The sequence below is a fragment of the Lates calcarifer genome, linkage group LG21 (assembly GCF_001640805.2).
Source record: "Lates calcarifer isolate ASB-BC8 linkage group LG21, TLL_Latcal_v3, whole genome shotgun sequence".
In the NCBI taxonomy this organism is placed as follows: Eukaryota; Metazoa; Chordata; class Actinopteri; family Centropomidae; genus Lates; species Lates calcarifer.
In genome coordinates, this window is record NC_066853.1 from 2034924 (window position 1) to 2107012 (window position 72089).

Genomic DNA, 72089 nt, shown 5'->3' on the forward strand with positions numbered 1-72089 from the left:
AGCTCACATTATTACAGATTTGGTTATTTATGTGTTTTTCTCAGTGGTTAACAGTTTATTGTCATTTAGTTCACATGGTGAAATGTTCAGTGTTACAGCTTCTGTTTGTAAAAGCTGCATCTCTGACTTTAAATGCAGGAGAACCAGCTTTGCTAAAAAAAAAAAAAAAAAATGTGGGTACATCACTAATGGGTTATATTTCCATTAGAAGGGGCTATTAGTACGACATGGTTAAAATGAAAAAGATCAAACTGCAGAGCTCAGACGCTCCGCTGCTGATTTTATCCACAGAGATGATGAAAAAGTTGTGGATTAAATGAAATAAACAAAAACCCTTCGCTGTCAGTCATTTCTGAACTTCTCTTTCATCAGCACAGTCTCATGGCTCCTCCTCTCTCCTCCTCTCTCTGTTTAATTTCCTCTTCTCTTTCTTTCTCTTCTTCTCGTATTACACCTCTCTCTGACCTCCATTCCTCCTTCACCTCTTTTCATTCCTCTCCTCTCTCAGCCACTCATTTCCTTTCCTCTCGTCCTCCCGTCCTCTTACATCACGCTCTCTCTCCCCTCTCGTTTTTTTTTTAACATTTCAATCCCCAAAAGTCCCTCTTCAACTCCTCTCCCTTCATTTCCTCATCTCTCCTCCTTTTTCATCACCCTCCTCTCCTTGCCTTTTTTATTTACAGCACTCTCTCATCTCATCCTCCCAGTCACGTTTCTTTATTCCTCCCTTCCTCTCTCTCTTCTTTGACATTACCATCCTCCCTCACCCCCTCTTTCTTCTCTTCCTCAGTCTCAGGCCTCCCCTCTTTATATATCTCTCCTTCCTTTTTGTGCTTTCTTCAGTATCACTATATTTGCTCCCTCGCTCTGTGTCTGTCTGCTCTCTCTCTCTCTCAGCCCTTCTTTCCTTTTCCATCTCATCTTTCTCTCTGCTCTCAGTGTGTTTGGCAAAATGAAGTAAAAAGGCAGCGTATTATGTTTACATGAATGTTTTTTACGTATTCACTCTGGCAGGGATGAAAACGTCAAGGTGTTTTTTGGCCTGAGGAAATCCCCAAAAGGCTGCAGGCGGTCCCTGCACAGGCTTCTATTGAAAAACAGACAGAGCTGTGGTGAGTGGTTGTACATGGGCTCTGGAGTAGTTAATGAACAGACACAGCACAGCACAGATCACAAACTGTGGCAGTATCACAGTTTATAAATGTCGCTGTACTCGCTCACATTGCAAGTGTAGCTTTTGTTTTCATTAGTGACAAAAAGTTTTCCTTCTCCCTTTTAATATCACAGCCCTCTTCCAGCTGTCTATCTCTCTCTCTCCCCCCAGGGCCTTCCCACGGTCCTCACTCTCTCTTTCTTCTCTCCTCTTCTTTTCTTTTTCTTTGCAGCTCTCTCTCTCTCTCTCTCTCCCTGGGGTCTACTGTTGCAGTGATAACCGGTGTCTATCGGCGCTGTGTTACAGTGTCTGGGTGCTGTAGATAGCTTATCTGAGGAAGGCTTACACCCCCAGGAGCACAGACACCAACTGCACTGTACATGCACACACACTCACACTCTAAACAAACACACAGGTTTGAGCACATGTGCGTACACGTGGCCCATGCACAGTGCCAAGACCTTACACACAATGACGCACACATACATGCACTGCAGAGAGAAAAGCATTCCCTCACTGCTGCGTAATCATCTTCATTCACACTGCTGTACATCTGAAAAAATTCTCTGGATCCGACCGCAGGGCCAAACAGTGCGAGCCAGGGTTTAATCGCCGCGGCCTCGACCCTCAGGTCCTCGCACTTCATACAGAAAAATGTGCAGGATGTGTGTGAATTTAAGTGCTGCTCTTGAAATGGCAAGACCACTGAACAGAGGTGAAGAGATGCTTGAGTAATTACCCATCTTACAATGAAATGAAAATGCTGAAGCTACAATTGTAGGAGTCAAACTCTCCTGTATGTCGCTCTGAAAGAGATGTGCACAATGTCCAGTTCCTTTAAATGCTCTGACAGTCCAGTCAGGACCTACATTTACGATTGATGATTGACGGCTGTTGGTAAGATTTTTCCTCAAATGCAGGAGATGTTTATTGTGATTGCAGATGTTTAGAATTTATGCCACAGAGTCTTATTTCCTCTTTCTTTATCCAATAAAAGCACAATCAAACCCTGTCAGTCACTTTCTCATGACCAGCCGATGGTTTATTGACCCAGAGGACAAGACTATAAAAAAGTAATAAAAACCTGACTGACAGCACGCTGACCACGTCCTCCAGTATTGGCTCAGAGAAGCACAACATGTAGCCAGTTTCAGTAAACAAAGAGCAGACCTCCAGTCTTCATATAATCTCAGGTTAGACTGCTTTAGAGCAACTGTTGCAGTAACATTAGTTGCAGGAGTTGACGAGAACATTCTAATAAATCAGGAGGAATTACTGACTTTAATGTGCCACAAACACCAATATGAGATTTCATGGAGTAAAATAAACCTGTGTAGTTAATAGGAAAATTATAAAAGGAAAAGAATCTGTTTTTCAGCTCCACTTCTGGTTGGTATAGTCCACCGTTGGTAAGGTGTGTGCATGTGTGCACTCACTTTGTTCCACATGTTGAGTGTGTTTTTTCTTTTTTTTCCAGGTTGTTTGATCCATTATAGATCAGAGACAGAACAGTGACCAGACTGAAGAATTTAATCAAATAAAATAAAACAGAATAGCACTGCAGAGAGATGGGAGGATCAAGGCAGAGATGGGGAGGACAGGTGAAAGACGGAACAGGCTACTATTTCATTTTTTCACACTTTTCAAACACTTTGAGCAGCATGTGGAATGGCTCATGGCCTGACGAAAGCCTGAACTAAAAGACGCCGTCGTCTTGAAAATTACAGCGACTGGAACAAAGGCTGACGCAGGTTTGATTGGGAGAGAAATAATAAGAAAGGCTGTTTCCACTGGCTATTTCAAGCATCAGTTCCAGATAAAACACACAGGAATTTAATCGGTTTTCTTCACGCAGAGCCACATACCTGCAGCTCTGCTGCTCAAGTCTGATTGTGATCTGTTCACCTTGTACCTGCTGGTGTGCAGAGAGAATTTCACCAGAAAATCAGTGACATTACCAGAGGGGAAAAGACCCTGTAAATAGCTCCCACTTGGGAGGAGTAAAGATCCTGCATCTTGGATCGATGGAAGCATTTACACCTTTTTAACATCTAGTTAGAATGCATCTCAGACCAGCTCCTGATTATTAATGATCAGGTTTCAATCTGTCTCGAGTGCCTCTTGGATCCATTTACAAATCTACCTGATAGCTAAGTGATCCACCCAAGAGGTATCAAGAGGCTAAGTGTAAATGGGGTATTATAGTAGTAACTAACTTCAAAGACTCTCATTACTGCAATAATTAAAGGAGATTTATAGTACTGCTTTTGGAAACACGAGACTTACCGAGCAGCTTTCAGCTCTGCAGCTGTGTTTTAATCAGAAGGATTTTCTGCTTCAGTTTCCTTTGAAAATCTTTTCTCTCATTTGTTTGAAAAGATGGTCAACTCCTCCAGAGAGCGTCCCCGAAATGGAGAGAGTTAATTTAGTCACTTTCATCACATCATCTTACTCCCAGTTGAGCACCACTCAGGACAGTTTGACAGCAGCTGCTACAAGAGCACTTGTCAATCACCTGTTGAACCGTCTACTTTAAACGAAGTATACAGTCATTGACGTGGTGACGCTCACAGTCACACCTCCTCTACTGTGACAGGACCGATCACAGGAAACACGACGACGACAGATTGATGTTTATGTTGTTTCACACTGGAGGAAAAATGACGTTCAGTCTTCAGAAAGTCATCCACTCTGTATATGACAGTCGCATGTATAAATACAGACAGTCCTTCTGTGAAGGTGTTGTGTCACGTCAACCCCCAGGTTACAAAACGTCTCCTGGTTTCTAGAAACCACTGGTGATCTGATTTTATCCGCTTCCTGTCGAAGAAAACCACAGGATGATAGATGAAGAAAATCAGTGTGTTTAACATTTATGGTCAGTCTTTGATTTTATGACAGTGATTTAAACTGAGAGAAACCTCACACACTCTGGTTCGCCCCTGTCAAAGTTAATGATTCATTATTATTTCAGCCCACAAACCACATGCTATCACAACCACGTGATACACACTGCAGTGTTACAAGTGTTTGCTTCACTAGTCTTTTCTACGTTCAGTGTGGAGTTTACATGTTGCCTGTGAGGGTCCACAGACGAAGACGTGCAGGTCGAAGATATGTTGTTTTCCCAGTGAATCTGGCATGGACAGTCCAATGAGGCAACATCAGACGACAAGATTCAAAATGTAATAAACTAGAATCTAGGATTATCTTTTCTTTTCACTGAGTTCACTCTGTCCAGAAAGATGGAATATATTTCATCAAATTTCAGTCATATCAGCCTCCTGGCTTTGCTGTGGAGAGATGTTATTTTTGAGGTGAATTTCACTTCAGCGACTACAGATGTAAATATTTTAACTTATTCACCTCTTCCTTAGAAACTGGTGTTTAGAACAGATTTGTCATATTCCATAAATCATCCTACGACCTGTTTTAGTCTGTGCTAACTCCATTCACGCTGACATGGAACCATCCAGACGGCCATGTGCTTATCAGCCCTGTCTGACAAACAGCTGACTGTCGCTCTTTTCTCTGTTTTTGTGTAGCTCCAGACTTAGAATAACTGTATAATCGCCACTCATTCATCAAACTCTCGGCCCCGCTTAAGAACAGAAGGGCGACAGAACGTTTCTGCCTTGTAAGGACATTGATTGTCACTCAGTGTTACAGAGCTGCAGCTGATATTCACAATGTGCTGGAGAAATGAGTTGAATGACGGCGACGCCTGCGGTGTAATAGGAGACATTAGAGGCTTTTCAGACATAATTGGGTTTCTGGGGTTCGGCTGAATGGGCTCGCTGAAAAAAAAAATCTGTCACTGCTGAATTCTCCCTCATAAATCACTGCAATCACAATCTATATTTCTTGTCTTTCTCTTCCTCTCCTTCTTTTTATTGCTCCTCAGGCTTTACTCTCTTTTCTTCTCCACCTGTCTCTCACCTTGTCTCTGTCTTTTTATCCCACCTTCATCTCCGCTTCTTTCCTCTTTGAATATTTCCCTTTTCCCTCCCTTGTCCTCTAACACCTCCTCTCACTCTCTCTCTATTTATACACTCAGTTGCCTCAGTTTATTAGGCACACCTGCTAATCCAGCAGCTGTTTCTATTATTTTGTCCCCTCCATCAGAAGGTAGACTAAATACTTCAGAAACACCCGTCGCTCACTCACACAAACATTTTTTTCTCTGCTGAGGTCATGGATGGTCGTCTGAGTCTCGATAACATCACCATCAATCTATCGTTACATGTTGTGTGTGTGTGTGTGTGTGTGTGTGTGTTGTCACTCAGCAGCTTTGACCTCTGATGTCCTGATAATTTTGTTCATTCAGGCTCTAAAAACTCATCAGGTGATGAGAGACGTCAGAGTGAGATTAGTTCTAATGTGTGAGATAAAAGCTTGTATTCAAGTCTTGGACAGGACAAACTAATAAAAGGCAGGGATGGAAAACCTTCGCTCTGACGGCTCACACAGTTTCCATCCATTAGTTAATCAGAATCTTCACCTCTGCTCTTCTACTTCATGTCTTTACTGCATGTGAAGTTGCCTTAAATGACACTTTTCTGTGTGTGTTTCAAAGTCAGTCACTCAAAAACACATCAGCTGAAGAGCATGAAGTGCCTCTGATCGATGCCAGCATTATTATTTATCTGTTTATTTAATCATTCATTTCAAACTCAAGGTTAGTTTTGGTTTCTATAAATTAACCTCAAACCTTCCTGCTTCAAATTAAAAGCATACCAGTTACAAAAGAAATCATGCCCTTTAAGCTGCTGCAAGGTTTTTAATGTGAAACACCAGAGCATGAAAATTCATTCACAGTAGCTTAACACAGAGGGAAAAACCCTGGAAGAGACTGGAGATAATTAGTGAGTAAACACAGTGTTTGTGTTGGAGGAGATGAGGTGAGAGTGATGTGGTGTATGACACAGAGCTGTTATTTTCCTGATGGAATAATCAGACACCAGGTCAGTTTTGCATCAACAGCAAACAGTATTGACAGGAAATGAAAACATGACCAGATTAGAAAAACACATGAAGATAAATCTTGTAAAAATATATTAGAAAACGTCAATAAACCAGAGGAGAACTAAGCTAATATGAGCTTTCTCTGCACTTAACATTCGTACAAATGTCAGGTGACGGTTCTGTTCTGCTGCTAGAAGTGATGTCCCACAACAGACTGTGTGTTATACCTATATTTGTATTGACATCTTTATCTACATCAATGTGTTTCTCAGGTTTTCTTTTCTTTCACACTGCTCTGAACAGTGAAGACATACCGTCCCAGTGGTTACATGTTTATCCTCAGATTTCCATTTTGATTTTTCAGTGCAGTCTGTCTGAGCTTTTTTTAAACTTAAATCAAGTCCTTGTGTAACTGGGTCCTCTTAGTTCACAAGAATCTCTGAGGGATGCCTGAATAGGAAGGAAAAAAACTTTTTAAACTAAAAAGCCTTGATAAGGTTTTTATTATGAACCTTGAAGGAAGGAAAAGGGGGAGTGGGGAGGGAGTGAGAGAAAACATGCAAGACAGAAAAAAAAAGTTTCACAAAAAGGGGGTAAGCAGAGCTAACAAGAGAGCGAGATCCAGTAATGAGAAAGTAAGAAAGTGAAGGAGACAGATAAAGAACAAAGAAGAGAGAAGATAAAAAGTTTGAAAGCAGCACAAACTCTGAGAATTAAAAGATGAAGTACAGCAGCATGGAAACAGCGATACAGAGCGTCCTCCTCTCTCCTAGCTCTGCACCTGAAAGGACAGCACCTCCTCTTTTCTTTGGTTAATTTTAGGCAGTTAGCTGATGCTGATGTGGATCATTTTGGAAAGAAATCCCTGAAAGGGTTTATATAACACATCCAGTTTCAAACACGACAGAAGTTCTGTGTTTTCTGTATCAACTTCCAAATGTGTCAAAATTGTTATTTTTCTCTACAACAAATGATGAAAGTTAAAAGTTTAGCTTCCAGTTGAGTTCTCGGGTTGTTCAGTAGAACACATAGATTTACATGAAGATGAATCTTTGTGTTGTGTTACGCTTCTTTTTGTACTTGTATGTGACTCTTCTGTAAGACGTCTGTACATGTGAGATATTTGTTTAGGTTAAAGAGCCTGTGAAGGAACATTCACTGTGCCCAGGGGGAGGCGGCTGACTGCTAATTGACCCACACCTGTGACAGGTGAGTGGGTGGTGAGGCGTCTCTTGTTCTCTGAGCAGCTGGAAAATGAAACTGCTTTAAATGAAGTGCTGAGTCAGTGTTTGAAAGGACGACAACTGCAAACCTGATGCAGCTGTTTCTGGTGCATAGAACTTGTTGGTGTGTTTTACTAATCTGAATTTACTCACAGCAGCATCACATAAATCAGAAATCTGTCGTTAGTGAGGTGCACTGAAGCATCAAGCATCTTACTTTCTGGTGTGGTGCTCAGTTTGAATGTTGGTGTAAAAATTGAAAAGAGTAAGATAGATGTACAGAGTGGTAAAGAAGAGCACGGTGGAGGAGGAACACTGCAGTCCCATCCCCTGCACACCTGCAGAGTGAAACCTGAAACCTGTTCCTTGCAGAACAACTTTTCTCTGTGTGCTACAGCTTTCTGTATCTCTGGCCAACATCAGCTGCATCTTTGCCTCACTGAATCTGACAGGCTGAACCGAATGGAGGTGGGAGAATAAAGAAACGCACATCCTTGGCAAGGCCACATTCTTTCAATATTATCTACTTAATACGACGATACTGAATCGGAAGAAATTAGCATTCACTCTGCATTGATCGCTGCAGCCTCTTCCAGACACTTGAGACATGAGCTGATCTCAAACAGCTTTGAGCATTAGACCAGTAAGTGTTTCTTCTCTCCTGCACTATTTTCTAGGAAGGTTGAATGTCTCCTGATTTAATTCACACTCCTGCCAAGCCCCACATTAACATCTCTGCTGTTTATCTCAGAGTGACGTCTCCTCAGAGCCTCACTGGATTAAACTCTATATTCACACTTTGATATTTCAGTACTTTCTGTCTTTTATCTGCCTGACGTCAGGTTTATCTATGAGAACCCAGTCATCACTGTGAGCAGCTCAGAACTGGACTACATTTGGTCACAGTGTGTTGCAGGCATCTCACTTACATATAACTGCTCTATATCTCAAACCACTCTTTTGTTTTTCCACGTCCATTTAGCAGGAAATGTTCTTGTTGTGTGGATCTGGTGGGAATGTTAAATGTTAATGAGGTAAACATGTTTCTCTGCACTTTGTCTTCTTCAGCTCTCTGTTCATGTTTTTAACGTTTAACCCAGACCAAAATGTTTCCCGAACATTAACCTACCAGAGCCTAAATATAACCATAAAAAATGACCCACTTTCACTTGCAATGTAAGCTAATGTAGGATTATTAAATTACGTTGTCACTGACATTTGCTTCATGACAGATACACTAATTAAACATGTTTCCTCGTTATAATGATGATAAGAATTATAATTCTGACAGCGTCACATTAGTAATGAAAATGTCCTTCCTGTGGTAAATGAGTATAGAAACATTTTAGGCGTTAACTGTAACACACGTCAGGACCCGACACGTTTTAACCTCAACATTAAAATGACATTACAGTGAGCTGTAGAGATGTTCATCTGAGCCAACAACAAAAACCTCTCTGAACTGCACTGGTTCAAATCAACAGTGAGTTATTATTTCTGTAATTTCTTACATGAACATAAGATGGAGTCATCTGAGAAATCAAAACGTGTTTCCTCTTCTTTGCTGGTAACTGGCTCCTTCATTCAGACTTTTTCTTTTCTTGATCTCGTTCTTGTCTTTCTTCTCATCTTCCTCCCTCTCTCTCTTATTGTCGTCTTTTCTCATATCTTTTCATTGTTCTCTTTCCTCTTCCGCTTCCCTTTGTTCTATTATGCTGTGGTCTTGTAAATTCTGCATAGTCACGACACAGGAGTGTGTGTGTGTGTGTGTGTGTGATTGCATCAGTCAACATCTCCCTGCCTGCTGGCATCCTTTCCGCAGCTCTAGTCATAAAACTGAGATAATCCATTCCTCTGAATTATTTACATCCTATCAGATGGCTCCATCCCCTCCATCGCCGGGCGGAGTTGGTGGGATGACACCGCTATCAGCTCGGTTTTATTCCCAGGTACCATAATTTGCTTTTAGGGCATTTTCTTTTATTGGCCAGGGAACATAAAGCCTTTAAATCTATGTTTAGGGTATTTTAGGGACAGCTTCTCCATAAACGACCAATGCATCTGGTACAGTGTGTGTGTCAGTACGTGCAGAGTTGAATATCTGTGGGTTTACATTTGTGTAAATCTGTGTGAAGAAAGAACAGCTTTGACATGTCAGAGACGTGTATGTGTTGAGTTGCAGAGGTATCTAATAAAGTTAGCATGCTAACCAGCTAGCCCAGGCCCATCACATCACATTGGCGATCCACTGATGTGGCGCTCCACCAGGATCTGTCCCGGTATGCCTGATGGCCAGTCCCAACAATGGCACCGAGGAAGAGGGAAGGAAGAAGAGAGCGTTTTGTGTTCCCACTGATAATTTTCATTTACAACTTTGTCTTTTTCTTGTGTTAAGATCCACTGGAACAGGCATGTGGAGCAGTGTGAGCAGTGGTGAAAAAACTGATGAAGTATGTGCAGAAATCCCACTAAAAATGGCACATTTTGGTGTTTTATATGGCTACAGTGTGACAGATATCTACTCCAGTGAGAAGACGGTGGCTGCTACATTAAAGCAGCAGGTAGGACAGAGCGAGTGGCGGCTGTGCAGACAGTCCTGAGGGAGGCATGTCTCTGCAACAGAACCCATTAAGTCACTGAACTAGGACTACTGAATGTGTCCAAACACCTGACGGCTCTGCCTCTACTGTTTCTGCCCAGTGGATTATTTTAACAGTCAAACAGGGAAATCTGGCATTTGGTAACAGCTGGCTCCGACAAAATGGCCTGAGTAGGCTGTGCCAGTGCCTTTAGGGCCCCTGACTGGCCACAGTAATGACTGTCTCTGCTCCTCTGTCTCCCTGCAGGAGGAAGCAGGGGCAAAAAGTGAGATAATGATTCAGATGAAGGTCAGAAAATCTTATTGGAGGTGAAATGTAACTTTGTTAACAAAAGAAAAACAAATATGTCGCTTTAAATGGATGGAATTGGCTCCTGTTGCTTTTGTTACTGAAGCCAAGATGTCTGAATTTGATCGGGGTGGAGCTTGAGAGGAAGGGAGGAGGGGTGTGTCACTAAGCAAATGGAGCTAAGCTTCCTAGTTTATCCACCTCTCTAAATCAGTGTGTAAGATAGGAAACCTGCAGAGGACAGGCTACAATATTTTTGCTTTGTTCAACATCACCTGTTTAAACAGTCTTAACTACGACTTACACAGAAGATAAGAGCCTGTGTGAGAGGAAAAATGCATCTCTGTGTATTTTTCTATATATTTTAGACAATATTCTGGTCACAGACCGAGACAGTTGGTCTCCATTTAGAGGCCAGTAAGGAAAACAACTACTCTGCAAATCCTGCAGGAGGAGGGGTCCTCACCTCTACAGAGGACGACTCCCCTGCATCCAGCTGATATTGAGGACCTGCGAGATCACAGAGGCTGAAAATAAGAGTGAACGCCACAGGCTGAAGGTTTCCGAGTGTCAGGACTAGCAGAAGCCAGGGAAATCAGCTGCACCTGGATGACAACCTCTGCGAGGAAATGTTCACCAGAAAATCACGTAGAACAGAGGCATCCATTCCTGAGACACATGAAGTCAATATTGCTTTCTAGCTCTGTGAGGGGAAAGAAATACATGAGACACAATGTTAGGCTTCCTGTAAAGCTTTCACTGAAAACTACATCCATGTTTGTGTGAGTGAAAAATGTCAGGCTGGTATTTGCTCTGGTTTCTCCACACTGCTACTTTGGCTTTTTGTGCGTGGTTGCACTTTGACTTTGTGAATTTGCGTGCGTGTGTTCATCTTATTGTTTTGTGTTGGTGCACTTGAGGCTGTGTATTTATATGTAAACATTATTAGTGCTTTACAGCCTTGTCATTACTTTGACTTTTGTCTCGCTGTGCTTTTAAGGATTGTGTGTGTTTTTGTCAGTAACCTGTGATTTTCCTCTGCAGAGGATCCTTCTGCCAGGGTTCAGTATTGACCATATTATTATCACCTGGCACACACAGACACACACAGGGAGCTGCTGCCAAACACTAGGACCTATGGCAATAGCTAAAGTGACTGAGCTGTACGTCTAATGTTGCATTTAGAACAGCGCTCTATCTATACAGCTCTGACAACATTACTCTCACTGAAAGGATGAAGAGGAAGCTCTCGAGTCATGTAATGTAATTCAGCCTCTAGCTGATGCTCACTGAAAAACAAACCAAAAAACATTTTTTAACACAAAACCTCATTAACGTACATGGAGCATGAGAATACTGAAGCTCTGCTCAGGATGTGGACTGTGTCTGGGAGGATGAGATCTGGAGCTCACGGTCACAGTAAGATTGTTTTTTATAAGCGTATTTTTATTTTCTAATCATCAGGTTTTATGTTGAAGTGTTTGTTGCTGCGCCGTATTAAAAGCTCTTAGGATAACCGTGCTGTCTAGATCTCATCTTTCCAGATTTTCCAGTTTTTCCGTCAGTTTGAGTTAAAGTTGGCAGATGCTCCGATTATCTGCTTCATTTTGATGTTAAAAAAAAAAACCAAATCTAAAATGTTGGAAATGATTCCTGTGCTGTAAGTCCTCCTGTTGATGATGGATGTTTACAACCAACAGTTCCACTTAGAATTTTACCATTTGCCTTTATTTCCTCTAAAATATAAATTTGGATTGTCTCTGCAATTAAATTAGAGACTGCAATCATGTTATGACAGGAATGATCAAATCCACGAGCTAATCACACCCCAGTTGTATGAAGCAGTAATTTCCCACCAACTAAACTTCTAATTATTGGTTAGAAAACTGGCTTTATTTGCTTATATTGCTATGGTAACAGTTCTGCTGCGCTGTTAGTGTCAGTCATTGTTGGTCAGAGCTACACCCAGAGCAGCTCGCCTCTCTCTAAGTGATGGTACGACCTTTAATCAGAGCGGACACAACGATGGACGAGAATTCTCATCTTCTTTTAAGTGAAGTGAAGGACATGGTTGTGTAATGGTTATGGCGACGTGACACAAAATAAACTCCAGCAGGTGGGATAAGAGCTCAGACTCTTTTTCAGCAGCAATAACAATATAAACCTCAGCAGAGAAAAACATGAAGCAGCTGAGCGCTAACAGACGCTGGTGGTTCTGTCCATTACAGCACATATAAACTCTTCACACTCACAGAACGAACAACACACAAACATGCATGTAGAGGTGCTGCAAGCACACAAATAAACACACACACACACACACACACACACACACAGCCATTTATCGTCCCTGTTTCTGCCTCCTCCTCATTATTAACCAATCAGCACCTGACACTTTTTCACACTCCCACAATAGTCTATAAGTGTTTTGTGCGTGTGTGTGTGGTGTGTGTGTGAAAGATTTCACATGTATAGTTTATCAGTGTCTGCACCTGTGTGTGTGTGTGTGCGCTGTATGTTCAGGTTATTTGTATACACAGTGTAGGCATGTTTGAAGATATCAAGGTGTGTGTGTGTGTGTGAGGGAGAGAGAGAGAGAGAGAGGAGTGAGGCCAGTGAGGTAGAGGAGTGTTTCATGGTGATAAGACAGCTCTTTGTTTCACCCCCTCAGTGTCTCTCAGCTACACACACACACACACACACACACACACACAAGCGCCTCATGCAGCACTGAACACAAAGTACCATTATACCCACTTAACCTCCACTTCAGTGATATATCAATGAAAAGAAATCATCAGAAAAGTCATCAGTCAACATGTCTCCAGAGCAGATGACCTGGTTTTGGTCAGATTGTCATCCAGGGACTTAAAGCAGAAACTGCCTCATTTATTCAGTCTCCAGCTCAGCTGTGAAGTTTCTGCACTGGATTTCAAAGAAAACAGATTCTGTCAATCAAACCCTGAATGTGGGACAGTGACCAGGTTTCTAAGGTGTTTGATGACTTGGTGTAAGCCCACAGGGGTTCTGGCTCAGTACTGTGTGCAGCCAGGAGGGATTGTAAAACTCCTTCTGACAATTCTTTTTCTGTGTGGATGATCAATGTGTCACTGAAGGTGTTTAGAGTCTTTAGGGACAGATGTTGCAAACTAGCCTAGCTGTACTTTTACTTCCTGGACTTGGCCACAGTCTACAAGCTACTGAGCACTGACTTTACTGTGCAGGAACGAATCTGACGAGGTAGAAGGTGAGAGCTTCTGTCAGTGTGCATGATTGTGGCTGTTTCATGGAGGCAATATTTACTGGTGCAGACTTTGTACATTCCCCAACTCCACAAACTATGAGTAAAAAGATCTGTTCATTCACTTTCTGTCAAGACAACAGTGGCAACAGAGGAAAAAAGTAAGAAGAAAAATGAAGAGCAGAGAAGCGTAACATTTAGAAAGAGAGGCTGCTTTTTTATCAGTGACAGTGGAGGATTTAAAGATGCGTCCTCAGGCTACATGACGCTTTATCAAGATGAGTGTTAGAAGCAGCAAATAAAGGAGGGAGGGGCTAAAAGCAGCCTTACTGCTCCACAGCAGAAAGTAGCACAGAAATATTTTGAATTAATTGTTTCTGTTTCTGTGTCTCTGCTCTTTTGATGATTATTGCTTTCACATCAAGGTTTTGTGTTTATTTCCATTTCTTTCATTTAATTCAAATTGAGTCATGTTTTTCTTTCCTCATTTAGCAAAGCATTCACCTCTGATATAATTCAGTTTATTTCTGAATCTGCTGTAAAAACTCCTGTGATACCAAGGCTGTCTAGTCCTTAGTTATTTGATGTGCTTCCACTGGTTTCCCTGTCGTCCTGCTGAATGCCTGTGACATCCAAGGTTAGGTTTTTAGGAGGTCTATTAAACGTTCACTGTGTTTGCAGACAGCGCGTCACCCACACATGTATCTTCTTTTTTGAAATCAAAATGGAGAGGACGGTTGAAGAGTTCGTGACCTTCTGTCTCCTTTCTCCCGACAGCAGACAGTTGTGTAATTACCCCAGAGCCGTCCATTTAACACTAGAGGCAAGTCAGGAGCTGGTTGTTGCTTCTGTTCCCTCCTGGCAGAGAATAACTCTGTCAGCCGGTGTGGGCTCTGTTTTAACTTAAAGCCTCACTAATATCCAATCAAATGAATGTTTTCAGTTATATTAATTGTGTGTGTGTGTGTGTGTATCCCCATGAGCTCTGAGGCACAGACGCACAATTAAACAGCCGTGAGCTCTAACGTCAGAGCTGAACTTTAATCTGAGCTCCTGCTGAGAGGAAACCCGAGCGTCATGCGACTTTTTAAGGCCGACAGCAAAAGGTGAAAATGCTGAATTGTGAAAACATATTTTCAGCTACACAGCCAGGTGTTCTTAACCATAAACCTGCTCTCTGCGTAAAATAATTCGAAGCTGATGCCTCTTGTTGTGGTGCTTCGACATGTTTGTGGATTTCAGATGAATATGAGCTGAAAAAACACTCGTTAGCTCCTCAGCAGTAATTACAACTGCTACATGTGTGCTTTCCTGTGGAATTTGATATCTTGCTCTTGGTGAGTCAACAGTGCCAGCAAACACTCAACAAACGTCTGGAGCCCAAGATAATGAAAACTGAATTATCAGTTCTGTTTACAATAATAGAATCAGATGTAGAAATAACACAAGAGAAATATCTGTTCAACTTTTCATGATTGGTTCTGAGTCCAATAAAAACTCATCTTAACTCTTAGTTTGTTGCAGTCAAGGATTTTATTTTGTAATTCAAGTTTTTCCTCTACTTAAATGGAAATTACCTGCTGTGATTCCTGATGCAGATCCAGTTAAAGAATACAGTAACTGTAAACACGCTCTGGGTTCATTCTGCTCTCATGCCTGTATTGATCTCTAAACTGTCATCTTTAAATTATTAGGCTTTAGCAGACGGTGGACTGTGCACCACAGTCACTCACTGTCCTTGTCAGAGTATATGTGGTCTGCAGGGGCCACAGCTTCTTTTGTGCAAATATAAAAACTTTCAAAAAGCAAATGGAGCCCTCGGTTGAATTTCCTTGTCAACATTTTCTTTTTTCCACTCCATCCCTTCAGGCCTCCTGTAGAGGCCTGTTTGTCCTTGGATGGTAAACAATGTTATTATTAGCCTAAAAACAGACAACAAAATGATCATTTCTGCGTCTCTAATTGGCTCTCTCCTGGTTTCGTTGTGCCTCTGAGTCTTTTTGTCTGGTTCTTCTTCGTTGTTGAAACCTCTGTCTGTCATTGTGTCCTTGGTGCTATTGTTTTATATTTTTGATGTCTGTGAGCCTCAAGTGCAATTAAAAACTGCTGTGTTCAAAGCGAACTGGTCTTCCCTGGTCTTCTCAGTCCTCTCCTGAAAACACAAACCAGACCTCCACAGTGTCGTCAGTGTCAAATCGCTCTTAGACAGCTGATCTAAGAGAGTCATACTAACGCTAGCACTGAGCAGGTGGATCCAAATACAGACACTGCAGATATGGTCAGTGTGTGCTCCAGCAGTTTAAAATTTTGAAGGTCAAAGAAAGGTCCAGATCAAAGCAGCAGACATCCAGAAATAAGGAATGACTGCTGGTGTTCTCCGGAGCCTTCAGGGTGAGCTTTGGCAAAGCTTCAGGGGAAACAGCGGCCTCAGGACTCTGACATGACAGGGTTTAGGTTTTAGGGAGCAGGGCTGGAGAGGCTGCAAGGACACAAGCTGAGGACTAGCCAGCGGGGGGGGGGCTCTGATGTGTATGCATGGGAACCACAATGCTGCAGGCTATACTGTCAATCAGTCCACAGCTGGAGTTTTATTAGCACCGTCTGAATATTTCATTGAATTAAATTTGTTGGTGGCTCATTATGATATTGACGGCACACTTCATTTTTCAGTTCAACGCCAGATTTATTCAGCGTTCAAAATTCTTTACAAAGCCAAAGAGGCTGAAAGTCAATATTGAGAGAAGCAGCAGAAGCAGCAGCAGGCAGCTCTCTGTGCTCATCAACACAGCCAGTTCAGCTAATGTAATGAATGATGTATGAACAAAAACCACTCCTTTATCACCAGAGCCAAATGTAAAACTGTCATTCAGCGTTTCTTTAGAAATATTTCTGAAGGCTGTAAATATTCATCTGTTGTTTCTGAAGCTGTGATCCAACACTGTTACTGAAGTCTTCAAACTTCTGTCCTCTTTTCTACACTGGAGAAACGTTTTCACAAGGTTTCACTTCCTTACAGTGTAGTTTGTGAAGCCATCTGAACACACTCTGCTGTGTTGATTTTATTCCTCTTTAATCTTCTGTCTTCTTAACTGCTCTTATTCTTCTCTTAATGATTCTCATTTTGCTTTGTTCACTGATCTCTGCCTGTGACAGTTCTGCAGAAAGCAGAAACGTACAGGATGACAAGTCACCCAGAGATTTGTACGTTTAACATCTCATGTTGCGATGTTCTTCCTCCTCACATCCTGCACCTGTCAAGGATTTCTGCTCTGTCTGCAGGACGCAGCCAGAAACGTCATCTCGGCAGATCTCTGCCACATCACAAGAGCAGATATCTACTGGAGACGATCGTCTGCTAGCAGTGCGCTAATATGCTAATGAAGAGCAGTTTTTCTAACGTAGGCAGAGCAGGAAGAATCAGCACTATCACACACATCTGAAGAGACAAAGATTAATTAGTTCAGCAGGAGGCAAGGAGAGATAAAAAGTTAGAAAGCAAGAAAGAAACGGACAGATCTGAGCTCAACTGTGTGTGTGTGTGTGCACGTATACATATGTGTGTGTGTGTGTGTGTGTGTGTGTGTGTGTGAAACTTGCCAAACCAAAGTCTGGCAAGTAAGATGAAAGGCTTGTAGTGTTGATGGCTAACACTTAGCACATCTCCTGGCATGACAGATTATGTGTTGTTAGTGTGTGTGTGTGTGTGTGTGTGTGTGTATACATCCATGTGTGTTTGCAGCACACACACACACACAGCCTGTGGCCCCTCTCAGCAGGTGTCCCTCTTCTCCCTGCAGAACCTGTCAGCTCTCTCCTGCTCTGCATCCATCGTTACAGCTGAGAGGAAAATTCACAAACACAAAGTATCACTTCTTCTTTTTTTATTGCCCCAGATCACAGAGGGATGTCGGTGTTACTTCTTGGGTCTAATGCTTCTTGATGATAGGGTTGGACAGTTCATCACTTTCATGTCAAAATCATGATTTCAGAGGATGCAACTTGTACAAAGACTGCAGTTTGAATTGTGGTCTGCAGTCTTCAGCTGATGATCATCTGTAGCTGACTAACATCAGTGTCTGGACAAAGTCCAGAATGAAACATTTCACTGTCCTGTGGTGAGAAGAGGTCAGTCTTATAGCTGCTGTATTAAACCCACTCCTCCTTTCATAGCACAGCATCTTCTGAATTCACTGAATCTGAACGTCAAAGGAGCTATTTTAAGAAACACAGAGGAGGAAAACCTACAAACTGAGCTTAAACAAAAGAGGATGAAAAGCTTCTCCGGTCTTGAAAATGTGTCCTAATTTTTCAAAAATCAGTTTGGAATGGAAACTTTGAGGCTTTTTTTTCCATAGAGTGCTTATGTTGTTTCTGTTATCAGCCAATCTGCACCTGCTCTCCTCTTATGAGCGATGAACACACCTTAAATTAACATTTGCTCTCCACCTACATGGCCTTTAGCTGAATTCCTCTCGTCAGTCTCACTTGTTCTCCACCTCCGTCCTCTCTTTCTTTGCTGTTTTTTGCTCCTCTCCTCTTTTCCATCTTGTTAACATTTCTCTGTTCTGCCTGACAACATCTGATGTGTGTCTGCGTGTGTTTTTATGACCCGTGTGTGTGTGTATTTTAAAGTGTGTGACTAGATTTTTAAGCAGTTCAGGTGCCTTCAGGTGATATTTGATCATTAATTTAATTAACATACAAAGAAGCTGTTTATTATTCTTGTATGTTAAACTATTCAAACGCCGGATTTCTTACTTTAGAATCTGGATCTGCTCATTTGCACCTCTGAAAGTTACAAAAGCTTATTAAATGTCCTCAATCCTGAATAATAGCAGGACGTAAATTGGCTCTCTACAGCAAAGTTTGAAGTTACAAATGAGCTGCTTTGCTGCGCTGTTTCCCTCCTTCCCACCACATTTACAGTACAAAGAAACATCCTCAAGGCTCACACTCCACTCGCTCCGCTTCAAACGCTCATTGTTTGGGATTTTTCAGTTCAGGAGAAAATTCTTTTTAAGTGAATGCAGAGGACGATGTGGAGCCTCCTCCCAAAACAAAATAGAAAAATAGAAATTAGAGTGATGGAGGGGCGGCGCTAAAAGCTAAATATGGACTCAGGAAATAAGAGTGAGTATTAAAGTTCTCAGTGCTCCTTCCATGTTGTCTCCTCTGCCCCCCAACACTCCAGCAGGACGGGGGGCTAATAAGGCAACAAGCCAAACTTGAACCCCATTAACCTGTCCTCTACATTTCATTTTGTTTGTGTCAGTAGTAGAGGAGCCCTGGGAGCAGAGATCAGGAGCTGTGAGGCCTTTTTACTCACCGAGTAGAAAAGTGCTTAAAAGGAGATGATTTCAAATATTTCTTCTGACGGCAGATTGAACCCGTCCTGTTCTCTGTTGTTTCCCCTTTTGAACACACAATAGACCACAGCTGTTTTGTTCTACATGATAGTGAAGGATATTTATAGTGCAGATCTCCCATTGTTACAGATGAAGGTTGTATGAATGGTGAAAGTGAAATTTGGAAAATACAAGAATGAAGTTAATAGCAGGTTTTAGTCAGACTCTCCGCAGAGACCCCGGCCTGTCTGTCTGTCTGCCTGTCTGTCCTGTCTGTCTGCCTTCAATCAAAGTGAATAAATTTCAAACCACAGGAACAGAACAAGAAGTGACAAGAGACAAACTGAACAACTAAAACAAAACTCACCCACACGTGGCTCCGTGTTACAGAAATACAGACGACAGCTTTGTAGCAGTCAGAGTCTGTCAGTGCTACAGTGTCAGTCAGAGTCAGGTCTGACAACTTTGAATCCACACCGAACATTTACAGACATGTTTCCTAGAATATACACTGATCAGCCTCAACATTAAAAGTCTTTGACGGCCTGTCAGAGCACGTCTCAGGTCAAAGTTCATCTCTAATCACAAGTCTGATTCAAGTCTCAAGTCTTCGTGTTTGTGGCTTAAACTGAAAACTCAAATGTTCAACCCACCGTGTGTGAACAGCTAGCACCGAGGTCAAAGGTCAGAGTCACAAAGTAAACAAGAAAACTTTCAGAATATCTCAGGAGAGCAAATTAAACAGAGGAGAGGAGGAGGACGGCTTCTGTTTGAGAACAGGAGCTGAACTGTCAGGATGTGTTTTGTGAAGATCTGCTGCTCTGACACATACTGCAATATTCATCTGAAAGGTTTTCAGAGAGGAAAAGATCTGAATTGATTTTGAAAGAAAACAAAGGTACCTCTGCTCCTTTCATCCAAAACGGGAAGCGCCTTTATCCAGGTGTCAGAACAAAACAAGGACATTTAAAATCATATTTGCTACATTCAGTCGTCAGAGCTTGCGGAGGCTTCAGCTCTGCCACATAAATACAGACGTTTTATTTAGACAAGGTAAAAACAGGCCTGTGTTTGTTTTTTCTTTTAAAGATGGATTAAAAGCCTTAAACCCTCCGCTGGGCTCAGGCTAACCAACACTCTGCTCTGGCAGAGCTCCATGTTTTTACTGCTATGAGAAATAAATGGTTTCTGCATGAACAAACAAAAAGACAGTTTTTGTTTGGATTGAGGTCCGTGCACTGTACAGAGTACTGGAAATTAACCACAGGGGATTTAGCACTGACACTTTCAGTTACTGAAACTGATGGTGAGTTCTTTAAATGCTCTGGGTGTGCAGTTTATTAGGTACACCTAATGTAACCGAGCACTTAGAGCTCTGTGTTTATTTGTAAGATAAAGTTGTTGTATTTATAAAAGGCACATTTCACATCATCTTCCTCTCTCCTCATCTTGTTTTATATTGAGTGGCTGTACCTCACTTTAGAGTTTAGAGCCTTTATATTAATCACAACTACAGTCTGTCCTTCATCAAACCTCAGATGGAAACACTGGCAGAGACTGAATAATATTTATTATCAGCAGTCCTACCTGGCAAGAGTTTTTCGTTTTATTCCTTTCTGTCGACCCTTCTCTCTTCATTCTCTCTATTCTCGTCCTTTTGTCTTTTCTTCTTACACTCATCAGTCCCTTCCTCTTTCTTCTCCTTCTCCCCCTTACCACTTCATCACTCGAGGTCATAATCCCTCGCTCCCCTCTCCTTCCTCCATTGCCCTGCTCCCTCTGTGAGCCTCTCCTCCCCGGAGCGTCGGTGCTGTGAGTGTTTGCGTTCTCCTGGAGACTCCTCCTGTCAGTCTGCTTGTACAAACCCCAGGGAGAACAGACTGGATTAATAACAACCTGCTTCAGCCTGTCATCTCCTGGAGGAGAACGAGAGGAAGACCACGGCATAGAAGGGAAAATAAAATGTGGGCAGGGGGCAGAGGAAGGATGAGAAAAAAAATAGGGAGGTAGGAAATGAAACGCAGAGAGGATGTGGAAGATAGATAGGAAGGAAAAAAGAGAGAGAGTTGGAAAATGTAAAGTAGAAGGATCAAGGTTGGGGGAAAAGGAGAGGTATAAAAAAGGATGTATGGAGGGAGTGGATGGAGAGAAGCATAAGGACGCCTGGAAGGAGAACCCCAGTGGGATCAACCTGGAGGAGTGTTAATTAGAAAATTATTTTCTCCTCCTTCCCCCCTTCATTAACACCCTTCTCTGCCTTCTCCTCCTCCCACCTCCCCTCCACTACCCTGTCCTCTCTCTCCCTCTCCCTCTGTTTTAATCAACCTTCTCTCCTTCCTTTTCATTAAGGCAAATCTCACCTTCACCTCTCTCCATCCCTCCAGCCCTCTTCTTCACACAGGCTGCGTCTCCAGGAATAAAAATAGAGAGCAGAAATAAAACGTCTTTTTTTATCTGCCGGTGAGTCAGGTCTGATCTCATCATTTTATCTCTGTAGCTTCATCATAAAGGTTGAACTGGAGCAGTGGAAGCAGGAGGAAACTACTGCCTGTCTTCATCAGAGGAGTCAAAGATACTGTAGCTCTGAAGACCCTACATGTTACATACCTGTAGATCAAGAGATAACACACGAGCGGCGCCGATCACAAGATCAGAATTAGACCCAATCATCCAGTCATTCTGCAGAGCATAGTTTATGTTGCAGTCTGCTGCACACTGTCAGCACTGAGGACAACTGAGGAACACTTTCCCTCACCGAAGCTCTGAGCTATTCTGTTTTTTAATCGGTGTTGTTTCATTTTGAGCCTTAATTAAGACAACAAAGAGCTCCAGTGTCTCCAGCCAGGGGATAAGAAACTCAAACACCTCCCAAATTAAATTAAACTCTGAAAGACTCATTATTATTAGTTTGTGTTGAGTTTGTGTTGAGATTAGATCAGTGTGATTTTCAGTGGAGTGCTGTTTTGACCCTCCCAGTTCAGACTGCTTTATATCCTTTATTTTCCCTTTAGGAGATTTAGTGTTGAGATGAATAATTAATGTCATTTACTCAGCAATAAGGTTTTATTATATACAGCTGTGTAGAAGGTTCAGTGATGTTCTGGTTTTTAAAATCATGGTTTTCATTCTTGATCAAAGAGAAAACTTCAGGTTCTTTTTAGGACTGAGCAGGTGCTTATTGGACTGAAGTTCTGTATATATCAGGTGACAGCCAGTTTTCCTTCCCTGGAATCCATGCCAGATAAAACACCTCAGCATATTGCTGGAGGTTCCTAAAACCAGCTGGCTGTGAGGTTTTAATCTCGTTCTCCGTCTGTCTGTAAAACCTCAGGGTCTGAGCTTGTTTCTTACCATTAGTTCACATCAGGTTCTCACTTCTCATGAAGCACACAGAACTTAGAGGACACAGTATTTGTTTGATTTTAACCGGGTCTCACCTGACACCAGGCTACAGGAGGAAATGCTGCCGTATAAACCGTATAGAGTTTTTTGAAAACTGGTGTTGTGAACCTCTCGTGTCTCCTCCAGGGGAGCAGCGTCAGGATTAGAGGGACATCTATCAACTGTCACTTTGGGTTTTGTCTTGTTTTTGTTTTTCTCTCGGCAGTCATTGTCGTCTCACTCAGCCGTCTTACGTTGCGCAGCCAAAGTCACTATTAGAGTTACCCAGAGAGACAGAGAGCAACCTGCAGGTGTATTTGTCCTCATTTTCACTGGACATATTTTTCCATTTGGACTGTGACACTTCATAGATCAAACTACTTTCCTCCTAATTACGTTTATGGGGCCAAAATTCATTTATCACTTGACTGCAAATTCACTTCTCCTCTCTGGCTTTGGCCGCATGTGTGATCTACTATGGCAGCCAAGGAGTGTGTGTGTGTGTGTGTCTTTGTACACAGTAGTTAGTGTATTCAGGATAAAGTATTGGTGTTTGTGTGCAGGTTGTGATACAGACCTCCACTCCACACAAAAACAAAGGATAGCAGAAACAATGCCACACAGTGTGGTGCTACGTTCACATCGACTCGTAGATTTGAAATTTGTTTTTGCTTGATCTTTTGGAAACTTAATGTGCAAACAAACCTTTGAGAGAGAAAAAGCTGCTTTAAATACCTGCAAACACACAGAGGCAAGAATAAACATGTGGTTCCTCTGGGACTGCTGAGTGTTTTTCTCCTGTCCTCTTCTCTTGGATAAATAAAATTAATTTCAGAGGGTAGTTTGAAAACATATTTTCTCAGCCAGGGAGCGGCAGGCCTGCCACACAACTGGCAGCACACGAGGAGTGTGTCTCTAGACACTCGGCTGTGAAGGGAATAATCTGGTGATCAGTGCAGGATGACTGAGTCACAGCGAGCTCTGTCAACTCTCCTAAGACACGTTTGTCTTGGAGAAGCAAACCAGGAGCTGTTACCTCCCAACAACACAGAGGCACCAACACCTGCATCATGAGAAAGTGAGGACGGTCCTCAGTTGTTCAGGCTTCACATTTGCAGTGATGTTGTTTGTTGTTAGCAAGAGTTAGGTTTTAGGTTTTGACGAGTCATTCAAACCTGCACTTTCAGCCGTTAAGCAATTTCTTTTTCATTTCCAGGTTGTCTGGTAGACACTCTGCTACTGAAGTGAAAGTCCAAGTTGGAGTGTTGACTCAAACATAAAGTTAACCACACATTTTCCCTCCACACTGGACACTTTCTTCTTTCTTTCATCCCTCTGTCTTTGTCGTTTCCAACCACAATCCATTCTTCCTCCTCTACCCTTCTTATTTCCCTGAGATGTGTGTTTAAGGTGTGTGTGGTTGTTTTAGCTTTTAGCTCTCACACACACACACACACACGATGGGTCTGCAGGAAACATTCTGACCTGCTTGTTAACCCTGAACATTTTGTTCATTTTCTGCTGTAAGAAAACAAACACAGTGTTTTCACAGAGGTCATGGAGTCATGCTGCTGTTGTTTTCTTCCCTCTTTTCTTGTTCATTAAAAATGTATTTATTTATTTATTTGCATCCTTTCTTCCAGCAAATTCTAGCCTACAGGCTAACTCACTTTTATTCACGATCAGAAAGAAATAGTGAACACGTCTGACAAACATAGTCATGTGATTATCACATACAGCTACCACAACTTAGGCTGTGTGTTCTCATCTTTGGTGGAAAGGACATAACATTTAACACAGCAACAGATTCAAAGGACAGACTTTCAAGACACAGCTTGTTTGTTGAGATGTCAAATGTCCAAGTGTGAATGTTCCTGCTGTCCCTGCTGCTCCGAGGTCATCGGCCGCTGCGGGTGATTCACGGGAGCCGATGACCGTCCACGTTCAGTGAAAGGAAGTGGAGCTTCATGATGAGAAAACAAGCGACAGCCTGAAGCCACTGTTGGCGCCATACAGCCAGCGGGAAAGCAACGTTCTGACTAACACAAAAATAACCACTGTGAGGAATAAACCCAACAATGGAGGAGTGGAAAAGGGACGCAGTGTGGCCAGACAGGCCTGCTGCCGCTGTGCAGCCGTGGTGAAGAAGTTAAACAAGTCTTAGTGATACCAAAGTGGATGTTTATTCACCAGCATGCAGCAGAAATAAAATGCCTGCTCACTTGTTTTAAGCCGTCCAGCTGGCTATGAAGAGCATCTAAACGTAATGAGATTTACAAAGTGACGATGACCCCGAAAGGGAAAGTAATTAAAACTATAATTGGGTTGAACTCATTTGTGCGGCTGCCAGTGTGTGTGTCACATGTGGTAAACCCTCACGTCTTCATCCACCTTCACCACCAACTAATAAGGGAATCTTGGATGTGTCATGTGACAACTTTCCTGCCAGGACTTCCTGGCACCAGTCCTTCACGTCTCACATACAGATTTGAACGCACACCATCGCTCTCACAGAGAAGCAGCAGGAGCTATATTTATGAGCGCCTGTTACACAGAGGAAGTGAAAATAATGTCATGTACGTAAGCTCCCAATCACCACATAAACACATGACGTGAAATACACAAATAACAGCAGCGATTGTTTACATTAACCTTTTACACGAGCATTAAAAATGAATGGAATGAACTCACTGTGCATTTGCATAATAGAAATGTTTACTGTGGGCTGTGTTCCAGATGTTATGAAAACGCATGGCTTCACACACACGCCATTTTCAGACACATCTACACAGATAACACGGCTCAGTCATGGAGGTCACACACAGTTACTGCCCATTAAAACCCTGCCTCCAATTACATTTCTATGCAACTAAACTGCAACAGTGGCACCGACTGGTTTTACTGACACGCTCACTATAAACATGTTTGCAACTTGCCTAAATACGTAAATTAATAACATGTCGTCATTACATTAACAGAAAATATAATCAAGTTCCTACAAAACATATTAGCTGCAGTTTTGTACACACAGGTAATTTCACAGCTGCTCATAACCACACATACAATCTACAGCTGTTATATTGTAAAACAGTGTGATTTTCTGTGATTGAATTTATTATTTATTTACTGCTGTCTACACCCAACTGCTGTTTCACAGTCGTTTTACAATGCATGCCACTTATAATTACATTTAACTGGATCAAAGTGTGGTGTAAAATTAACCGCTGTCCTGACTAACAAACGACGCCCTGACTTAGAAGACGTGAATGTGACAGTTTGACGTTGTTGTGAGGGATTATTTCCTGATGGAGACTTCCACTGCATGACTAAAGAGAAGGAACATTTGAAGATAAATAAATAATGAAAGCGGTTTCTCCACACAGGCAGACAACTCGCTTCCTGGCAAATCAGACTAATCCACTTTTAATCATGACACTAACTGCTAATCACACAAACTGCACAGCTGAAGGAACTTTTAGAGACACGTGGTGACATTTGACTTATACTACAGTCATGATATAATGAGACCACCATCCAGCTAATGAATTCCTTCCAAACCCCATGTTCATGTCTTACTATCTGTATTGTTGAAGCTCATTATCAGCTCATCCTAAATGTGTCAAGTCACAAAATAGCATCTTTTCCCAGATAGCTCCCAGACTATCAGAACATTTCTGCAGCTCTTACTAATAAACTTAAACACAGTTTAAAGCACAGTTCACAATGTTTTTCAAAGTACTGTTTTATGTTTTCACTGGAAATCTTTTATCCTGGCATTTAAATGTGACGTGAACAGACGCTATCGCCCCATAATGCACTGCATAATGGAAATGGAGGAGCTCATCACTCTTGGTAAAACTACAGCCCCTGGTACCTGTTCCCGCTCTATGTCACTTCAGTGAATGGAAGAAGCATGAAACTTTGAAAACAGCACAAACAGAGTTTGGTGTGTTTGTTACAGGAGCAGCTCTTCATCGTGAGGAATGCACCCCATTTGGCCATTTTTCAGTTCAGTGAGCGGGACTCTGCAGAGCTCCAGTCAAGCAATCAATAAACTTTGTTTATGGAAAAGGTTTAACTGCTCAGACTCGGAGGCCAACAGAGGCTTTATATTTTGTTGGGGTGTGTAAATACAGTGTTATCATCACTGATAACAAAACTATTACCCAGAATGTAGAGAACTATCCTTTAAGAGGAAAAAGATGTGAGAGTCGATCTCTCTGCTGATTATGTATTATGAGGTCATGGTTTACTTTCAAGCCTTATTGACTGCATGCTCCCTCCCACAGCGCCCCCTCTGTCAGTGGCGTGACGTCCGCTGACACACAATAATCAACATTTCATGAGAGTTGCTTTATAAAAAATGCAGCACTCAGCTCTCCTGCCTTTTTCTGACTCTCTCCCAAACAAGTTTGTACAAAGGAAACTGTGCTGACACTGACCTGTGTGAGTACACTGTCCACAGGACAGGACATCTCAAACAAACTGATAAAGAATGAATGAGCTTTGGTTACATAAATGCGTCTGTGCACTGCAAGAAGTCAGTGTAACCAAGTAATTGTGTTTTGTTTTGCTTTTTGTTGAGTGTTGTTCATTGTTTCTAAAAGCATCCTTCACAGTTTACAGACCCACTTCCCTCCAGAGCTGTGTGTGCTGTTCCTGTGTGATGAGGACTTATTAGCGACATGATAGGAGCACTCACTATCAGTTTCACCTCCCAGTAAAGTGGTAGCTGATCTTGCAGAAAGGTTGGCTCACTAACAACATGTGTGATTGTCAGACTGCTCACACTTGTGGACCTAACATGTCCACGCTAACATGCTATCATAGCTGATCGAAGTGAAGACTGCAGGGGGGACAAGAGAACACAAAAAACAGAAGAAGCAACGTTAATGAAAGAGAAGAAATGAAAAGAGGAAAGAGAAATGAAACAGACATGAGATGATATTAACAGTAACTCAGCAGTGGAATTAGACAGCTTTGTTTTAGCCAACTAGCTGCAGGGCTACTGTCTTTTAACCAAACCATCTGTCACAATGCAACCTTACTGGCTAACTAGCTAGCTAGCTATTTAAAGCCATATGTCACATTGGCTCTGTTCAGCTCACTGTAAGGCTATCTTGACCAACCATATGTCCTGTAAATGGCTTCATTAACTCAGAGTTCTTCTCTGTTGATGGCAGCTTTGCTCTCAGTCGTCTCCAAGTTTTTCCTCCCCTCATGAATCCCGATCGTCCAGACTCTACCTCAGGCTAAATGCTAAATCGACCAATTAGCAAATCCAATAATGCAGTTGGATTACAACAGTGCATTATAAGCATGTTCAAATAGAAGGTTGGAGGCTCAAATCCCTGGAACAGCAGTTCACACTGAACTCATTACCACACACACTGTATACACCACCCTGCTGCCGCACATACTCACCAGACCATCTAATATGTTCTACATATATTCTACATATATTACATGTATGTAATTCATTTGTTGCTGAAATTAGTGCTCAATAAATGCAAAGTAGTAATGTCTATGAACAGAGTGCTGAGTGAGATAATGACTTTGACTGTTTGTAATGTTCTATTCAAGGTTTTTGAATCAATAATTGGAGTAAGTGGAGTATGAGAGGTGATTGATAAGTTTGAGGCCTAAGGTAGAAGGAGATGAGTTCTCGTTTGAGTTTGAAGTTGATAACTTTGTGTAATTGAAAGTTGTGTGTCTGCACCATTCTCTGTAACTCATCCTCTTCAGCTCCAAAGTAAATGCTAAAAATAAAACAAACAACAGTAAAGTAACAAGTCACCTCAAGAGGTGTAAACACAGCCCGTCCTGAGACCTAAACAAGTGACCATCCAGTCACATGCAACCCTCTGTTCCCCTCTGTACTGTCGCACTGACATGTTGGAACATCACCGTCACCGACATTAGCCCGGCCCTGCCCACAGAGACCAGAGGAGCTGCCTGTCCAGCACAAAGACAAAAATGATGTTGGATCAGTGGAGCAGAGTGGAGGCCATCGGACCGCAGGGGCCGGCGTCCCGTTAGGTCCGCTCATTAGAGCACCTCGTTAGGACACGTCCTGCGTCATTAATTTGGGCAGCTCGCCAGACAGAGATAAATGGAAGAAGATAGCTTGGTTAGAGGAAGGGATGGTTCCTCTCTAAATCTATTACACATCTGTGTGTGTGTGTGTGTGTGTGTGTGTGTGTGTGTTTACATTCTCCGGTCTCACAAAATGTGAGGACCTCATTCTAGGCCTCATTAGGTGAGGCCTCTTGGCAAATAGAGAGATGAGAGAGAGGAGGAGATGAAGGAGGAGAGATAATCAGACAAATTTAGCCAAATTTGACATGAATGTGCGATACCTTAGATCACACAGGTGAATCAGACAACTGCTAAAGAGCAGTACTCGCTGCTGGGTTTGAACCGTGCGCCATAAGACAAGTACTTGAATAGAGATAACGAGAGAGTGATGAAAGAGTTGACCAGACAGGTACTGGTTGAGATAATCTGACTAAACTCTTGGCTTGTTACGTCCCAGGCTCAGACCTCAGTTTGCCTCAGGGTGACACCAGGAAACTTAAAAGGCCTGATAAGTCAGGATCAGCATCAACAGGAGAGGAGAATAGAGGAGATGTTGACTGCAGACTAACTGAGAGTCAGTCAGTGTTCGTCCTGCAGCTGCTGCTGTGATACCAGCTGCAGACGACGGCTGAAGGTCAACGAGGCCATGATTGTTGGATTGCCAGTTTCAGGAAGTTCCAAAGGAAAGTTGTTTGAAGCACGCTGAGTTTATGTCTGTTTTATTTCTCACTGACTCTTTTACCCACACTGACTGACAATGACTACATCAGTGGAAAATTTCAATTTGAAGATCATCGTCATTTCAGTCAGAAAGAAGTAAGGTGTGTGTGATCAGAATGTGACCTCTGAATGAACTCACAAAGAGTAAAAAATAAAGGTAAATAGAGTTAAGGAGACACGAGAGAAGGGATTTCTTCAGGGATTATACCTGGATTTTTTTCTTTTAACTTCTGTCAATCAGAGGTTTATTTTCTCCTTTACATCTGTCGTGCTGCTGTCAGCTCGGTTAAAAATATCAGGGCTCATTCTTCCTTCACAGGAGGAAGCCATTAGCTGCCATTTATTCCTGCACACCTGTCCCACAGAGCATGTCTATAGACAGTACAGTCGTGAGACTGCTTTTAGTCTGCGTCCTGGATCACATGTTCATAGGCTAATATCGAAAAAAAATACACGTCATCTACTGTACGCGTCGCAGCAGTCTGGATGTTTGTTTAATGTGTCAAACTCCAGTCTTTGTGTTAGATCTTGCTTTTTAAATTGCATGTAAATACAAATATGTAAATGATTTGTTTCTGCACATTTGTGAAAGCACTTGGAGACACATTTCTATTAATAAATAAACTTTAACCTGAGCGTTGTGACTGCAGAGCATCGTGTGCGACTGAACCGCGGCCAACATTAGCAGAATGTAGAAGAATTTGGGGAGGCAGGCGACGAGGCAGGATGCAGCTTTCTGGATGAGTTGTTGTGATTGAGTCAAGTATTTTGGGACACGAGTGGGGGGAGTCGCAGCAGCACAGATGAGAGTTGGACTGATTCCCCGGTGGGAAACGGTCTGATTTTGCGGATGTTTTCAACTGTAAAAATGCTGCAGTCGCTCAGACGAGAGAACAAGTTTGAGGACCGGTTTTGTATAATGCATTCTCTCCTAAAACAGGTCATGGAGTGTCTCATCTCAACTCAGCCGCCCTCTTGCGAGGGTTCATCACCCGCCTCTTGCATAATGCATCCAGCAGCTCTGCCACCCAAAAGACTACAACACACAAACAGATAACAGTTAGCCTGTAGGAAGATGGAGGCTCATTCTGTCTCCTATCTAATGCCATGAACACCAGTTTGAAAACACAAAGTGAATGTGGAGGCAACATCTGCTTTGATGATAATGATTTTTTTTTAAGTGACCTCCAGACCTCTCTCTGGTTTTACAGAGAGTCGTAGCTCAGACTGTGATTTCTATGGCGTCTGGTTACAGATTGAGGTCTCTCTCCCTCCAGTCATGTCTCTCACTTCCCCCTCTCTTTTTGTGGCTAACTCACGTTTCCTCACTTTTATTTTTGTCTTTCCCACCTCGCTCCTCCCTGCGGTCCGATGCATGAAACTCTGCATGCATCCATGGCTAACACTTGTGAAGCAGTTCATTAAAAACTGATGGAGCAGCTGTATTTCCCTTTGGAGACACATTTCTAAATGACATTAATTATAAATCTGTTTTATGATGAACATTGGAAATGAAATCACTCCACTACCTTCTGATGTTTTATAATGGTGAGAGAAATATCATCAGTACATGTAGCTGGTATGAAATGGTTGATACACCACAATAGATGAAACTGAACTCTTTTTGCCTTTTTCTTCTTTTTATTTAAGACTTGCAGAGCAGGCTTAAGCATCAATATAGGGAGATTAAAGGCGTGTCTACATCTGCTGCTTTATATAAATCTGATGAAAAGAACGTGCATGCATCTGGTTTTAGTTGTAGTCAATCTACATTTATTCATCTCGCTCCAGGAGTTAGATGTGTGTTTTCTGCCACATGTCGCAGAAGGGTGAATTCATTTGAGAGGAGCTGAGTCTCTTGTTATCGTCAGTGACGTAGCATGAATCACATCATTAGGACCTCTCCCTTACTGCAAAAGTTGCTGCCAGAAAACAGGGCTGGAGTATCAGAGCACTGTCAATGACACGGCATGATTAGGTCTGAAAGACAGGATCACAAATATATTTAAAGAACAATATCAATACTGGCTCACTGTTGCTCATCTCATGGACTGCAGCCAGAGAGATGACTGGCCAAAATATGATGATAAAAGAGTTTGTGAATGAGTGGAGCTCTGACTATGTGGGGAAGTGGAGCTGCAGTGGGGAGAAAATAGCAGAAATGACTTTTCATCTCCACTTCCTATCACCCTCTCTCTAAAAACCATGTGTGGGTTGATCTGAAGTATTTGAGAGGTGCCCACATCCTCATGTTCTGCTTTTATCAACATCAACTTATGTGGTGTGTGTGTGTGTGTGTGTGTGTGTGTGTGTGTGTCATGAAGTCGTTTTGTTTCTCTTTGAATCAATGATAAAATACTTCAGCAACAAAATGACGACGAACAATTTCACACACACTGACTTTACAACAAGCTGCCTCCAGGCAACAGAACACCTGTAGCTTGTTGCTGTTTGTTCAATGACAATCCAACCTGTTCACTCTCACACACACACACACACACACACACATAAATATATATATATATGTATGATGCACTGTTGATAACCACTGTTATATCCAGTACATCATCTGAAATCTTCCCTCCTCCGACAAAGTCTTTGATTTGTGCAAAACTGATCAGCTGGAGTTAATATGAGGCTTCAGCAGGCTGTTTTAGTGAAGCTGAGTGGTTACTGAAGCAACCCCTAACAGACATTATCCACTGATCAAATCAATAGATACTTGATGATCAGCTACTTTGACGTATGAAAATTGAAACATCTCTACAGACCACAGCTTGAAAGTTAATTTCCAAAGTGCTACACAGCATATCTATTTTGTGTGGAAAAATAATGAATTTCATTATTTAATATCTTATAAAATGTAGAGAATTGTTATCAGAAACGCACTGAGGACGAGTTACTTACCATGCTTGAATGAGCACAATAGTTTAGTTTCATTTTGTATTATCAGTTGTTTGTTGAAAAAAGTGTCACAGGCGGATATGACGGATTTTCCACCGCGTTCGGTCCGAGGACAGAAAGTGAAGACAATAAGGAGCAAATGGCGGCTGGAGGAAGATAAAGAAAGTATTAAAACAGTCAGTGAGTCACTCTAACCAGATTCTTTTTTTAACTATTTCAAAGGAGAAAGAGCAAGAGACAGTTTTATCTCTGTTTTAGAGGAAGGAGAGAGAGACTGAGAAAAAGAGGTAGAGGGATTGATGATCAGTATTTCTGTGGAAAGAAGAGACAGTGTTATCATCGACTCAGATAAGGGAAGTTATCGGTGCCTCAAAATACTCAAAACAGATTAATATTTTTAAAAATATAAATCAGGTTGGGGGGGAAGGGGTGAATTTTAAAAGCACTTTATTAAAGTTGGTTGTACTTGAGCTGCCACATTAAGAGAGATACCATAAAAACAAAAAAAAGGCTTAAAAGCAAGTGTTGCTGAGTTCATTATGTTTTTGTGATCCCCCGTCAAATAAGACTAGAAGCTTGCCTGTTAGCCTGTTAGCATGTTAGCCATGCTATCTCCCACAATTTACATGTAGAACCCAGCCTGTGCTATTTCCTGTCCCGTCTGCTTTTTTACCTCAGCATGCGAGTAAATTTCGTCAGATAAAATCCGATGTGACCACAGCTTTAATCTGCTCAGCTGCGGTAGCTCTTTGTCACACCTCAGCTGGTGTAAAATTCTAACAGATGACTTCTCAGTCCAACTGGGTCAATACTTTGAAGGTGGACACGTTCTTTAAAGGGAAAACTTCCCTTTAAAGATATACTTCTTCCATTGATATACAGATATTTGCTGTGTTGAAAACCTGTGGTCGTACGAGCGAAAAAACCCTTTACAGTTTTGAAATATGTAAAACTTTTGGTCCCAGAACAGCTATAGCACCACTCACATATCACCAGTTTCTGCACTAGAATAACTCCCCACAGTCATTCTGGATAAACACCTCCTTAAGTTTCCTATAAAGCGCCAACCTCCCAAATTAAAGATATAAACACAGAAGAAGAAAAAAAATCTTCCCTCTATCTCAGCCTTGGCTAACACTCCTCTGCTCTCCACAATTTCCCCCGGCACAGAAATTGGTCCCTTGATGAAGGATATGCTGACCCTTCACCACAAGCATCAATCAGCCTCGTTATCTCGCCCGCTGTGTGCCTCCTGAAGGAAAAGTAATATCTAACTGCTTGTATTGAAAAGCCTGCTGCTAAAGCACTTTTCTGCTCCTCTGTCCCAACACTCACATTCCTAGCACTGACTTCTTAAGATACAAGAATATTTTCCAAAATGCAGGGAGCTCGTTAAAACAGACGTCTGTGGAGACAGAACACAGTGTAGTACTGGCTCCATTATTGCAGCTACAGGTAGTATGACGTTTATAGTATTTTACTATATGAAAATAAACTTTATTTTGTCATTAAAATGTCAACGATCCTCTGGTTCCAGCTTTTGAAATCACTTCAGTCTGTTCTTACTGGTGATGTGACTTCACTGGCTTCAGACAGAACCAGAAACACTCTCCTCCACCGTGGGGAAAACCTGTGCTAGCCTACACTGTATGTTCCCCAGACGACCACAACCTATTTACACTGCTCCTCACCAAAGACAGAGTTTGACATTTCCATGGTCAGACTCATATCTTCAGCTCACTGATAAAGTTATTAATATAGGTAAATAGTGTAAACTAGTACAAGTTGTCATGGCTGCTACTTTATCTCCACAGTTGTTTCTGTCTGATTTAACAGGCCTGGTTATCTCTCTACCAACTTTTCCACCAGTTGTCCTCAGAGTGTTCCCGCCCTTCCCACTCACCTGATCCTCCATCTGTGTGCACACCTGCCTCTCATTAACTCATTAACCTCCTCAATATAAATACCTGCACTAGTCCTTACAAGGTTATCTGCTCTTCCTCCTACCTGTGCTGCCTGCTTCTGGTTATTTTTGTATCTTTGGCCTGTTTGTCTGATCCCTTTTGGTTTGCCTCTGCCGACCACCCACCTGCTGCCAACCTGTGTTCTGCCCGGACGCTCTGTCCCAACGATTTTTCTCTCAGTGCTGATTACAGAACCTCACCTCAAAGCATCTGCTGATGCAGCTCTGATCCAATACCAGTGCTCCCTCTCTCAGATTTAAATCTGTGTTCACACTGTGTGGAACCTGTATTTTTCTTTTACGTAGCATGAACTGAAACGACCTGAAATGGCCTGTTGACTGAATGAATGTGACTGAACCCTGAGTTTTATGACAAGGACAAAACAGCAGTAGTTAATGTGATCATAGACAAACTGAGTAAAGCTTCCTCTTATCCTACTATCCTCCTCTGTTTAGTCTGACTCTGCTTTTAATTGTAACACTGTTTACGGCCACTAGAGGGCAGCACAGTCTCAATTTGTGTTAGCAATGTCAGTCAACACTAGAAAGAGAAAGAAAGACCTAATTCTCTGTTCATTTTCTGTCAATGTGCTTTCACAAGACAGTTTTTACAAACATCTACATTGTAAGGAGCTGTGCAATACCAAGAAAACAAGCATAAGGTCTGAATGAAATGTTTAATACCCTTGGGTGCTCGGTAAAGTTAACATTACCAGCAGCAGAGAGAGGGACAGAAATGATGGGGAGTAGATGTGGAGAGAGGAAATCCAGAGGAAAAGAGGACAAAGAAGAGTTAGATGGAGGAGAGAGAGGAGCAGATGAATGGAAAGGTGGCTTCCTCCTTTATCAGGTTAGATAAAGGGGGGATACATAAAGGGGAGGATGGTAGAGAAACAGAGAGGTACGCTGGGAGATGGAGGGAAAGAAGCAGAGCGAAAAAACAAGATTGCAATTTTGTGAATGAGAGGTCGAACTGCCTGTCGACCAGACAGGTTTATCAGTTTGTCCCTGCAGCGACAGAAAAACAGAGCAAGACTGACATCTAGTGGAAGGACAACTAACAGCAGCTTACCTTTGTTGTAACTCCATCCAGTTTTCTTCTCTTGGCTGATACCTATAAAGTAAATGGTGCATTGACGAATACTTGTATTAATTTTGGTATCATATTGTTGCATATGTTAACTCTGTAACTGCATAAATCCAATATATAGTAGTAATTCTACTCTGCATTTCCTCTTGTTTAATACTCCAGATCCTCAACATTTATAATTTCTACTTTGTGGTAAACTCTGACAGAGTGCAGCCGTGTTATTTGTTCTAGTTCAGCTTTCCTGTGATTCCTGTGAGAGAATCTGGATGTTTGATGGTTGAAATAATGTCCATCTGATTACACAGAAATGAATCTGCGGTGAAACATTGTGTCACTGGGAGAATTCTTTACTCAGACCACAGCAATAACATTGATTTGTGTGAAAAATGGCCCTAATAAAACCTATTCAGGGTTGTCAGGTGATTATGAGAAATCACTTCACATCTCCAAGTGATATTTATCAAGCTAATATCTCCTGAGAATGTCCAGCAATTTGTCATAATTGCATAGATTGGATGGTGATTTTAATCCTCTGGGAATCTTCTTCCTCTCCTCCAGTTGAACATCTTTACATAACTGAAGTTCAGCTTATTGGCTTTTCTGATGATATAACCTCCTGTTTTGGACCTTTGACAGTAAATTCTTCAGTCAGAAACATTTAAAGTCCTGCTCTCTTAACCCAGGAAATACGATTAAAATTAGATCAGTGCTGCACAGAAATACAATCGAGCAAATCCTCCATGTCATCTCCTCCTACTTAACCAGACCTTAGTCAGAGAGGGGACAGATCAGAAAATGCTCTGATTAACATTTTTACATTTACATCAGCGAGGCCTCGTTTTAGATTTCATATCTTTTATCCATATTTTCAGCATCAAGTGAAATATCTTTTATTGACATAAACGACAAACAGAACACACAATGGTAAGTGACTGTATATTCATCAACAACAGCAGCTCAAGCTGCTAAAATCACATCTTTACATGAAACTCTTCCCACATATTAATATTACTATCTTCACATTAGACTTTCATAATGCCACTTTTTGCAATGTTGACCTTTTATCTTGAGTTAAAGACGTAACAGAGTAAATTGTTCTCTGTATTTCTAAAACTCTTCCCAGGCCTTGTCACATACACTGCTCTGGTGGTTTCTTTTGGCTAAGTTACTGATCTTCCTGTCATCTGTTTGTTCCTTTTTAAAGCAGAAATACCATAATATACTTAATTCAAAAATACCACGCTCAAAAATATTTTATAGCCAAGCTAAAAACATGTCTTTGTTCATGAAAAGTTGCATTTTATATATGATTTTAGTTCAATAGCAAACGTGTAAATTCTGACAATATGTGTGTGTCTGAAACACACAATCACATAGTCCAGAAACTAGACAGGTGGATGTGTTTAAAATGACACATCTCTCTGTTTTGAACAGTGTACATGTCATTGTAGACAGGTCAGCACATCTCCTGCTCAGCAGCAGTTACTGGCCTCCTGCATCTGTTTTTCCCCTCCCAGCCACAGAGGGGCGCTGTTGATCTTGGCGCTCTGGGCCCTGGCCTCTGTCGACTCTCTCTGCATCCCCCCTCCCTCACTGGCCAAGCGCTTGTGGATCTCAGAGGCCATGGTGAGGAAAGCCCTCTCCACATTATCAGAGCTCTTAGCGCTCGTCTCCAGGAAGGGGATCTTAAGAGACGAAGCCAGGTCCTGGACAAAGAGGTGGATGAGGACAAAGAACAGAGGAGGGAATCCAGAGGGGAGACAAAGTTTAACAAACAATAACAAATCTTATTAATATGCAAAAACATCTCAACATATCAATACCACCATTTAAAAATACTTCAAAGTAAAGGTTCTCCATTCAAAATTCTATTAAAGAGTAAAGTCGAAGCAGTAAAATGGAGTCGTGTTAAAGAGAGTAAGTACTCATTGTGAAAATTAATCCTCTTAGAGTCTTAAATTATTGATGAGTTGACATGTAAGCAATTTAACATTGTAGGTGGTGCAACTGCTTTATATTCTGTTCAGAGCATCAACATTTATGAGTTTATATGTGACATATAAAAACTCTGCAGAGCAACTCTAGCCCTCAGATAAATGTAGATGGACTAAATAACTCTTCATGTAGCGCCACCAACAGGTCAAACTTTGCACCTGTCCAACACTTAAATACACAACAGGAAGTGTTAAAATAATGTCTAAATCAGCCGTACTTTAAAGTGTTGTTAAAATAGCATGCAAAACATTAGCATGTTAACAAGCTAACCATATGTCAGCATGCTAATGTTAGCATTAAGATCTGACTCTGGTAACAACATGGTCTTTCTACATTCAAGCAGCTCCAATAACAGAGTTGTCTCTCAAATCCACTTTTGTTTTCTGGTGTTAAATGAACATTGCAGCCTCACAGCCACAGGAGTGGTGGTTGGGTTTGTTTAACAGTGTTTGGAGGTGTTAGAGTTTCTCATTGCGCCGTGTGTAGCCTGTTACCTGAGCGGTGGCAGCGTCCACCACTTTCTTGCTAACGAGGTCAGACTTGTTTCCCACCAGCAGCCTGGAAACGTTCTCGCAGGCGTAACGATCTATCTCATCCAACCACTGCTTCACGTTGTTAAAGGACTCCTGTGGAGAAAGCAGGGAGAGAGAGGTGTGAAGCAGAAGTTAATATTCAAACTCTCCTGTTATGTTGATGACAAAAACACACACTGACCTGCTCAGTCACGTCGTAGACGATGATGATGCCGTGGGCTCCTCTGTAGTAGCTGGAGGTGATGGTTCGAAACCTCTCCTGTCCTGCTGTGTCCCACTAAAAGGACACACACCGAGTACAGACAAAAGAAATTAATGTCCCCCAATAAGAACCCCACTCTCCACCATCCCTTTGACTATATCTGATAAAGAAAGTCTTACAATCTGTAGCTTCACTGTCTTTCCATCCATGTCGATGGTTCTGATCTTAAAGTCTACTCCGATAGTGGAGATGTAGCTCTCAGTGTAGGTGTCATCCTGTGAGGATAAGGAGTTCAAAATAGAATCAATATCAAGCAATAAGGTGTTGAAGATAAAGTGTGTGTGTGTGTGTGTGTGTGTGTGTTAGAGGCCTACCGCAAAGCGAAGCAGCAGACATGACTTTCCAACCCCAGAGTCACCAATCAGAAGCAGTTTGAACAGGTAGTCACTGGAGCGTGGAGACACACACACAAAAACATTTGACAGTTCAGCCTCACCTGTCGGGACAGGAAGCAGTTCATGCGTAGATAATTTAATTATGATGATAAGCTTTGTAAACAGCTGCCTAATGCAAATGTTAAATGTCATATTGAATTCTTAGAAAACAGAAAACCAGGTTTATTTCCCTCCAAATAAACCACAGCCTTTCCGCAGTGCTTTGGTTTAGGAGTTGTATACGAGTGTAATTCCTAAGAGACAGTGGAGTCAACATGGCTGCCGAGAAGCATCCAGTCCTTTGAACACTCAGATTTGTTATACAGATCATTTATTTCTTTGCAGTGTCAGACTTTCTGACCATTAAAGACGCACAGAGAATAACAGAGTCTTAGTCAGTGGGATGAACACGCCTCCTTAGCTGCTGGATTATCCATAAACATGCGTTGAAGAGTTTGTTTTACAGTGTGTAATATTGTACCTTCTACACAGAATAACTTCTTTACGTTGTTAAAAGAAAACAAATCTCCCATTGTATATATTCAGAGAGTTGTGTTGGAGAAGTCGCTCTTTGTTGGTCAGGTGGTGTGGCAGCAGAACTGTCTCTCCGGCCTACAATACCCATCAGCCTCAGCAACAGAGTGATCTACCTCCAAGTTACTGAGAAGTGTCTCTGCAGAAAACTAAGCAGACGTTTCCTTCACAGCTCTGTGAGTGACAGTCAGTTAAAACTATAACTCTGCACACATACACAGAATTAAAGCAGTGTGTCTATACACTGTGTGCATGTGAACACTACATATCCAGGTCTGACATTCATTAATCAATACCTGGAAAACAAAGATGACTCGGCCGACAGAAACAAGGCTCCAGGATGTTAAAGGTCTTAAACTGTCTCCTTACTGTTTCCATGTTAAAGTTGGGATATCTGTGTCGTCCAGTGGCACACAGAGTGTGTAGGAGCTGAATATTTACGCCTCAGTAACACACTGACACACAGCATACAGAAAAGAAACAGCACTTACTACTCAGGATTCATGATTGTTGAGGTCGCTCCAGGTGACACAGGGAAATCAAAAATCCTTGAAATTGAATCCTAAACCTGCAAACTGTCAGATTAGCTCCAGCTCTGTTGTGTTGTGTGTTGGAGTCTGTATCTGTCCTTTTGGAGGGCAAATGGCAGAATAAGCCGGAGCTACCTATCTCACGAGCTGACGGATGAGCTGACTGGTTCAGATGCATTATTTATTAATAAAGAGCAGGTCAGGTTACACCGGGGACAGCACCTGGAACCGAGACGCCTGCACACACACTCAGAAACACACACTGCACCGCTGAGCGCAGCCACACCAAGTCTAAAATCCTCACTCGTTTCTTCACTGTTTTTATTCAGAGATGCTGCCTCCTGTGCGTCGCACGTCACTCGACCGACTGCTGCTCTGAAACTCACAAACAAACAAACAGGAAGTAGCTGAGCTGATTCACAAACTCAAACACAACGTGCACTGATCGGCCTCGTTCCTGTCAACACACACAGTCCTGCACTGTTCTCTAATGAGAGATGAATAGTGCTGTTGTTGTCACTGCTGCGTGTTGAAGCTTTATATTATCACTGCACTTTAATGGAATAATGGAGCTGTTAAACATTAACTGTGACGGGGAGGGAGCTGGAGTTAGTCAGCTGATAATTAAATATGGATCCATTAAAGCCATTGATCTTTGTTGATTTATTGATATTAAGCTTCACTGTGATTTACAAAACTACAAAACTATTGTTGGTTTAAGTTATTGAGCATGAAAACTGATCTCTCCTTGTTTTCTTTCCTTTCCTCTCTCCTCTCTTTCCTTCTCCTCTTCACTATAAAAGTTTCCTCTCTTTGTCCCTTCCCTCTCTTCTCCTTGTCTCCTTTCCTTTCATGGTCTCTCTTCTACTAATTTCTTTTTGACTCTGTTTCTTTCCTTTTGTTTTCTCTTATCTTTTCCTCTATTTGGCTTTTTTCCCTCTGCTTCTTTTCCTTTTCTCTCTTCTGTTTCCTCCCCTCCCTCACCTCTCCTTCCATCATTTATTTTCTCTTCTTTCCTTGTCTCCTCTCTCTCTACTTCTCCTCGCTTCATCTCCTCTCCCGCCCTTGTTTCCTTGCCTCCTCTCCTCCTCTCCTCCTTTTGTAGAAGTGGACAGAGGACAAAGTGAAAGCGATGCAGTTTGATTCACTGCTGATTCTCGTGTGTGACCCCCTGGTCACGGGAGTGAGCAGAGAGCAGGGGATTGTGGGATACGCGATGGCTGAGCAGCTGTTGTGGGGTCAGGGGTCAGCAGCCCTGACGACGGCCTGTTGCCGGGGCAGAGGCGGCGGCGCGGTGGTTGCTAGGGCAGCGATGGGCTTTGTGGCGCTCCCGATGGAGCATGGAGGTGGGAAAACTGGGGGAAGGGGCGGAGAGAAAGAGAAGAAATAAAGAACGACAAGAGAAATTAACAAAGAGAGAGGGTTAGAAAGCAAGAGGAAGGGTGGGAAAATGAGAGGAGAGAGAAAATGGAGCTGTATTCAAAAACCACAGAGATGGAGAAAAGAGAAGAAACAGATTCACATGAAGCTGATGTTGTGTTTCACTGCTGAAGACGAAAAGTCAACAAAAGGAGCAAGAGGTGAAGAAAGCTTCAGCACAAGCCTCAAATATTAAATGCGATTCATTTTGATAGGTTTAGGTATAGGTTTGTTGTTCTCCCTAAAATTGGATCTATGGATAAAAAGAGTTAGATTTTTATATGATGTGAAGACAAACATCATCAAATTAAAGCTGAGTGTCAGCCCTTTAACTTCACTGTCACTTACCTTCACTGTAAGTGTCTTGATATAGAAGAATAATGGACGAGGCTGAGACCAGCAGATCGGTGCTAAAGGACAGAGATAGTAAAAAGAAAAATGAATTAATGAGCTTTTACTGTGAATCTAGAACGAGTTCATTAATGGAAAACTCTGCAGTTCGTTGTCAGTGCAGCAGGGTGTTTGTATGGAATTAGAAATTAATACTGGAAGCAGATCTGGTCGTTACACAGTGTTTCACTGTATCTCAAAGTTTGTTCTCAAGTGACTTACACACACAGTGCATTTAGTGTGTGAGTCTGTGTGTGTGTGTGTGTGTGTTTGTGTGTGTCAGACAGAATGAAGGGTGTGTGAGTCAGGTTATACATAAACACCAGAGTGTGGGAGGTTTCTGTGTGTGTGTGTGTGTGTGTGTGTGTGTGTGTGCATGCGAGCGTGCAGGTCAGTGGATGGAGTTAAACCGGTCATTGTTCCTATCAGAGTGTGTCCCAGGAGACCTGAGGGAATGGGGATAAATAGGTGCTTTTCACTATTCACCCTTATTTTACCACGCTCCCTGGCTCCTGCATGTATGTGTGTTTGTTGTTTGTCAGCATGTGTGTGTGTGTGTGTGTGTTGAGCTGGAAATAAAGCCTCACAGAACATCTATATGATAATCAAAATAAAAAGCTGGTGGTTTTAAAGTGTTTACTAAACAGAAATGAAAAGTAGATGATCCAAAACCAAACAGGAAGAAGTCACATATGATTAATATTTATTTCAAAAAGAGGAAGGGATATATAAAGGATAAATAAAGGAAATAAAATAAATAAATAAAGGATAAAAAATAAAGCTAAAGCCTAAAAATAAAAACCAAAATGGAAATAAACTAAAGACATTGAACTAAAGCCAAAACAGAAAGGTGGAAAACGAAGCTGAAAATAAAACACGTATGTGTGTGTGTTTGTATCTGCCTGTGTGTGTGATTTATGTGGAGTTACTTTGTGTGTGAGAGAGAGAGACCATACAGGGACGGCCCTGAGGCCAATTAGACGACAGATAATTAACCTCATTGAAAGTGGATATTGAATGAAGGCCTTATTGTAGAGACACAGAGAGAGATGGAGAGAACAAGAGCTGAATATTCTCTAAATGTCAGCTTCTCGTTCCTGAGCTGTTTCTGAGAGAACATATGGAACATTATCTGATTATTCCGTTAAAGAGAGACAATTAATTTGACTTTTGGAGTAGATTTCATATCACCAGGGAAGCAGGAGTTTCCCCTCAACAGAAGGTTTTCTTCTTTGGAGAAATTTCCCCAGTTTGGAGTTTCCAGCTCTCCGTGCACTGCAGTCTTTGTCTCTGCAGCGAGTGTGTAGAGCATGAAGAGAGAAAAGGCCTCAACACAGAGCATCTTTCTAAATCTAAATGTGCTGGAAGTTCACCACCTCTGCAGCTCTATGAAACTTTCAACCTCCTTTCTTTCATAGTTTTGCTTTTACAGCTCGTGTTTGCACCATATTTCTGTAGCTTTGCTGGACTTTGTTCGCACTGAAACAACACGTTAAACCTGCTGCAAACTGAAGAAGCCAAGATGCAGAAGATTAAATGAGCAGATTAGACTGAAGTAGATTAAGATTACTTCTAATGAGTCTGAAGTCATGTTACATAATGTAGTTATGTAAGCAATTATACACAATGAGGTGTCCTGATGTATGAATATAATGGACAATTAGTGTTCCATTATGTTTCCATTATCTCTAACAAGCTTCACACTGAGTGTATATGTTTTAATCAACAGTGTTGTGTGTGTGTGTGTGTGTGTGGAGAAACTTTGCAGAAGCACAACATCAGAGAGCATCTCTCTAAATCTCCCGGCACAGTAGAAAGTTTTAGTTTGCAGAGTTTCAAATGATCGTGTAAACGATGCTGAGGTTTTCTCTGCTGTTTGTAAAGCGAACACCAGGATCTTAGTTTGGAGCTTTCTTCCTTTCTTCTCCCTCGTCTTTCTCTCAGTCTCTGTCTTCTTGTTTTATTTCCTCTTTTATCTTTTTGCCACTTCCTCCCCTCTGTATACGTGTGTATTTCTGTCTCGAGACGTTTATCTTTTTTCTTGTTCTTCCTCTCTTTCCACCTCTTTGTGTATGTAACCCCTCCCTCCCTCTCCCGCTCTCTCTCTTTCTCTCTCCAGTGACAGCTGGTCCTCCACTTTCCCGCCAACAGACCAGCTGTCCATACCAACTAGAGGTATTTGTAAGTGTGTGTGTGTGTGTGTGAAAGAGAGAGACATGGAAACTGACAGAGAGGAACTGCCTGTTATGCAAAACACATCACACACACACTTCACAGACAGGAAGCAACAAGACACTCATGTTAAGAGACCCCTCTCTTCTGCTGCAGGAAAGAATAAATACACAGTGAACACACACACACACACACACACACACACACAGCCAACAGTATTAAGTTATCAGAGTCTCTGTTGGCACACACAGTATTGGTGGTACTGACATCGTCCTCCTTTGATGTCCTGTTGAAGTGTGACTTCCTGTAGCTGGAGCTCTTCTCTTTGTTGGTTCAGCCACAGAGGCCAATGACTTTAATCTGTTCTAACCCAAATATATCGAACCAGGACAAAGAGGAATTTTACCTTCACACAGACGTTCAGATGTTTGTTAGCATGGTCAAACTCTGACGTATATCACATTATTTTATCATGTGGATACGTAAACCATAGCACCACCATGTGCTCTGTCATTATCTGTTACACCTGTGAGGAAGTTTCATCCTGACTGATTCCTCCTCACTATCACCTCCTCCTCAGCTTTGGTAAATAACAAAGGTGAGCTAACATTTGTCTTCTGGGTGTTCAGCACTGTTTCCCTGTTTGACATCATTCTCAAACATATCACTCTGAAGTGGACTCTGGTTCACGTTCCCTCCTGGTGCATAGAAACCTGATCACATCAGTCGTGATGGAGAGAGTCAGTCGTGACTGGCCTCTTGATGGGAGCTTCTTCAGGACTTCCTCTCTGTGTTCACGTTCTTTTCATGAACCAATGAGCAGAGAGAACATGTGGCTGTTACTGATGCATCTTGGTTCGTTTGTTTGTTTTTCTGTGTGAGAGGGAGATGAACCAAAGTTTTCCAACTCTGACACCGACTGGAGCAAAGCTTCACTTTAACAGTAACTAAGCCAAATCCTGTGTTGATCCAGACGCAGAGAAAATCTCTTAAAACAAGTTATTCTGACGCTTCGGCTTCAGGCTTCATGTGTCATAACTTTTCGACAAACAACTCTGATGTGTAAAGTTGATTTCTAGACTCTCTGGAACACACACACACACACACACACACACACACACATACAAGCATTCGGATACAGTCAACAGTAAACCACATCCAGAATTCTGGCTGTACACTCTAACTGACGGCAGCTGTGTTCGTTAACCCCTCATCACTCAAACATTACCACACAGCTAACCGCACACACACACACACACACACACACACACACACACACATATGTGCAGTAAGCCTCGTAACACCCGTTGTGTCTCGTTAACTGCTCGGATTATCAATGTGAGGCAATGGATGTGGTCATAGCAGGCTCACTTGCTTATCAACGGCATGGGGCTACACACACACACACACACACCACACACACACACACACAGACACACACAGAGCTCAGTTAGCTCCACTGGTTCATGTCAGTGGCAGACACATGAAAACACATTCACATAAGGACACAGTGTGTGTGTGTCTGTCTGTGTGTTTGTTTTTATGTCTGCCATCAAGGTTTGTAGGTGCAGCACGCCACCTCTGAACCACACACACACACACACACACACACACACACACACATGTCTGTCGACCCTGTTTCTCTTCCTGTAGTAATTATGTCACCGTGCGTTTGGTCTGCAGACCTGTTGACGGCGGGCACATGTAATAGTGAACACACACACCAGTGCAGTGTTGCTTGTGTATCGTTCTCTTTATGTTGTGTGTGTTTGTGTGAAAGCGAGCGAGGGGAGAAGTGTGTGTCCTCTGCTGTCACATGACACACAGATTTAGAATAAAGGCTCAAACTGATCAGTCACATTCACTGTCATCCCACAATGCAATGCTCTCTCTCTCTCTCAGTTAGGGTTAGGGTTAGTGGCTCTACACATCTATTGATTTCTATATTCTAACTGGAAAAACACCTGTGTCTCCTTCCACCTGCTTTAAGTTTTATTTTGCATATTGAAACAGTGAAATCGAAGGATTTCTTCACTTTGTGAGGTGAAGAGTTCTTAAATCTATAAAAACCAAACCTCAGATCTCTGTGGAGCAATGAACACACACATGAAATAAATCACATATTTCTATTTTTGCCATCTTGTTGTGCTTCGTCTCCTGTAATGATTGAATGGCACCTGACTGGAGAATTAGCTCCACCAGCTGTTTATCGTCCTGATATTCCAGCAACAGTACTGAATGGAAACATAAAGGTCATAGGTCAGGGAGATTCCTGACCTGCTGCGTGTAAATCTGTATTTACAGCATCAGGACCCTGCTTCGTCCCTGTGATGAACATCCAGAGGCTGCAGATGAATCACCTTAGGTCTGACCTCTGCGTCTCACTGTCTCTAATCAAGACATTTTCCAGGGACAATGCAACACTGTACCAGTGACTGGTCTCTAATGGGGTCGGTGGAGGCCCAGTGTGGAAAACAGACGTGGAACAATAGCAGTGGAGGGGGAACAGTTCAATGGACTGTTGCATTAACTCTGCTGGTTCGTATTGTACAGAAAAGCAGGGCAGGAATTCCAATGGGAATTAATGTTTGTCATGGTAATGACTCTGTTAGATATGGCTGGATGGCTGCACCCATAAACAGACTGCTGTGGCTGCTGATGCTGTCGATGCGATGTTGTAGTTTCCTAATCTTCATCACAATGAGAATACTCACAATGGTCTGCTGGACTTCACTTTGTTTTAACCAGATGTCCCTGTAATAATAATAATAATAATAATAATAATAACTGTGTGTTTTAGATCTCAGGAATTTTACCTTCAACCACAGAAGCTTATGTCTATTTTTAGTTCCTGGACCAAACATAATGTTCATGTTCTGTCCCCTGAGGTCAAATATAAATATACATAAAACAGGTTTTATTAGGTTTAGCTAGTAAATCCCATTTTATCAAATCTAATCAAATGTCCTTTCTTGTAGTGGAGGGAAAGTCCAACAGTGGGGACTTCCACGTCTGTGTCAAACAGCATCACATTCACAACATATTTTATCTATAATTAAAGCCACAGTGACGACAAACTGCATGTGTGTATCACAGGTGCATGTTTGAACGGCTTGATTCATTTCCAGACAAATGCATGAATGTGTATTAATCCAGTTTCTTTTTTTCCTTCATGTCAGTAAAGGAAACGTGTTGCTTTTCCTCTGAGGTGATTTCAGGTGTATTGATGTTTTAATTCCACCTTAAACGTCCATTTAACTTTATTGACAAAGCCGCTGAAAGATCGGTCGCCCCCTCCTGTCCGTCTGTTCCCGGCTACATGATGTAATTTTAAAACATATGAGCTTCAGCCACCAACAGCTGAGGGCAAGAGGTGCACACACACACACACACACACACACATGACAGCCCCTGTTAAAATAACACAGCAGCAGCTGCTGAGGAGACTGGTCTCATTTAGCACCAAACAGCACCTCTTAGACTCACACCCCAGACCCAATGAGTGTGTGTGTGTGTGTGTGTGTGTGTGTGTGTGTGTGTGTTACTTCACACTGTATCAGAAGACCAGGGCTGTCTGGAGTGAACAAGGTCCAGTCTGTCTCTCTTTCTCTCACACACACACACACCTTAGCAAACCTCCACCAGTTGTGGCAGTTGACAGTTTGGCATTGGAGGTTTGTTTGTGTGTGTGTGTGTGTGTGTGTGTGGTGTGTGTGTGTGTGTGTGTGTGTGTGTCACTGAAGCAGGCATTTGTCCTCACAGACATTTGTAGTGAACATTTGAGTGTCTGTGCAGCATCCTCGGCGTGTCGCACTGTCCAGCAGCTTTTGTTCAGGTGATTAGATACTGACTTTCACCCTGACGCTGCTCGGCCCTCAGTCTGATTTTAATGTGACTTTAGCATCAGTGAAACCCAGCGAAACATCTGAGGAACGAGGATAACGACTGAACCTGGATCCTGGTAAATGCATTATAAAGAGGGTTTGTTTAGCAGGCGTGATATAGCACACATACTGTGAACAGACAAGTGTGGAAATGTTGCTGCGTTCCCACAGTTCAGAAATGAACTTGTTGAGAACAACATTGTGATTTATGTGATGCAGATAGTGACTGTCTGATATAAGTGTTCCCTATGGGGCTTACAGAATCTAATGGAAAATAAACAATATGAATCATTATCCTCCCAGCGTTAAGCAGCAGGCTACATAAGGTTTCGAACTTATGAAACCAACAAGTGTTACTTAACTTACTGCTGTTTAATTAGCTCCATACACCGAGTGACATCAGGAGTCAGGTGAGGCAGAGAAGAGATGCTGTGGTGGGCGAACGTTTTCTCAGGAGACCAGACTACAGGTAGACGTTTAGGTAAAAGGTCGTGCTTCAGGTATAAATAAAGCTTTTCTCAACTTTAACCACATAAAATATGAATCAAATACGTGCACGTGTGGTATCTGTGTGTAAACAGCATTGGTACTGCTACTGTAGAGTGTGAGATGTGTTGAAGTAGACCACGTGTTGAACACGCTGTGAGCATCAAAAACACTGACGGTGTGGAAATTAATCTTTTATCATTGTCTTTTGATAAAGAGGATTCTGCAGATTCTCTGTCCGCCTGTTTTTTAAGGCGATTTCCAGGCGATGTGATAAAATAATATGTGGATTATGTTCCCAGGGATTTAATGAAAGGAAGTCTTTATTACCCAGATGCCCCGAGGGCCCGCTGGTCACTGTGCTGTTGCATCATAGTGAGCAGCTGGCACCAAATGGCCTGTGTGTGTGTGTGTGTGTGTGTGTGTGTGTGTGTGTGTGTGTGTGACACGTTGCCAGATTCCAGGAAACAGGAAACTGAGTGGCGGGAAAATTACAGCAGCAGGGGGTCCAGTCTTTTGTCAAAACATAATCCAGTGCTTTTAACACTCTGCCCCCCCCCAAACACACACACACACACACACACACACACACACACACACACTGTCTTTCTTTGGTCACCATATTTTTCCAGGAGGCCCAACCGGCTGCTGCTCAAGAGTGAACTGAAGAGGGGAAGTTAGGGATTCCTTGTTGGGGGAGAAAGAGAGAGTGGGATGAAACAATGCTGTGTGGCTGAGTGTGTGTGTGTGTGTGTGTGTGTGTGTGTGCAGGGAGCGTCCAGTTGGTCAATTGAAAGGATTTAAGGAGCCATACGGTGCGATTGAGGATCAGAGGGAAAGAAAAGGAGCGTGGCTGTAGACCTGATGACCATGACTGTACGGAGAAAGAAAAACATGGTCGATGAGACGGCTCCTGTGTTATCAGTGCAGTGGGGGAAGCACTGAGTTCACTCGCTCATATTTAAACCAAACTGCAGCTTCAGCCCAGGCAAAATTTGTGTGTGTACCTGTGTGAGCAGGAGAGAATAATTTCAGTTTACCACGCATAAAACATTTTCCCAGGGACAGAAGTACAATTAGCAGAGAGGAAGCCGACTTGACGGATGGAGCGAGGCCAAAGACAAAGTGAAATATCCTCCTCAGGCAGTTTGTTGTGACATGGTTGTTTGTGCGACCTCACCAGAGTCAGGTCCGTGCACAGTGATTTATCCACCTCTGTATAACAGTCACCAGCAGCTCTGGGTCACCATTCATCTCTCGGCTTCAACGACATGTTCATTTCTCAACTGTAGTCACCATTAATCTCTATAACTTTTCACTTTAATCGGCCGTTTAAAACTGTTTCAGTCCTATCAGGCCTGGAAATATTTCCTGGCACCGTAGGAAAGAACCCATAAATCACCAGTTTAGAAGCAGATAGAGCTGCTGTGGTTCTGTGTGCTTTGGCGCTAACAGACTGAGGTTTTATTCTCTGCGCACAAAAAGAGCTCAATACTCCCAGCACAAATGAAAATCCATGTATCAGCAGGGTGTGGTAGATTTGTTAGCAGTTATTTTGCCACAATTTCAATTTTTCAAATGAGTTTTTGGAGCAAACAAATGCAAGAGAGCACTGAGGTGTCCCGATATACACAGGGAAACAAGATGATGGACGTCTGATGGCGGTGTGTTTCACTGAGTCGCAGAAAAAGCAATGAAAATCGAGCGTGGATGGACGCAAGAGAGGAACAAACAAACTAAATAATGGAGGCAGGGAAGTAGGAGCAAAGTCCCGCCACGACAAACAAGCACAGCAGGTCACAACAATAGGCTGTGGCTTTGCGAACAGGGCACTCGACGAGCACTCAGATCCACCCCGAAATGGAAATGACCTAAAAGAGCCAACTTCCATGACAATGGGCAGGCAGGGAGGAGATGAGGGTGAATATTAAAAGCAGGAATTGTTTTTATTTAGGAAGTCAGCAACACATCTAGAAACAATATCCCACTTGGGGAGAATGTGCATAGCAACAGCAGCTTAAGCTCATGGGTATTGTGGCGTTTAGAGCCATTAGTAAAGACAAACTGAATGTCTCAAACACACAACATAAACACATGCTATCATCAGATTATCAAATGCTCAACATTACAGCAACAGTAGAGGATAATTTGACCAGATACAGTTCACTGCACTGTGAGTCTCAGGATGAGTGATTAAGCCGGAGAGGACAGTTAGATCCGATCCTGTGTGCTGGTATTGTCCGTAATGCCTTCGCTGTGGTGTATATGGGGACATATGGAGAAGCCTCTGGACAATGGTGCTCTTGTCATGCTGGCCTCAACAAAGAGGCCAAGACAGGCTCAGACAGGAGGTCGACAACCATGCTGGAGTGTGTGTGTCTGTGTGTGTGTGAGAGAGAGTGTGTGGAGGTTTTGAGACTGGAAGTATTACAGTATACTACACAGTATATTACACAGTCTGTTCCCTTCCACTGCATTTAAAAAATGTGGGAAATTCCACGGTGATTTAAAGGGACCAGTTGTTGAGATATCTGCGTTCATGAAGTGTGTTTTCATGTTAAACCATCATATTTTGTGTTCCTGTGTCAGCTCTGTTAGCAGACATCACTTCCCATATTTACCTCTGTTGTCAACACATTGCAAACCATGACTTTCTCACTGTGTTGTGTCGGCCTGTGTCAACCCGCCGCTCCCTTGTCTCCACCCAAACCACTGCCAACTGACAAGGCCAGCGACGTTCTCCAGCCAAAGTTAAAGCAACCATCCGATCAAACCCGAGCTCTACATCAAATACTAATATCAGTTTTTATAGGAAAAGAATCAGCGTCTTTAAAGACAAACTTCCTGAAGTGCAGGCTGAATCTTTCTTTGCACCTTCATTCAGTAGAAACAAAGACATTTATCCACATGATCACACTGTGGTTTATTAGTTTAACCATCAAACTGACACTTCACATACTGAGCTTTGCAACCACAGAAATACACAAGAAAATCCTACACACACACACATCCCACAGTTAATGCCACAGACAGTTAATGGGGCTTATGTAAGAACAGATTCAGTTGCTATGTCACTCAGACCACAACAACACAGAGACACACAGAGACACAGAGAGAGAGAGACATAACAGATGAGTGATAAGATAACTGATTTATTTATCTGATTGCTCAGAAAAATATTAGAAAATACAGAGATGAGAGGGGATGATGGACAAATTAGTTTTTGTCCATGCTCTGTTTTTCATTAGCTACTCAACTAACATGCAGAGTGTGAAGAGAGAAAGAAATTTAATATAGTGGAGAGAAACATAACGAAAGTCAGTCTGTTACTAAACCAACTGACCACAGGGAGGAAACCACACTGGATTACAGTTATTTAACCCTGGAAACACACACACACACACACACACACACCACAGTAACGTATCAGTGATAAGACGTGTTGTGCGTCTTACAGTTTGTTTTGCAGCCTCTTTACAGTGAACTGTCACTCTGTTCTTGCAGCCACAAACAATCCAAACATCAGTCCACTAACGGCTCAGCTCTCGTACTCGTTCTCTCATATGAGCTGAAGAAATATTTGCCCCCCGTTACACTGCGACGGCTAAATTTACAAATTCTGTTTACATGTGAAAACAATGTCCATTCACACTTGTGTTTTCAGATCTGTTCCATAAAGATCATCCTCCACTCCAGTCTCTTCCTCTGTGCTGTTTACATTTCCTCTGCTCAGCTCCTCTGAACTTTGTGATCAGCACCTCGGCTCACCAGACACAACATCAACACTGTCTGAAAAATCCCTGTGGCGTCCACACAGAGACACAATGCACAACACAAACAACTGCAAAGAAATGGTATAATACACAACAAGTTTCAGTGAGAGTTGGAACCTAAACGTAACCCTGGATCTAATAAAGAAGCACCAGAGTCTGAGCTCTCTGGACAGGACGATCCTTCTGAGGAAACACCTCCTGGTTCTTCAGTTGCCATGCCTGCTGTGTAATGATGTAAATAGGTTATAGACGAGCAAAATCTTGCAATGCATGAAGACTGAAAACATAATAACATAATCAAACATCTCTCTGACCCACAACAGTGGAATTTTACCACCATTAGTTCAGACTTTTTGACTTTTGGTAGGGAACACTTACAGACTGCTCTGACTATCACTGGTCAACACTCTTCCATTGTCCTGGCTCTGAGCCGTCTTCACTGACCTGAATTTGCATTTCAACGCAACAACATACCGATGACTGTGAACGCATCACTGCTGAAGGAGTGGCTGGGTCACCACTGACCCACATGTCAGGACTTGTTCTTATCGCTCATAAATGTGGGGCCATGAATATAAAATATAAACTGAGATGAGCCTGAAGTTTGCTAGTTTAATTTCAGTCGGTTGCAACAAAAGAGTTCTGTTGTGGTCTGCAGTTAATAAGAGGCTTCATGATAATAGAACTCCTTTGTCTCAGTGGACTTTAGTTTGTCCAGCCCGTCACTGTCTTTATTTCAACCAATGACGTCATCTTTTCCTCCTTCAGGCATCTCTGACTGAAATGTTCAAGAACTAAAACTCCATTCACAACACTGGGTGTGGTACATCACAGGCAGATCGTCAGTCTAACACATTCACACTCCATTTACACCTGCGGGCATTTTGGAGTTTCCAATAGACATGACTTTGGATTCTGTGGAAGAAACCAGAGCAGACGACATGAAAAGGGTCTGAGCTGCATCAATACACAATTTATGATGATGAGACATAATGTCACACTGGAGGTTAGACTGTTTTAAATAAGGCAGATGTATCAGAAGTAAACTTTTCCATCATCAGATTATCTGATTAAAAAGAAATATTCATCTGCACAGTTTCTGTATGAAAACATCTGGAGGAATAAACTGTACATGCGACATATGTTTGATGTTCTGTACATGTCAGATATAACTTTGCTGCATTTGAACTGTGCTAATGAGAGTAAATGGGTTTGGTATTTGCAACACTTGTCATTATCTCCTTAGCTGTATCGATGCTAAACAAAGTGAGGGGACGGCCTGTTAGAAAAAGAAGAATGCATCTTTAAGGATTTGGTAATGAATGGGTAGAAAAGTGGCTTCATTCAGCTCCCTCCTCTCCTTTCTGTGCCCACCCTGCCCCCCAGCACACCGTTACAATGCAGGACCCCTCCCCCAGCACACACACACATTAACACACACACAACTCCCTGCCCTGCCCCCTGAAGAGCACAGGCAGGGGGTGGGTGTGTATGGGGTGGGTTTCCCCCAACTATTTAAGCAGATTCCAGCAGATGGTCCAGAAACTTTCCTCCTGGACTCGCGCTGCTCTCTCTCCCAACTCCCTGTCTCCTTCACTTCAGACCTTCAGAGGGCCAAACTAAAATCTCGGAGGTTTTTCCCGTCCCCCAAACCTCGTCTCTGTCGTCTCAACTCCCCAAACACCAGACTTTTTGGACCCAGAAACTATTTGTCTCTCCCAGCCTTCCTCCAGCGTGGGATCAGACATCCAGCTCTTTCACTCTGCGAGGACGGTGGAGCGAACCATGCCCTCCGACTTTCTAACACCTTTCCTGGAACTGGATGAGGAGTTCTGCAAGGTGAGAGCAACCGATAAAAACTTTTATTTCCTCTGTGATCAGCTTAAGTCCGTCGCTGTGATGTCTCTCAGTTAGGGCAGTGCAAGAGTCAAGTATTAAAAGATGTCTTCATGTGGGGAAAGATAATGAAGCAAGAAAAAGTTACAAAACTAACGCATAATTTGTCGTTAGTGTTCTGTGGGTGTCATTCAGAGATATGGCCTCGTTAATGATGCAAGAATTTATTAAAATTCAAATGTTTGATTTGCAACTTATTTTTGTTGAAGTCTTACAGTTATTATATTCTCAAGAAGAAAACTTGTTTTAATATCATTAAGACTGCAGAATAAGTCTGTTAATGTTTCTTAATTTGGATTTAGTTCAAACAACATTTGCTAGAATACAACATGTGTTTTGAGTATTTTATACACACTGGGCTTAAACTGTAATCAGGAAAAATATTTAATGGAATTGGATTTTTTTTGTGTATTTTGACTTTATGTTACTTTTTTAAGGCAGTTCAACACAGTTTTCACTTTTTCAATTTTAAAAAAGGAACTGAATGAAGCCCTGTTGTCTCAGCTGCAGCTTTAAAATCTCCTTTCAGTTCGACCCCGCAGGTCTCGCTCCAGCGCTCTAGGAATGCAGAGAGCTCACATCTATCCCTCTCTCCTTTTGTGTGACAGAATTTCCGCGGCCTGGAGGCGACAGATGGCTCGTCTGTGGGCTCGCAGCACCAACGGCAGCAGCACAGTCAAAGAGTCCTGGGCTTTCAGCGTCGCCATTCTCTCTGCCCCGTGACCCTCCCCAACTCCAAGTTCAACAGCAGCAGCAGCAGCAGCAGCTCTGAGGTGACTGAGTCAGCCTGCTGGGGGCTCAACATGGCCTCCAACCAGCAGTGGAGCAGGGAGGGTCAGCTTCCCCGTTCCTCGCTCAGCCACATCCCCTTCAGAGTCGACCGCTCAGTCAGCATGATAGAAGGCAACGGCAGCAGCCTGGGAGGCAGAGAGGACAAAATGGCTAACATGTCCCCAACAGTGCTGCTCCCTCCACCAGGCCTCTGCCTCAGCAACACTTCTATCTCCTCCGCTGCTTCTCCCTCTGCTTCCAGACCTCCAGCCCCCTCCCCTCACATCTCCACACGATACAAGACCGAACTCTGCCGCACCTACGAGGAAAGTGGGACCTGCAAGTACGGCGCCAAGTGTCAGTTTGCCCACGGCCTGGACGAGCTGAGAGGCCTCAGCAGGCACCCCAAGTACAAGACGGAGCCGTGTCGCACTTTCCACACGATAGGCTTCTGCCCGTACGGCGCCCGCTGCCACTTCATCCACAACGCTGACGAGATCCACGGAGGCAACGCCGCTGCACCCCCGCAGAAGCAGAAGCTGAGGCCTCCTCTGCTGCGTCACAGCCTCAGCTTTGCAGGTTTCTCCTCGCCACAAACTTTCCAACCAGTTGAGGAGTCACAGCCTTCCTCCCTCCTCTTCACCAGAGCCTCCTCCGTCTCCCCTCCTCCATCCTCCACAGGGAGCCCAGAGCTCCTCTCCCCTCTCTTTCCTGAGCCGGGAGCACTGAAGCATTGCCCCTACCCTTTCTCTGGCATCCCCGACCTGGCAGGCGACAGCGGCGACTCAGCTCTGCGCTTCTATGCTGCGACCGACTCCATCAGCACCAGGTGTCCCGCCTCAAATTTCACCTCCAAAAACCCAAACCTCCCGTACCACCTCCCCCAGCAGCTGCCAGTCTCCCTGAGCAGCCTCCCCAGCCTTCAGCGCTGCTCCTCAGCCGACTCCCTCTCTGAAGAAGGCTACACCTCCTCCTGCTCCCTCAGCTCTTCCTCCAGCGGCACAGAGTCACCAAGCTTCGAGGGCCGACGTCTGCCCATATTTAGCCGCCTGTCTGTTTCAGACGAGTAGGGAAGGGTTTTACTGTCGGGCTGAATTTAATCAGGAATTGTTGGTCTGACTGTTTTAACTCTGTGTGACCAGGGTCACAAAAGATTAAAACATCAGGTTTTCAGTTCCTCCCTAAATGCAGCCAGGTAAACGTACCTAACTTTGTGCATATTGCATTTCTCATCCAAGCAGTTGTAGCGCTGCTCAGTGTTCGTCCAGTTTTAGCTGACTCCTCTCTTTGTTTTTGTTTTATTGTTATTTTTGTAAGGTTGCCGTTGTTACTGCTGTATACTGTTGTATACCCATTTTTAGAGAATACTTGGAGGGTACTTCGCTTAGCTCAGCATCCGTCCTCATGCTGTTCCTGCTCAGTGGGAAATTCTGTGTGAGAATTTCCTGTACCCTGATTTAAGATTAGTGCTGTTTGTCCTACGTATGACTGGTGTGCTATCCTTTTTTATAAAATAGCAAAGTTATTTGTTACAGATCTTCTTCTCTTGTTTTACACCTTACAAACCGTTTCAGTGATGCAGCACTTCTCCAGTCATGCTCAGAGCTCTCCCAGCTGTTTGAAAACGACCTCTTGTCCGCGAGTGAGCAGGGTTAAATAACTGTATGATGTCACTGATTGATTAATTGATTGGTTGTATGGCTGTGGCCACTTGAGTGTAATTGTCAGCCATCTTAACTGCCTGGCAAGGATTCAGCTAAGTGTAGGCAACCCACTGACTCTCTAGTTACCAAAGTCAAAGTTAGAGTTCCCCTAACCTGCTAGTACTGTTAACACCTAGCCTAGCCTTTAGCCATGACAGTTAACATACAGTGTTATGATTATTGTTATTATTTCTTAACACTTTCTTAGACTTATTTATTGCTTCTTGTATGATTTCTGTCAGAGTTTGCTTTGTGATTGTGTTTATACATTTTTTTTACGATGCCGGAGAAATTACGCTTTACTTATGCATTCATGTTGTCCGTCTGCTTGGTTTACGCTATGCAGAAGCTTTAAGAAGGCTCGTGGAGAGGAGAGGAAAGGAGGAAGAAAGACATTTTGGCATTCTACATGTATGTTGCCTTATTGGCTAATAGGCCTGGCAGAAATCAAGACTCACTGAGTTTTCACATCACGAGCAGCTCAGTAGGTTAGTGAGCGATCTATCAGTGAAGCTGCATCTGGGAGACATTCTCATTGGGCAGCGTGAGCAGTTGTTTGTGCTGTTGGTGTGAGCACACAGTGGGTCTACTCTCCTCTCCATTAGGCCTCACACCTCTGACTGTAATAACCTTTTTTTCCAGTTGTTGACTGCTGTTATGGAAATACAAAGCAAAACTGTGGTGGAGGACGGCTTCACCACACATTCAGTGAATACATTATGACCATCAGTTTAGGAGCTACACAACCAGAAAAGAATGTTCATTTGACTAATCTGTGAGTGTCTATCAGGACTGCTGTGTTGTTGGAAAAAACCCTGTGTGCTCTCTCCTCCTCCTGTGATGTAAACACACAGGTGAAAAGGTGACCTTTGTTTGTAGTTGATTTTTATCTATCAGAGTTGCCTTGATGACAATGTGTTTGTAGGTCGACCTCTGTTGCACGCTAGCTAGCTAACTGTCTGAGTGGCAGGTGAAATCAAGCGAGTTCAAATGAAATCAAGCAAAATGTTTATTTTGTTCTTGTCATGAAATCGACTCAACTTGCCCTGACGAGTCCAGAGATGCTTGTTGCTGTTGTAGCTTATCGTTAGCTTGACTTGACAGCAAGCCGTTTTTTGTAACTTTTGTTAACTTAAAGTCTTATTTATTTTGTTTTTCAAAGCAAAACCTATATTGTGTTGTTTGATATTGTGTGTTTTGTTTCACATAATTTAAGTGCATTTATTGTTTACATTCCATGGGTTATGTTGATATCCTAGCTCTTTATCTTAATATATTTGTCCATCTTTATTTCAAAATAAAAGTCTTTGAAAACTTAGCTTGTATCTCATTACATTTTGTGTCAGTTTGTTATACAGCACACAGGATCTAGAGTGTTTTATTCCACTTTTATCTTCAGCACTTATGGGTCAAAAAACAGGATTAAACTTGAGCAAAATAAAATGCAACATAAATGTACAAAAGAATGAAATCCAGTGTATTAGTTTAAGACTTTTCTCCCAAATGAGCAACTCCAAGACCCAGATCACGCTTGGCATCTCCACATGTCCCCCGAGCAGATCTCACTTCCGAAATAAACGCAAACATCGAAAGACTTTTGGAAATGTTCAGACATTGTGAACAAAATCAGCTCATGTTATTTGGGGAACGACGTGTTTGCACTTTCGTAGAGGATGTCAGTTGAGTAGGCAGTCCTTCACTGTGGTTTATGTGTACATACAGCTAAAATAAAGTGTCCAAATGTGGCCCAGACCAGCTCCGAATGTGGTCTGAGCGATCAGACTTTAGTGCGTTTTTGGTGCACTCATACCTGTACATAGAGCTGTCCACTTGTGTCTTCGTTGGTGTCGACACTTAATCATAACCTGTCTCACATTCTCTGCTCACTCTCATCTCTTTCCTTAGCTCTTAAATTTGACTCCCAAAATCTCTTTGTATTACATAGTTCCAAGAATATCTGGAATACGAGTGCATGGACAAGCAATCAAGGTGTAGGTTTTAGTGCGGAATTAAAGATTTCAGTGGAAACTTACTTTTCTTTTGGACTAGATTTGTTCTTAGATAAGTAGTAACTGCGATGAATAGCCTAAATCTTCAGGATTTGTTTTATTGTTTTGAGAAAAATAGGAATGATGGGGTCAGATTCCAAAAGTTAGACTGATGTAAAGCTGATAATGCTGAGCAGAAAATCTCTGTGGTGTTGATGGAGGAACACAGTTCACATTGTTGGTGAAGTGTTCCCAGGAGCATCATTTTAAAATGCTGCTGCTGCTCCTTGGTATCCTTTACGATCATCTGTGTCTGACTGACACACAAAAAGAACAAAGATTAACTCTTTCGCTTACTTGCGTTCAGGGAATCTCCCAGCCCTCCCCTCTGTGTGTGTGTGTGTGTGTTTATGTGTGTGTTGTGTGGGAAGAGGAGTGAGTTTTGTTGCAACTCGTCTGAACAGACCAATTTAGAGTGAGTGACACTGAGGAGAATGTTTGGGCAACAGATGCTCAAACAAAGACTTCCCAGCACACAATGGGACACAGAGATACTTGTGACTGATTTCCATCTATTCACACAAAGTGGAGCAGAAGTTGAGGTCCTCCCCTGTGTGTGTGTGTGTGTGTGTGTGTGTGTGTGTGTGTGTGTGTGTGTGTGTGTGTGTTGCTTGGATTAATACATTAATCAGTGTGTTCAAAATAAAACATGTCTATACTGTTTAATCTATAACAACACATTTTAAAAACTTATTTAAAATCAAAGTTATTGTCATGGCTCTGTTAAAAGTTTGACGACAGGAGAAACAGAAAATCATCGAGAGACACATAAAAATGATTCCAACTCCTCCACTGTACAGTATATGTGAATTTACTGGTAAAATATATTTGAAATTAATCTCATATTGGACGTGTTGCAGTGTCTGTGGTTGTTTTATCTGAAGGCTAAAAAAAAGTTTTGCCAAGTATTTTAGCTGAAGAAAATCTGAAAAATATGTTCATGTATGTGTGTGCACTCTATAATGAAGCAGTTGGGGTCCTGTGTGTGTGTGTGTGTGTGTGTGTGTGTGTGTGTGTGTGTGTGTGTGTGTTGGCATTCAGCTGTGGGTGCAGCCTGAGGATTTCCCTCTGGTGAATGAATATCAGTAGAGTGAAGCAGGAGCAGGCTCCCACAACCCCCATGGCTACTTACCATTCAATACCCGTGGTGCTGTGTGTGCGCGCATGAATGTGTGTGTGTGTGTGTGTGTGTGTCTGTAAGACCTTAAAAAGGCCAAGGGCCATCCCTGTGCAGCCCCTCGACCCCTCCCTCCCCTCCTGGTCATGCAGGCCCTTTGTGTTCCCCTGCTTTCCCTTTTCAGTCGAACATCTGTATGCTAATGCAGCTCAATGGGAATGGGCTGGAATCAGCCTGGGAGAGAGGGTGAGGGGCGGCTTCCCTGTGTGTGTGTGTGAGTGTGTGGATGGAGATGGGTGAATAAAGTGATTTGGGAGAATTCAGCAGCAGGAAAGGGTTTGTGCCTGGCTTACAGAGAGACGAGTGAAAAAGAATTATTGGTTAACGGGTATCTCAGGAGGGAACGGTTGGGGTTAGGGCAAAGTTAAAAGGAGGTGTGTGTACAAGCGCTGTGTGTGTGTGTGTGTGTGAATGTCTTCAAATACCACAAATAAGACAGCAGTTGTGTTGTGGTTAAAGTAGAGATGGAAGCTTTAAAACCTGTCACTGTTGCTGTTCAAGCCTCTAAAACTGAGGCTTTTGGAAACACTGCTGGTCCCATTTTAGTCTGAAAACTCTGAGGTTGTGTTTTAGTCTGAACGGACAGAAAAGGAGACTTTTGGCAACAGTGACACCCACATTTGCTTCAGTAACAGTTCCACCTCAGCGTTGGTTCAAGCAGAGAAATCTCTGGTCTATTAGTGTGCACAAAGCTTGAAATCAAAACGTCAGCTTCCAGCTCAAGTACAACTACAGTCTGGAAATCGATCGTGGTTCTAGCCTTGAACGGTTCTGTGGAAAGGACGAATCAAGCAGAGCATTTTACATGAGTATAAAACACATCTGGAGGGGATCTTTGGACGGCATTCAAAAAAAAAAAATTCATGCACCTTCCTCCTGAGCTTCTGCCATATAAATGAAAAATCCAAGACATTCAATAACAACAGTTTTTGTCAGATATTTAACTAATATTTTACGGATGTGTTTGGGATATAACACTGACATTTGTGTTGAGCAAAAACTTAAATCAGTAAATCTGTAATGCTAGTGATGCAGTCAAGATGGATGTGATGTTCGACAGGGGAGTAGAGAACAGTTGGTGAGCGTCACCGTTCAGTCATGACCACAGTGTTTCCCCTGTGTTTCCTCCTCCCGTGTCTGTGTGTGCGTGGGTGTGGCTTACTCACCTGGTTCCTGGCTCAGTCTCCACACCTGTGCCCAATCAACTCATCAGCTCTCCTGCTCAAATACCCCAGCTCACCACCCACTCACTGCCAGACTGTTACAGCTCACTCACTCTTCTCTGTAGACGTTACTGATCAGAGCAAACATTTTGTCACAAGCACATTAAAATAAATCGTGTTGGCTGACAGATTCCCACCAAACTGTACCTGTAGCAACTGATTAAACATGTTAAGCTTTAGTTATCTTCCACCTTTGTGCAGCAGTTGCACTGTTTTGTTTTAACCGTTGAATGATTCAACAACAACTGCCTGTTACATAAAGATTTAAATCAGGTAACTTTCATGAAAGCAATAAAATTGTTTGTATTTTCATCATTACAGGGCTTCTCTAATTTCAGTCTGACAACCTGTGGCTGAGAATCAGTAGAGGCAGAGAGGTGGCGCCATCTAGTGGAAGCTTTAGTGAAATACATGTTTTTCTCTCTCTCTCTCACTTCACATGTTTTCATTGGTGAAAAGTGTTTTATCCAGGACTCTTTACAGGGTCCTGGAAAGGGTTCATTAGTACCATGTTACAGTTAATTGATTAGATTGTTTATAAGATAATAAATTAAATGTTTTTAAAAAAACACCAACAAATGTGAACTTCATAGGACTTCAGTTGTTGATGCTTTGGCACGATTCTCAATCAGACCAATAGGTGGCGCCTGTGAGAAGCCTCATAGAGGCAGCGCTGCAGGTTAAACCCTGCAAGCTAAAGTTATGCCTCTGTGTTTTATAGATTCAGACCACGGCAGGATTTACAAATACACTGCCGCCCTGACACACACCAGGCCTGGGGGGGCAACAGAAGTGGAGGAAGCAGCTGATATTTCTCACAAATCAGATTTTTCTGAATGCTGTAAACAGGGAATTTGCATTAGATTAAATTAAGGGATTAGACGATGCTCAAAGTCAAAAGAGGAAATAAACACAAGCAGGCAGACAGACTCTAAACAAACTCCAACAAACATAACAAAGGCCATCAGACCCCATGCACAAAACATTATGTGTCAGTGTGACTTTTAACTGTACTTCAGTCGTCTTGTTGCGCTCCCTCTCACATGACTGTAGATGTGAATGTTGCCCTGAACATAACTGTGAAACTACTTTGGGGAAATAATTCAGCCTTTATCAGCTGAAATGGACAATTCCAGACATCAGATTTTAATGGCCCGATGATCCAGTGGTTCTATCTGGTGTCTACTCAGTGAGCATGTCAACAGCGTAGGAGAGCTAATCCATTCATAGTTTTTAAAACAATAAGAAGTATTTTTGTTTCACTAGGAGCCAGTGTAGAGAAACCAAAACAGGAATGATGTGCTGCAGGGCTGGAGAAAGAGTTTAGTTTCACTGGTTGCATTGTAGCAGCTCTACAGGGCTCTACAATAATATCAGAGTATCTATTACACACAACCATTTCACACCGGCTACATGTACTAATGATATTTCTCTCATGATTAGAAAATATCAGAAGACAGATTTATTGTTAATTTAATTTATAAATGCATCTTCAAAGGGAATTCTGCACATATTTGTGTATAAAATCACACAGTTAGTAAAACTAGTTACACACCCAAATAAAAGCCATTCTGTTTTTAAAGATAGCATTTTATGTTTGGGAACTGGAATTCATTGACATTAGATAGGAGACAGAAGGAACCTCCATCTTCCTACAGGCTAACTGTTTTCTGTTTGTGTGGTGTTGTCATCTTTTGGAAGGCAGAGCTGCTGGAATGCGTTACGCAAGAGGCGGGTGATGAACCCTCACAAGAGAGTGATCTGTTTTAGGGGAGTATGTATTACATAGAACCAGTCCTCAGATTTCTTCTTCTCTCTGAGTTGTTGCAGGAACTATAGGAATCTAGCTCTAGTTCTGACTTGTCTAAACAAAGTGTGTGAGGGCAGAAATGATTATGGCTGCATACACCACATCACCTGCTGTTCTAAAACCCCAATTCCTCATCCTCGCCAGATTGTCTGATCATGCTAGTGGTAACCATAGGCAGTAAATAAAATATAGACAGTCTGTGGTGGTAACTCTCCAGGCACTCAGCTTTGTGCAAGTACTGAGTTATTTTCTTGCTTGTCCAGTCTGCTAACTTGTCTTTCCAGTGCTGCAGATTTTTATGTCCTTTTTAAGTTTCAGTATCGCCCTGAGGCAAGTTCATTAAGGAGAGGACAGGTTTAAAACAGGGGTGTAACAAGCCAGGTTATCCAAATAATCTTACCTCACTTTGGTGTGTATATTCAACTCTTTTATCACTCTCTTGTTATTGTTAAGTGTGATAGTGGAGTGACCGGACCCCAAAGCAGATTCACATTCAGAGGCAGATGAAGGATGGAACAAGTCTTTACTGAGCAAAGTTCTTTAAACAGTTCAGAAAAGGGACTGATGGGCTCGAGTTTTCCAGGGAGGGTTGTGAGCTGTGAGCTGCACTGGAAAGACAAGTTAAGTTTCCTGGATAACAGGTTGACACACTGCCCAGTAGCTGTAGACTGTAGTTGTACAGGTACCTACAATGGGCCTATTTTTTCTGTGGTGCAGTATTAGTACATTAGTACATTTACTGATGCTTAAAAAAAACTGGGGTGCTTAAACAATAAGCAGATCTGTATGTTGCATAAGCTTCACATGTAGTGGAGAGAAAGTCTTCATTCCCATCAACTCCATTTTGTTTCCAAGATAAATGAGCGTCACCTCATTGAAACCCGGTTCAACTAACTCAAGGCTATGTGGCATATTTTCTACCAAAAGGATGCAACCTGTCTCCCTACACAGATCAAAGTCATCAGTCCCTCCCAAGAAGCAGGAACCCCTCCCCACAACATCCACAGGTGGGAAGAGACCCTCCCCCTCATTTCCTCATTACACCACTGTAGCTGAACCAGTTTATGCGCAAGACTTTGGTCCCCTGCTTTCCAATGAGGAAACCCTGAAGATTAATCAGACAGTGCTACAAGGCATCAAGTCAATGTTCAGAGTGCATTAGACTACGAGGAGAAACCACACATTTGCTCTTCACCATAGAGGAGAGACTGATAACATCTGCGGTGACTGTGCCCTCTTTGGACACCTGTTTGACGTCTAGTTCTTCACCGGAGACCGAGAGACTGGTAAAAGCTACAGCCTGGACTTATAACTCATAATTAAGGTACCACACTTTTATTTTGCTGCTTTTTGAGTGAAATGGTCAAAAAAAGATTTGGGCCTGGAACAGGATTTTTATTTGTAAATATTTGTTTATTGTTATTTTTATATTAAAATTAACAACATTATTTAAGGGCTAAAAGCTCAGAAACTTTGCAGACGCCTTAGATGCTGTGAAAATTTCAGTGTTTTATGGGCCTTGTGCATGGGTGTGGCAAAATGAATAGCTCCCCTTATACATTTTCAAAAATCCCTTGACATTGGGGATAGTCTGGACGAAATTGGGCAGGCATAGGTAACATGCCCAGATGTACAAAAAAGGTTTGTTTGACTTGATGTGGCACTGTGCAGTGCCGACTTGACATGATGCATGTTGGGTTTAAAACAATGCCTGCCGGTTAGAAAATCACACGACTGTAAAACCCCATGGGCGTAAGGTGCCTGCAGTTTTCTGCTCAGTTTTCTGCTGTTGCTTTTCTCCGGCTGCACCAACTGGAAACCACCTTTGTGACGACAGCACTTTTTCCTGATTGGCCCAAGCCCTTACTGACCTCATGACATGTAGCACATTCTTATTCTAAAAACTTCAGATCCTGTGGTTTTCTCCCCCAAAGTTGATCTAATTTATTTAATATCCTTCCTCTAACAGCTTGTTATACATATATGCATCAACACTATAGTTGTAATTTACAGATAGAGGCTGTTGATCAATTTAGTTCAGCCATTTTCAGGGGTTGTACTTGAATAGAGTTACTCACTTACCTTCTGCTTGTCCAGGTTTCTTCACTTGGGTCAGGGAGACATATCTGAGCAGAAACCAGCAGAACTGAGACAATATGTTTGGGATGTGCCGAAATCATCGACAGCTTTCTCAACTACAAAACTTCAGACAGTTGATATACCTCACCATCATCTCTCTCATCCTGCTGTGTTGGATGTACAGGTGGGTTAAATCACTAGTCTGATCTGCTTCACCCTGATAGTGATTCAAATGCCCTGGGTTTCATTCAGCCAACTGCAACTGAGGCATTATATGTGACAGTAATTGTCTTTAGTTTATCCAAAATTTTTGAAAGTACGCTCAATTTGAGGTGAAAAAATGCATTTTTTTCCCCCCCTTATTTCAACATTCAGTAACTATCAGTCAGAAACTATTCACTTTTATAGGTGTCACACCAGAAATGAACAGCTGTCTTCTTTGTGACCCATCCATCCACACCAGCCTCCTCCTAACATGGATTTTGTTGCTCCTCTCATTATCACTACAACCACTAGAAGTCACCTAACAATAAAATGTAACAGCTGAAACATCTGATGCTGTTATTTTTCTTGGGAGGACAGTCTCATTTGTTTCTAAAAATGCTTCTGAACAATGGGAAAAAATGACAGTGACAGAACAATAATCAGCCTCCACCTCTCTTACCTCTTAAATTGTTCTTTGAACCTGATTTTAAAATTTCCTGTTAATAAATCTATGATTGGGTCACGTTACCTCAAACACAAAATTTGCTGGAACCACAGGTCACACAGGAGCTTCCCGTTCGTGACTCAGTACGATCCAGAAATCACTGAGCCTCAGACTCCAGTGCAACTGAAAGAGACTCAGCAATGTCCTTCAGGGCAAATGGGTAAAATACATTACTGTAATCTGTCCTTAAGAAAACCCTGCTCTTCCTGTTCTCCTCAACCACTTTATCTTACTACGAATCGAGAACTCTCTGTCTGTCCTTCAATTTTCTCAACAGCTGCTCATCCAATCAGCTTCAAATTTGGTGGGTATATTGCTAAGAACAGGAGTAAGTGCAGTGTTGAGTGTGAACTTATTTGGGTGAGGGGTTCTTAAGAGAACCAAAAATGCAAACCCTAACCTCACAGAATGTTGCTTTGTTTCTTTGTGAGTTTGTAAATGGAACCCATTACCCCATTAGGTCACAGTTGTCAGTTGTCAGAAAACTATAAAACATGTAACCACATTAATTGCTCTGCAGCAGGAGGTTACAAGAGGCCAAAGACACTTTTACTGCGAGCGTCCTGAAAACTCAACCCAAGTCCTTTACATAGAAATCAGTCTAACAGGGTGTTGTAGGCAACAGAGAAAGTTGGGGAATGGCAATGTCACATTACAATTATTTCACATATTGGCAATAAAAAAGCAATTATTACATGTAAATTGCTTTAGATTACAGTTCTTTTAAGGTATGTTATGTAAAATTTTCACTCTTTGTCTTCTCTTCCAAGTAAGTTTAACTAACTTAGGTGTTTGTTGACCCAACTTCTTTTTAGTGTTTTCTTCTGATCACTGTGTCCTCAAATCTCAGCAACTAACTTTGATAAATTATCCTTTCATTGTGTGATCACACTAACCTAAACATTTCTTTGGCTTTCTGTTTCCTGATGTTCTGGTATGTAGAGCCTAATAGTTTTTGTGAAGGGACAAACACTCTCTTGTCAGGCACTCAGGCACCAACTTCGTTTAACATTTTCCACTTGTGCAGCTCCTCAAAAGCTGTCTATCGTGGCGGTCAACAGGACGAAGACACTGCTGGTATCGGCTTATCAGGAGCACCGCACAGGAAATAGGAAGGTCAGTGAAGTCTTTACTCCCTGAGGTTCTCAGTGGTACAACATGGCAACAATACTGCTGTGTTCAATGTCCACAGGGAGCACTAAACATTCTAATATCATCCTTATTGTCCTCTTCTTGGACCAGGTTCGTGTCATTGCAGTGGTGCTGAGGAAGGAGACTGTAGCCTACCATTGCCTCCTCTGTTGCCAGGATCAACTGCACATCTCTGACGGTGTCAGCAGTGTCTATGCTCATCACTTTGACTTTCCATATGGGACAGCAGACATCATGTGTCCTATCCCTTCAGGCTGTGAGACTGTGTCTCATATCGCTGTGACCTCTGCTGCAAACAAATCTGGAGGTACTGATAGATCCCACACATCAGGGTGTTAGCTGTGTTAGCATTATGGCTCTAGAGACGATGGTAATGTTAGTCTGTCTGTCAGTTGGTCCACCACTTTGATCAAGACTGAAGTATCTGTGGGCACCATGAAATTTTGTTCAGATATTGATGGTCCCCAGAAGATGAATCCTGTTGACTCTGGTGATTCCCTGACTTCCTCTGGCATCATCAGCAGGTCAAACTCTTTTCTTTTCTTATCCTGCCACCATGAAGCACACACGTGTGGTTTTTAACATCAACAACTAGTTGATTATTTGTGTGGAAATTAAGTCAAAAACCCAAAGATATTATGTTTATTGTTACATAAGACAAAGGAAAGCATCAAATTCTCACAAGTGAGAATCTGGAACTAATGAATGTTTGGCATTTTTGGGGAAATTTGACATAAACAATTTCTCTGAATATAGTGGACAGCAAGTAATTTAAGTTAAGTATATTTCAGTGAATGTCTGCAGCCTTGAACATACTGTAGTTTAGGAGTACAATAAAGACATGTGACTGTCTAAACATATCTGTGGTTCTTTTCTGTGGCCTCTTAAATCAAAATAAAGAGTTTGTGGAGGTGAAGAACCAGAAGGTGAAAAGTGACTCCTTTCCATACAACTTCACTGTCTGCCTCTCCACCATGTTCGATTTCACCAACGTGTTACAGGTAAAGCCACATAACACTGATTTTATTGTTATTTTCAACTTAACTTTTTTCTTTTCGATTTTTCTAAAAAGAAAAAATTCAAACTAAATGCCTATGTTAAATTTCAGCTGGTCCAGAGTTTGGAAATGCTGCAGTTACTGGGGGTGAACAGGGTTGTCGTCTATAAGACCAGCTGCAGCCCTGAAACACAGCGCATACTGGACTACTACACTCACAAAGGTGGAGTATGTTGCTTTTGTTGGAGTGAGACTGTTTCAGAAAGGAATTTTAAAGTTTATAGTGATAGCACAAGCACTTGTCCACAGTATGAGTTGAACTACGAAAACGCCCTTTTCCTGGTATTGACTTTTGTAGATTTTTTCAATGTTTGATGCAAGCCACGCTGCTGCTGAAAACAGGGTTAATGATAACACTGAGTTTCTACCAGAGCAGCAGTTCTTCATTGCTTCATCACTACTTTCACTTTGCACTCAGTCATGTAATCCAAGTCCCAGAATTCTTGTTGCAACAAACACTCTTTGAGCAGCTAAGTTTGTTTCAGACAATCTAATAAAAATGCAAAGTTTAAATTGCTTGGCTGTTCACGTGTGTCCTTGTGATCTAATTCTACCAACGTCTCCTTCTCAGGTTTAGTGGAGGTGATTCCTTGGTCTCTGTCCAAATTTATTAATGTATCTCGGGGCTGGCTGCCTTCACACGGTCCAGGTGACATCCACTACCTCGGCCAGATTCCTGCTCTCAATGATTGTCTCTACAGATACATGTACCAGTCTAAATATGTGGCCCTGCATGACATTGACGAGCTCATACTGCCTCAGTCAGTCAACAGGTAGCACTTTTTTCATTGAATAAGACAAATGTGTTTTTAGAAATCAGCCCTTTGTCTTGCCAAAATGATAACTCATATCAACTTAAGTTCCTTATCAAGTTTTCACATTACATTGACTGTGTAAAATACAAACATAGAACACACTCATGAGAAGTGCTGAATAGATTTTAGTTTTTTTTTTTTAAGACTTTCCAATTCATTAATATCCTAATACAACTTTCACTTTAATTCAAAGAATGTTATTTATCCCCAGCTTGGCAATTTAAAATGATATACAGCAGAGTACACACACCCTGAGCTGAATATTCTGTGTACATTATCAGAAGGATGCACTATAGAGTGATCCTAGAAACATTATGTCCATTGAAATGGTCGGGGAATCTGAACAGATTCAACATATCCTCTGTGCTTTCAACTTCTTTATAGTGCATTATGGTGCAATATAAATACTTTATATACTGGTTATAAAGTTTGGTGTTGGAAAACAAAGTTTAAAAACTATTTTGACTTCTTTTATTCTCATTCTGTTACCAGCTGGTTGGAATTGTTGCCACAGTTGGAGAAGAAGTATGGCGCTGACCAGTGTTACATGTTTGAAAATAACGTGTTCCCCATCACCGTCACGCTGCCTCCTCCCACCTCCCAGACTCTGCCCCTGCAGAACCACCACTGGCAGAATGTGTCTGGAGTTAACATCCTGGCTCACCTGTACCATGAACCCATCATTCCAGAAACTCATTACAGCAACTTCAAGATCATTGTCAACCCTCGAGCTGTGTTCAGAGCAACCGTCCACGGACTGCTGAAGTCAGTCAAAGGCTGCGCCTGGGTTGACAGGAATATAGCACGAATGTACCACACAAGGTAGAGTTTTGTTTATGTGCTTCCTCATCACATCATGTGTGTGACTGTACTGTTTTTGCTTGTAGAATATGAGGCAATTCCTCCTCATTGTTGGTTCAGGTATCTGCAAGAAAAACACACATTTGTATTCTCCTGAAAGAGTACAGAGGATTGAGATGAGATTAGATTTGATGCTTTTACCCCCAAACAGATAAAACAGGCACACCAGAGACACTGTAACAATCTGTAACTCTGCTTTCTATCTGTGCAGAGATCCGAGGCAACCCAAGCTGACACCAAACCAGCTGATTTATGACGGCAGACTGCTGAGCTACAGCACCCACCTCATACCAGCTGTCAATACTGTACTCAGAGAGAATGGACTTCTACCAGAGGACAGCATACAGTAGCCTCCGTTGGTGTGTGCGTGTCTCTACTCAAAGCACCAAATGCAAATGTTGTTCACTTATTGGCCACTAGGTGGAGGTGTAAATGTCCATTCAGACTTTAACTCAGGGAGAGGAATTATTCTTCAGGGATTTATAGTTTAATCATTTAATAGCCTGATCTGTGTGAACTTTTTTTAAAAATCAAACTGAAAGTGAGTGAGTGAAGATCCAGATCCTTTTCTGTTGCCTGTAAAGGACACATTATGTGGACACAAAAATTAAGATTTATATAAAATTACATGTGCAAATTTAGCAAGTTTATTACACAAGTAACAAAGGAGTTTTTATTCCTATTGTACTTGATGCAGGGTACTCTGAATCTTTGGCCAGGGTGGTTGACAACATGATGCATGTCGACTGCAACTGTTCTGTTTTGCGGTATCAGCTCTTGAGCTACAAAAAACATCCTGCAAATGAAGAAGAAATTGCTTCAAGATGCAGAGACAACAGAAGTGAGCTGCAAATGTCACCAGCTAATCTGTGTTTGTGGGAGATTTTACACCGCAGAGAGAGTTGCGTTTATTTCTTACAGTACGGTATGAATCATTTTCTTGGGTGACTGAACGTTGACAGTAAGTAATCATGATTCACAAACAACAAATCAACTGTCAACAGCCATTTCCACAGACACAAACAGTTCTGGAGAAACCTTTTAAATAAGAAAAATCAAAAGAAACAAAGCACACTGACTGAGCAGAGATCAACATGATGAGGAAATGTGTCTGTGCCACAAACTGCATGAAATATGAAGTGAAGAGCTGGAGAATGTTCAGTCGTCACAGAAAGAAACCACCTCTGTCAGCTCAGAGAAAGTTAGAAATTTATCTGATCTGATCATCGCTCTGTTTTTTATGTGTATGTAGCAGTTTATTAAATAATGCAGAAGTCTGTCAGGCTCTGCGATCACCACTTTGGTTATCGGATCACACATTTTCAGAGTGTGTGTGTGTTACTGGGCAGACTCATAAATTTAAATATGTCACTTTTACACTGATAATTATGGGGTTCAAAATTGTGTCCGTGTGTCACTTAACATGTGACAAAACATTTGTTGTGTCAATATGACTTTTAAACTGTTGTTCAGTCACCTTGAATTGAATTGAATTGAATTGAATTGAATTGAATTGAATTGAATTGAACTGAACTGAACTGAACTGAATTGAAATTGAACCTTGTTGTACTCCCTGTCTGACTGTGTAGATTCCATCTGTGAACAGGAACAGACTCAGAAAATTCTAAGTTAAACAGGAGGAAGGAAACACTCTAACCACAACATTAACATTTAAATTAAAAGTAATATGTACAGCTTTGTTGGGCTCATGTATCTGTTAATTCAAGTTCTGCGTTGTCTATATGTTTTTTCTATTGTCTTCTGCATGTTGTTCTAATGTGCTTTTTAAATGAATAATCTGTTTGGATGCTATTGTTTTTAATTTCCATTTCTCTGACCAGGACAATCCCTCTTTTTTACCATCAAATATTACTTTTCTTGTGGACTTGAACGTTTACTTCCTCATCTGTCAGGATTGGTTTGGACTGAAAGTAATTTCTAACAGGACGCGGGAGGCTACAGAGTGCTATAGATGTGAACTGACCCAACTTCTTTTTAGTGTTTTCTTCTGATCACTGTGTCCTCAAATCTCAGCAACTAATTTTGATAAATTATCCTTTCATTGTGTGATCACACTAACCTAAACATTTCTTTGGCTTTCTGTTTCCTGATGTTCTGGTATGTAGAGCTTAATAGTTTTTGTGAAGGGACAAACACTCTCTTGTCAGGCACTCAGGCACCAACTTCGTTTAACATTTTCCACTTGTGCAGCTCCTCAGTCACAAAAGCTGTCTATCGTGGCGGTCAACAGGACGAAGACACTGCTGGTATCAGCTTATCAGGAGCACCGCACAGGAAATAGGAAGGTCAGTGAAGTCTTTACTCCCTGAGGTTCTCAGTGGTACAACATGGCAACAATACTGCTGTGTTCAATGTCCACAGGGAGCACTAAACATTCTAATATCATCCTTATTGTCCTCTTCTTGGACCAGGTTCGTGTCATTGCAGTGGTGCTGAGGAAGGAGACCGTAGCCTACCATTGCCTCCTCTGTTGTCAGGATCAACTGCACATCTCTGACGGTGTCAGCAGTGTCCACACTGATCACTTTGACTTTCCATATGGGACAGCAGACATCATGTGTCCTATCCCTTCAGGCTGTGAGACTGTGTCTCATATCGCTGTGACCTCTGCTGCAAACAAATCTGGAGGTACTGATAGATCCCACACATCAGGGTGTTAGCTGTGTTAGCATTATGGCTCTAGAGACGATGGTAATGTTAGTCTGTCTGTCAGTTGGTCCACCACTTTGATTTAAAGACTGAAGTATCTGTGGGCACCATGAAATTTTGTTCAGATATTGATGGTCCCCAGAAGATGAATCCTGTTGACTCTGGTGATTCCCTGACGTCCTCTGGCATCATCAGCAGGTCAAAGTTTGAACTTATTTCTCTTTTCTTATTTCTTATTTCTCATCACACTCCACATGGATTGGCATCAGCACATTAAAATAAATCGTGTTGGCTGACAGATTCCCACCAAACTGTACCTGTAGCAACTGATTAAACATGTTAAGCTTTAGTTATCTTCCACCTTTGTGCAGCAGTTGCACTGTTTCGTTTTAAACTTTGAATGATTCAACAACAACTGCCTGTTACATAAAGATTTAAATCAGGTAACTTTCATGAAAGCAATAGAATTGTTTGTATTTTCATCATTACAGGGCTTCTCTAATTTCAGTCTGACAACCTGTGGCTGAGAATCAGTAGAGGCAGAGAGGTGGCACCATCTAGTGGAAGCTTTAGTGAAATACATGTTTTTCTCTCACTCTCACTTCACGTTTTCATTGGTGAAAGTGTTTTCAGTGTTTTATCCAGGACTCTTTACAGTTTGTGTCTCATTCACCCATATTCTCACACACACACACACACACACATCTCATTTGCTTCACAGCAGTAAACTGGAACTCACTGGGTTTTAAAATGCAACTACTTGTAAAGTTAATAGACCTAATGACTCTGTCAAAACATGTCCAGCTGAACCCACA

At 42.2% G+C, this 72089-nt stretch overlaps 3 protein-coding genes across 3 annotated transcripts; 2 read left to right on the forward strand and 1 right to left on the reverse strand.

Moving 5' to 3' along the window:
* Positions 1–35825: 35825 nt before the first annotated feature.
* LOC108889006 (ras-related protein ORAB-1) lies at positions 35826–39453 on the reverse strand. The gene is made up of 6 exons (XM_018685272.2): positions 39141–39453; positions 38056–38128; positions 37861–37956; positions 37661–37756; positions 37441–37572; positions 35826–36657 (listed from the first exon to the last, which is right to left on the reverse strand). The coding sequence occupies exons 1-6, from the start codon at positions 39152–39154 to the stop codon at positions 36424–36426; spliced, it is 645 nt and encodes a 214-aa protein (XP_018540788.1). The 5' UTR covers positions 39155–39453; the 3' UTR covers positions 35826–36423.
* A 13302-nt stretch (positions 39454–52755) lies between these two features.
* LOC108889007 (mRNA decay activator protein ZFP36L1) lies at positions 52756–56991 on the forward strand. The gene is made up of 2 exons (XM_018685273.2): positions 52756–53142; positions 53808–56991. The coding sequence occupies exons 1-2, from the start codon at positions 53089–53091 to the stop codon at positions 55038–55040; spliced, it is 1287 nt and encodes a 428-aa protein (XP_018540789.1). The 5' UTR covers positions 52756–53088; the 3' UTR covers positions 55041–56991.
* A 7884-nt stretch (positions 56992–64875) lies between these two features.
* On the forward strand, positions 64876–70101 carry LOC108888992 (uncharacterized). The gene is made up of 9 exons (XM_018685254.2): positions 64876–64879; positions 64997–65047; positions 65747–65835; positions 65962–66178; positions 66772–66872; positions 66980–67091; positions 67500–67701; positions 68236–68565; positions 68816–70101. Exons 1-9 carry the CDS (start codon positions 64876–64878, stop codon positions 68952–68954), a joined length of 1245 nt encoding a protein of 414 aa, XP_018540770.2. The 3' UTR covers positions 68955–70101.
* The last annotated feature ends 1988 nt before the right edge of the window (positions 70102–72089 follow it).

Bases quoted from the DNA above. Each gene is read 5' to 3' on its own strand.
- LOC108889007 (XM_018685273.2), top strand. From the start codon at position 53,089: ATGCCCTCCGACTTTCTAACACCTTTCCTGGAACTGGATGAGGAGTTC. The intron at 53,143-53,807 runs GTGAGAGCAACC...TTTGTGTGACAG, and splicing joins TGGATGAGGAGTTCTGCAAG to AATTTCCGCGGCCTGGAGGC.
- LOC108889006 (XM_018685272.2), bottom strand. The intron at 37,957-38,055 runs GTAGGCCTCTAA...TTATCCTCACAG, and splicing joins GTCTGCTGCTTCGCTTTGCG to GATGACACCTACACTGAGAG. The intron at 37,573-37,660 runs GTCAGTGTGTGT...CTTTCTCCACAG, and splicing joins TCTACGACGTGACTGAGCAG to GAGTCCTTTAACAACGTGAA.
- LOC108888992 (XM_018685254.2), top strand. The intron at 67,092-67,499 runs GTGGAGTATGTT...TCTCCTTCTCAG, and splicing joins GGACTACTACACTCACAAAG to GTTTAGTGGAGGTGATTCCT. The intron at 68,566-68,815 runs GTAGAGTTTTGT...CTATCTGTGCAG, and splicing joins GCACGAATGTACCACACAAG to AGATCCGAGGCAACCCAAGC.